Below are 72089 nucleotides of genomic sequence, written 5' to 3'. Positions count from 1 at the left end.
TGATCGTATCTTCTCTCAAAGGGAGATGAATTGCTCGTGTGACTAAAGCTCCTTATATAAATCTTCTAAAAACAAGAAGTGGGGTGTTGATAGAATGAAGAAGGAGGCAGTATGAGGTTTTGTAACTCTTGATAGGGCATCTGCAACTACATTAGTTTGTCCTGAACGATATCGTATCGAGTAGTCGTACCCTAGCAATCTTGACAAGTAGCGATGCTGCTCAGGTGTTTGAACTGCTTGGGTCATCAATTCCTTCAAGCTTTGGTGATCTGTGAGGATTTCGAAATGGTGACCTAGGAGGTACTGTCACCACTTCTTGATGGCGTTCGTGATTGCGGCAAGCTCGCGTATGTATGCCGACGATCGTGTAAGATTAGGACAGAATTGTTTACTAAAAAAAGCTATTGGGTGCCCCCCTGCGATAATACTGCCCCCATGCCGGAGCCTGATGCATCTGTCTCGACGACGAATGGTTTTGAGAAGTCTGGTAACGCCAAGACCGGAGCATTTGTGACTGCGTTTTTCAGGTCCTGGAAGGCTGTTGATGCTTCAGGTGACCACGTAAATCCTTCCTTTGTTAGAAGGCTCGAGAGAGGAGCTACCATAGCAGCATATCCCTTGATGAATCTGTGATAGAAGCCTGTAAGTCCCAGGAATCCCCGGAGGCTACGAGCAGTGCGCGGTGGCGGCCATTGTTGAACTGCTTGGATCTTGTCTGGTACTGGTTGAACACCCTTCCCAGATACAATGTGACCCAAGTACTCTATTTGGCGTTGCGCGAATGAGCATTTGGATAGCTTTAGTGTGAACTTACCCTCCATTAACACCCGAAAAGCTGTTTCCAGATGAAGCACGTGCTCACGCACTGATTGACTGTATATTAGAATGTCATCGAAGAAGATGACAATATACTTGCGTAAGTATGGCTGAAATAAACGATTCATTGTGGCTTGAAAGGATGAAGGGGCGTTGCAAAGCCCAAATGGCATCACACGAAACTCGTAATGGCCATTATGTGTTCTGAATGCAGTTTTCGCGATATCCGTTTCCTTCATCAGGATTTGATGATAACCCTGCATCAAGTCTAGTTTAGAAAACCAAGTTGCTCCTCCCAATTCATCTAACAGTTCATCCACCGTCGGGATGGGGAAGCGGTCTCGAATTATGATGGCATTAAGAGCTTTGTAATCTATGCAAAATCGCCATGTACCATCGCGCTTCTTAACTAGTAAAACTAGAGAAGAGAAAGGGCTTGAGCTATGTTGGATATGTCCCTGGCTTAACATGGTTGCTACCTGATTCTCAATTTCTTGTTTTTGTGAGTAGGGGTATCGGTAAGGATGCGTGTTGACAGGTGTTGAATTGGGTAATAGGTTGATTGTATGGTCAGTGGGTCTCGATGGGGGTAACGTGTTGGAAGGTTTGAAGAGTGGAGCATATTTAGTGAGGAGTTGATTAATTTCTGGGATTTGGCAAGGTGAAGGTAAGGTTGTAGTGCTGTTGGGTTCTAATCGGATATGGAAATAGGAGCTAGTGTTACCTGTATGTACAAGACGACGCAATTGGGAGGGGGAGATTTGCTCCATGTTCTTATCGCGTTCTCCGGTGAGCTCGATCAGTTTTCCGGCATAGATGAATTTCATCGTGAGGGACGTATAATCAGTAAGCACGGGCCCTAACGACTTGAGCCACTGCACTCCAAGGACCACGTCCGCACCGCAGATTGGGAGGACGTGAAAATCTACTGTGAATTCATGGTCTTGGATGTTTACCGGAACATCTGGGCAAAGCTGGTGACGCTGCAGTTCTTCTCCGTTTCTCACAGTCACCTTGAGAGGAGAAGTATTCTGAGGAGACAACCCTAAAGTGGTAAGCAAGGCTAGTTGGAGGAAGTTATGTGTACTTCCTCCATCAATTAATATGCGGACCTTATGATTTCCAATGACTCCGATGACACGTAGTGTTTCAGGAGCCCCATGACCGGAAAGAGCAAGATGACTAATTTGAGCTAGTGGTTCCTCGGCACCGGAAACTGCTGATACTGGTTCCTGACTTCCTTCATCGTCATCTGTAACAAACAAGAATAACGAAGGGGTACACTTGTGTCCCCGTGAGAACTTTTCATCACAATTAAAGCACAATCATTTCTCACGGCGGAGGGCCAATTCTACCGACGACAATCGTTTAAAAGGAATCGCAGAAGATGAGGGTTTAATAGTTGCTTGAAGCAGCGAAGGTTCCAGCGACATGGTGGGTGACGAGGGTTGCGGGGAAGGAAGTTTCGCGATTCGCGTGTTCAGGCGACGTCCATCCATGAGTTTCTCCTCATGCAACCTTGCAAAAGAGACCGCTTGCGTTAAAGACTGAGGTTGCATTACCTGAACCTCCCTACGAATGGTCGGACTGAGTCCTAAAACAAAACAGCTGAGTACAAACGGTGCCGGAAGCCCGATGACACGGTTGGCCAAGGATTCAAACTCAACGAGGTACTCCGCTACCGATGACTGTTGCGTTAGCTTGCACAACATGCCAGTGGGGTCTTCGTACGTGGAAGAGGAGAATCGCATGTGTAAGACGTGGAGGAACGCTGGCCATGATGCCAGCTGTCCATTCCGGTACATCCATTGAAACCTTGCTAACGCCTTCCCTTCCATGTAGAACGAAGCAATCGTGAGACTTTCATGCTCCGGTGTCGCGTGGTATTCAAAGAATTGCCAAATTTTGAATATCCACCCCGCTGGATCCATCCCGTCAAAGCGTGGAACCTCTAGCTTTAAACGATGCACCGAACTCCTGCTAGTTGCTGGCGTCGCCGTGAACGCTTGCGAGGGTCCCTGAGGCGTCTGAGAAGTTTCTAGCAAGGTCATTCTTTGGAGAAGCTCATCAAATCTAGAAGATATCGATGTTGAAAGCTTTGCGAAAGCATCCTCCCATCGCTCCGTGCTTGTTTTCGAACGAGTTCCTTCTGCCATAGACACAACAATGAAAGCACCAGTGTTAGTGCTGGTCTTCGAGACCCAGTGAGTCTCCACGAAGAATAGCTTGAGACGAAGAGAGAGAGAGAGAGAGAGAGAGATAGAAGGGATGAGAAAGAGTGTTTGTTATTGCTTATGTCCATCAATGTGAATTACATCCTTTATAGTTGGTTACAATTGGCATTGTGTGTAACTACCCTAACGGTATCCTAACTGCTAGGTGGTAGTTCGTTGAAGCTTCTGCTAGGTAGTTGTTCATTGAAGCTTCATGCATGGCCCTAGGTCTGCAACACGTAATCCCTCAGTCGTGTGGGGATGTTAATTTTCCTTTTGGGCTTTGCTGATTGCAACTCTCTCCTGCTATCTTTACTATTGGGTGTATCAACATGAACATGAGTGTAATTCAAACCAGCTTCTCTGAATTGAGCAAATTTAGAAGAAAAAAGTAAATAATCTTAATCGTTGATGAGAAACTTATCTATCCATATTTGGTGCACGAGTCATAGTTGTAAATCATAAGCCTTTAGAGAAGCGAAATCTGCATAATTCTACTATGAGTCGTAGTTTCCATTATTTAAGACCAATCATAAGCCAAATATACATTGAAGTAATAATACAAGGTAACAAAGTTGTAGCAAAAGTTATGTTGATGTTATCCTAATTTTTTTTTCTAGTTGTAACTAATGAATACAAGCTAATGTAGATATTGCTCATTTGTATATATGATATATGCGTATTGATATATCAAACTTGGAGTTATTGGCTTTTGTAATTATGAATGCAGATAAGAGTTATTTGACAAATGGGTATATGGACCAAAAAGTGGACTGGATTCCTGGTATGGAACTGCAGCCTGACTGTTGATAATTGCCCTTTTTAGCTTCTTTCCAGGATATTTGTAGGGCAATTATTCATTCATTAATTCAATTTCTTTTAGGGCTTGTATTTTCCTTTTTCTGCAATCTTTGTATAGAAAGTCGAATAGGTCTAGTTAGTTTTAGATTTAGCAATTTCTTTCTTTTGGTCTATTTGTGTGAAAAGAGGAGGATACCTGGGAAGAAATGAGCTAGTGGTTATTGAAAGAGAAGAAATATTTGATGAAGCAGTGGCGCTTAAGCGTAGGCACATACACGCTTAATTGCCAAATTCCTGCATGATCCAGTTGTGGGAAGTTTTCCTCGTTTAAGGACTGTCCTTGCTACGCTTTAGCTACCATCACTGGAAGTCAGCCTCAACTACGCTTGAGCATAACTTCTCTCACGCTGAAGCTTCAATTCCAGGAAGTAGTTAAAGTCCATTCTTGTACACGCTTAAGGGTGGACTCATCCATGCTTAAGTGCCAATTTCCCTGACAGATGACTAAAATTTGCAAACCACACATAAGGAAAAGTGGGGTGCGCCAGACCTAATCTTTGCGTGGTGACATAATCATTTTGGGGAGTAGCTAAGCTCTTCTTCTACATTTTCTCACTTTTTTTCTCCTCACAAGGGGAGAGTAGAATACCAATGCTCAACCAGCAAACTGACGCATGGGATCATAAACTCATAATCATCCATAGAATTAACAATTACATGGACAAAGTTCATCTGTTTGGAAGTTTAGACCTGAGGAAGAGGTTGAGAATCTCAGGAGAGATAAGAATTTGCTCATGCAATGAGAACTTGTGGCAACATTAATAGGAAACTGATAACCAACTGCAAACAATGGTTTTGTGCCTTTAGGGAATGCAACAATGTGTGTTTAATAACTAACCAGATAAAAAAATAGGGCTAGAAATTATTCATCACTTGTGTGGATTTTTTTAGAAACCTATTATACATAGTGATAGCATTACTACAAAAATCAAATTCAACGACGCAAGTTCAACAACGATCCTTCGAAAACATTGTTATCTTTAAAAGAATGATATTTTTGTAAATATAATAAATATTTTAATGGCGGTTTTTAAGAAAACCGTCTTTGTACAATTAAAATGATAAAACAAGGACGATCTTGATCTATGACCGGCGTGAATATCAAATATTCAAAGACGATCATTTTGAAAAATCGCCTTTGAATGAAAACGAATTTTATTTTATTTTTTATTTTAATGCGCGCTCTACTCTACTACCGAAGGTTCTAGAAAGAGTAGATAGGAAGAGGAAAAGCCTCCTACCCCCTCCCTCTCCCTCTCCCTCTCAGTGTATCTGAGTAATAACACGGTCCCTCTCCCTCTCCCTCTCCCTCTCCATCCCATCACAAAGAAAACAATGATTCACATTATTAGCATCATCAAACCAGAATAATTGAATCTGAAGTTGAAGCTGCAGTGAAACCAACCAGAATAATTGACGCATCATCAATTAGATCAAGCTGTTAGAAATGAATGATGAGGACGGGCTTCCGATGATGAGGATGATCGTGGCCACGTAGAAGGAAAGCATGGATTCGAGTCTGTTTGGGAAAGGGAGGTAAGTTCATGATAAAGCTTTGTGAAACAGTAACCATCTTCAAAACTAACCTGTATCATCTTCTTTGTCTTTCGTTTGTCTCTCTTCTTTCCCCTCTTTGGAGGGTTTTTCTTTTTCTTTTTTCCCTTTTTTATTTTTCCTTTATTTTGATTTTTTCTTTCTCTTGTTTTTCAGTTTTGCTTCCATCTCCTTTGAATCCCCATTTATTCTTCTTCTTCTGCAACCCTAACCCTAGAATTGAAGATGTAGCCACAGAGGTTAAGGCAGCAAGCCATGATGCAACCATCTCTCCACCACGAGGAGGGTGGATAATTTTACTTTTAGGAACTCTTTTTTTTTTGTCTTCTTACATTTTTATTTTGCAAATAGAGCCTATCTTGAGTGGAAATCTGCCACCTGGCTTTGATTCGAGTTCATGCCGCAGTGTGAGTGTTAATAGACATTTTATTTTCATTTTTTTAAAAATTAACTTATTCGACTGTTCTTTGTTTATTTTGATTTAGTCATTTTTTTTCTTCAAGTTTAGCTTCATTAAGACACTTGTTGACTTCCTTGTCTCTAAGATAATCCTTAGTTAGAAATATTTTAATTTTATTTGTTGGTCTCCGTTTTGCTTTGTGTATTTCATTTTGAAAATAACTGATAGTCTTTTGAAAATATTAATTGTTACTATGTAGTTCTCTTTTCTAAGATGATAATCTTTTCAAAATTCTAACAAGTGATAGTCTCTTGTCCATACACAGTGAGTCATTCTGAATCTCTGATTTGGAAAAGGAAGGAAGAAGAATCATTGCACGCCAGTGGACTTCCATACACACTGAGGATGGGCTTTCATCCTTGGAAATCATGTTCTATAACAGCTTTTTATCTCTTCCATTTTTTATGTTTCTCATCATAGCCACTGGGGAATTCCCAAATTCTTTATCTGTATTATTTGCAAAGGTCAGAATCTTAACCTGGTTCTTGGTATTGAAATTGATTCATGATTACACTACCATGAATTGGATTTTTGGACATTTTAAATCTTTTTTCCTTTTATATACTCTTATCAAATAAATTCAATTGTTTCAAAAGGAACTGCTAAAAGCCTCAGTGATAGTATAGTTAATCCCAAACAGCAAATATGTTAGTTATGTACTCATTCATTTCCTTATGATTGTTATTCTCTTCTTCTAACCGATATTGTCTGCTAAGTAGTTTTGTGCAAATTTTCTATGTATTGGTCCATTGTAAAATATTATTCAGAATCTAGCAGATTCATTTCTTGCAAAACAATCATGACCTGGGGGATTTGTAGATAACTTTGAGATTGTTAGGATTGGGCATGTAACAAAAAATCAAGGAAAAAGAGCATGGGGGTTGTACTTGTGAGGCTGAGATCACTTGATATGTTCATTAGAAATATGAATAGTTGCATGCATTGCCTTGAAGAAAAGTGTTGTTCTCTGTTTCAGTTAAGCTTGTATTACTTGGTTTAATTTTCTTCTTCTACTAAGACAGTGGGTTATATGAAGCTGAATATTAGATTTAAAAGTTATTATGGAATTGTTAATGCTTGTGATTTTGACTTATAGTTACTGCATATATGTGTTTATGTTATTGTAGAATGGTTGATATTGAAGTTCAAACTCAATCACAAGTGATACAAGCTGATAGTGAGGGTGAGGCTGATCCTACTTATTCACCTTCATATTTAAGTGGGGATGACGATATATACTTGGATGATGAGACTCTAGCATCGTTTATGTCTAAAAAAAAAGCAAAGGCAAGTGTGCAACCTCCAAGTGATGAAGATAATGAGCAGTCAGACAAAGATTCGTGGCACTCAGAGGAGTTGAAGAGCCCAATTAGTACAGATGATGAGGATGATGAGAAGGTTGTTTTCCCAATTTTTAATCCAAATTCAACATTTGGTCAAGTTCACCTAGAGTTGGGGATGGAATTTGAAAACCTTGACTTGTTTAAGGATGCACTTAGAGACTACACAATTCACCTAGGAAGGGAATTTGTTTGGAAGAAGAATGATCGTGAAAGGGTTAGAGCGAAGTGTAAGGAACAAGAGTGTAAGTGGGAGATTTTTTGTTCTTGGAACAAAGGTGAAAATGTTTCTAAGTCAAAACTTTCAATAGTGAACACTCATGCGCTAGAGTTTTCAAAAACAAAACAGCAAAGAAAAAGTGGATCTCTAAGAAGCTTGAGGCAAAGATTAGGCAGCAGCCAACAATCACATATATACAAGTCTTTGATTACTTAAAGGAGGAATTTGGAGTGCAAATTAACGACACCAAGCTATTTAGGTCATTAAAAGAAGCAAGACAGTTGGTGGAAGGTGATGTTAACCAACAATACGCAAAGATTTGGGACTATGCTCATGAGTTACTTAGGAGTAACCCGGGGTCAACAACTAAGATTGATTGTATTCCTATTCCCAATGCTCCACCTCAGTTTCAACGTTTCTATGTATGTCTAGAAGCTTGTAAGTTAGGTTTCAAGGTTGGGTGTAGACCATTCATTGGTCTAGATGGTTGTTTTTTAAAGGGTTATTATGGGGGACAACTACTAGTTGCTGTTGGACAACATGCAAACAACCATAACTACTGTATTGCTTATGCAATTGTGGATGCTGAGAATAAAGACAACTGGAGATGGTTTCTCACACTACTGAGGCAAGATTTGGGAGATTGTAGGCAGCATGGGTGGAATTTTATGAGTGACATGCAGAAGGTACGTGTTTTAGTTTATTGTACTATTATGATTTTTTATATGTTCTTTGAAGGACCAAACTGACAGTAAGTGAAATCTTTCAGGGACTAATTGCTGCTGTTCATGAAGTATTCCCAAATGCACCTCATAGGTACTATGCTATGCATTTGTGGAGGAATTTCATTAAGCAATACAAAGACTTGGAATTGAGGGGTGTAGTGTGGAAATGTGCAAGGGCAACCACACCTGCTCAATTCAATGCTGTGATGGAGAGGTTAAAGGTGAAAAATGAGAAGGCTTGGCATTATTTAGGTAAGTGGCCTAAGGAGGCTTGGACCAAAGCATATTTCAGCACTGAGTGCAAGACCGATAACATTACCAACAATGTGTGTGAAGGATTTAATGCAAGCATCTTGAAGTATAGGGCGAAGCCCATTTTGTCATTGGCGGAGGAGATTAGATGTTACATCATGAGGACAATGTCTAGTAACAAATTGAAGTTATTGAATAGACAAGGTCCACTATGCCCAATCCAACACTCTAGGTTGGACAAGTTGAAGATTGAAAGTAACAAATGGACACCACACTGGACAGGAGATGGGAAATATGAAGTACATTGCAACTGGAGGTCGCATGTAAAGGTTGACGTGGAGGCACAAACATGCACCTGTAGATTCTGGGAGCTTACAGGTTAATATTATGCTAATATTCTTACTTTGGATGAATTAGGAATATTATATCACTTGTGTCTACTATCTTGGAATTATTCTATATACAATAATTATTTTTTGCCTACTGTCTTAGGAATATTATATCACTATATACAATAATTATATCACAATAATTTTAAATACATGAACAATAATTTTATATACATAAAAGATTCTGCCCTTCCCTTGTTTTTGACATTAGGTATGCCATGTGAACATGCCATTGCATGCATTGCACATCAGGTAAGAAAATCTGAGGATTTTTGTCATGGGTGGCTGACAATGGGATCATACAATGCCACATATGAGCATTTCATCAAACCAACACAAGGTGAGGAATATTGGGAACCAACTTCATATGATAGACCAACACCTGCACCAATTAAGAGGCGCCCAGGGAGACCTAAGAAACAGAGAAGGAAGGACACTACTGAGAACCCTTCACAAACTACAAAGTTAAAGAGATCATACCCAATCATAACTTGCCAGAGATATGGTCATCAAGGTCACAACACAAATGGATGTTTCTATCCAGGTGTTTCACGCAGACCACCCAATTGGATTCCACTACCACCCGATGAGGATGTTACACCACTTATGGTTTCGTGTCCCATGCCAAGTAGTCAGCTTGTGATGATGACATTCATGCCAACTCCTAGACTTCCCCCAAGCGGACATGGTCAGAATCAAGGTTGAAGAAATTTGAAGACTAGTTATGAAGTTGTAATAGAGTAATTAGGATATGTTTTGAACCACTTATGCAATTATGCATATCTTTTGAAGACTAGTTATGAAGTTGTAATAAAGTAATTATGATATGTTTTGAACCACTTATGCAATTATGCATATCTTTTGAACAAATTATGAAGTTGTAATAGAGTAATTAGGATATGTTTTGAACCACTTATGCAATTATGCATATGTTTTGAACAATTTATGTATTGAAATATTCTGGTTAAATTTCTGGTAAAATTTTGGTTAAACTGTAGGGACTATATTTCCTAGTTAAGTTTCTGGTGAGGTTGGTAAAATTCTGGTTAAATTGCAGGGACTATTTTGATTTCATGTGTAACTTTCAGGGACTAAGTGGACAGTAAGTGACAACTTACAGGGACTAAAACAATATAAACGTATATCTTTCAGGGACTAAAATGACAGTTACGCATTGATTTTCTGGAACCAATTATACAATTATGCAACATTGTTTTTTGACAGATTATGCCCTTATGCAGAACTGAATCTTATGCAATTTTTCAACAAAATGAACATACTAAGACAACAAAATAGCATTCCTTAGATTAGCATTACATCAAATTGATTAAAAGCATTCAAGTAGATAACAACATGAACACACTAAGACTCAAATTACATCATTACACTTAATATATATATTCCTAGTACTTGTGAATACATACAAACACCACCATTGACAACAATTGGATTAAGAACATTCCATAGACAATTGTTCTAAACATCTTCATTTCAATCCCCATACAATCAAGCTTTGAGTTAACTTGAGCCTTCCACATTGTCTTATCTTCCTCTCTTCCAAATTGTCTTCTTTGTTCCATGGAAAATGTCCCAAGTGAATCATCAACTCCAAGTGCTTCGATCAATTGATCAACCCAAATAAAGTACCCACAATATCCAACTTCATCCTGAAAAGCCCCAAATAGAAACCCTAAATCAAAACCCCCAATGTGAAATCAAAACCCTAAATCAATAAATGTGAAATAGACATACCTTATTAATTGAACAAGTGAAAGACGCCCTTCCTCTGTTAATATTTGTTCCAGCAATACGCCTAACAGCCCTTCTACCACAACCACAAAAAAGAACAACTTGTGATGAAACTCTTGTTCGAGATGATGATGCATTGCTCCTCTGCGACATTGTTGATAGTAAGAGAGAACGAAATGGTGCGATTTTTGAGGTCTATTGAGATGATTAGAAGTGCAAATATGGAGAAGGAGGAGGAGGAGAAGAGGGCATAGGTTCTGTTTAAGGGTTATGTTAAAGAAGAAGAAGAAAAGGATGAGGATATATGAGGGTTTTTTACTTTCGTTTTGGTCCCTCATTTCATTAAAATAAACGAAATTAGAAATAAAAAATCCACATAATCATGTCTGTGTGGCACTTAACGAGCCACATCAGCGATAACTGACGGTGTTAACTACTCCATTCACGGCAGGGACTAACGTGACTAACAGATTGCACTTTCAGGGACTATTTTGCAATTTATCTCGATTCAGGGACCAAAATGACTATTTATCCTTGACCTTATGGAACATTTTTCTTCTTTTTCTTGCTTTTTTTAAATAAAAAATTGCTGCTAAATTTTTCTTTATAACTACCTACCTTTGGCTTTATTATTTTCCTTGTCCTGTGATTTGGCCGAATGGTGTTATATATATATATATACATATATATATATATATATATATATATATATATATATAGAGAGAGAGAGAGAGAGAGAATAGCAAAGATGGTGTATAGAGGATACTGGCATGTGAATACCCCTGCTCATGGCACATTAGTAAAGCTAAGAATCAATTGCTTTTTCTTTTTTTTTTCTTCCATTCGACAGGCCAATGATTTCTTTAATTGCCAATTGTCATAATGACACAATGTTGCCAAGCATATACTGCAACTCTGCAAGGCAAGCATACGTACGTATGACTATGTATTAAAAAATAATTAGAAATATGTTTAAAAGGAAACTTCCAGGTTTTAATTCTTGTTCAACTAGTAAAAGTAGAAAAAATAGGTTATGAATTGAGCTTAAATTTATTAACTTTTACAAGTAAATATTTTAAATGGCACCAATTTTTTATTAGTATGACAAAAATGAAACACAATTTAGGAATAGATAATTTAAATCTATCTTAGTCCTTTGAGCTGGAGAATTTTTTAATGCTTCTTAGGTTTACAAGAGCTGACAAAGTGTTATATTGATATTGTTCAGTGTTCACATAAGCACTCAAGAGAATTAAATTAAAATAAGAACAAAGTGGGAAAAAGAAACAAAACACCTCCCTTTATAATAGTTGTAGTAATGACATTGCTAGCAAGCTTCTTTATATTTATTATTTTATTTGGTCTTTGTTCATATTATACCTACTTGGATCTCTTATAGTTCTGCCATATATGCTTTCTCATCCTCATTTTGTAATCTATTTATTATCCTTGTGCTCATATATATATACACATACAAAGCTTTCATTATAATTTCTGTTTGTAGAAACTTTGTTGCAGTATGTTTTGTCTGTAAGCTTGTATCTTATTTCAATGGTTGTGTTATTCTAATGTTCCTCAATAATGTTAGATGAATTCAATTTACAAAGAAATTCTCTTGTGCAGACTGAAATTTTATATTTGTGGAAGTGGAAGTCTCTGTCAATTTAATTGTATTCCTATCATAATCCTATGTCTTTCTTTAATTTCGCTGTTTCTTTTTTCTCAGATTGTACATGAGCCTCTTCTATATATGTATATTGTTTTGTTTCCAGGTGACACTCTTTCTAATATGGGGCTTTACTTGCTGCAAGGTCAAAACCTATCGTTTCACTTTCATGGTTGAATACTCACTTTTTTCATTTTTTTCCTCATATTAGTAGTCAAATTTATGTATACAATTATTATTTAAATGGATTAAATACATTTTGATAATAATTGTTAATATTTTTACTTAATTTTATTTTTTCTGATGGGATATCAATCAGAACAAATAAAAATAATTAAATTTTTTTATTCAACGACGGTGCTTATTTAAGCACGTCTTTGAATGGTACGCCTTCTAAGATGGTGCTTACATCAGCACGTCTTAAAAGGTCAGCATTCAAAGATGGTGCTTACATCAGCACCGTCTTAGAAGGTCAGCATTCTAAGACAGTGCTAACATCAACACGTCTTAGAAGGTCAGCATTCAAAGGTGGTGCTTACATCAGCACCATCTTTAAAAGGTATGATTCTAAGACGTGTTGATGTCAGCACCGTCTTTGAAAGTTGCGACCTCTAAGACAGTGTCGCTTTAGGATGGTCGTTGAAAACTGCGACTTCTAAGACGGTCATTGTTGCATCGTCTTTGAAGGTTTCGACATTCCAGGACGTTGGAATCTATGACAGTCATCCACCGTCGTTGTAGGTCGCATTCGACCGTCATAGAATAGCATTTTTGTAGTAGTGTAGGAAAGTGAGGAGTAAATGCAAATATTGTTTGAAAAATTATGTGGGCAGTGACAATAAGAATGAGACTTCAAACTTACAACGTCATATGGGAAAATGTGATGTATATTTGAAGACATGTTCTAATAGTGATGCTGGAAATATTATTCTTGATCATGCTGGGAGATTAAGAACTAAAAAAATTGCTCAAAGTGTGGTATATGAGATGATATCTATGTTGATTATTGAACATGATCTTTCATTCTCTTTTGTTGAACATAGAAGGTTCAAAGAGTTATTACAATATTTGCATCCTGGTGTGAAGGTACCCTCTAGGTGAGTTGCTACCATGAATGTAAACAAATTTGTATGATTTTGAAAAGAAAAAAATGAAATGCATGTTGTCTAAGTCCCTAGTAGAATAAGTCTGACATATGATGTGTGGGTATCTTGTACTTCTGAGGGTTATATTTCTTTAACTACACATTATGTTGATGCAAATTGGAAGCTAAATAGTAAAATGCTTAATTTTTCTCATTTTCCTCCTCCACACTCGGGACGTGAGATGGCTAAAGTTATATATTGTTTTTTTGGAAGAATGGGGATCAAGCAAAAAAAAATTTCATTAACTTTGGATAATGCTTCTCCTAATGATAAAATGCAAGACTATTTGAAGGAAAAACTTCTTTTGCATAATAATGGTTTAGTAAGTGGTGGTGAATTTTTTCATATCCAATCTTGTGCTCACATTTTAAACCTTATTGTTCAAAAGGGGTTGGAAGTAGCTGATCTTGCTATAAACAAGATTAGAGAAAACATTAAGTATGTTAAAGGATTAGAGGGTAGAATGAAAACTTTTAAAGCTTGAGTTGCAAAAGTTGGTGGTATTCATACAAAGATGGGTTTACGCTTAGATGTCATTACTGGGTGGAATTCTAATTTTCTGATGCTCGAGAGTGCCCTTGTATATCGATGTGCTTTTTGTTGTCTTGCATTTGATGATAAGAGCTATTCAAGTTGTCCTACTAATGAAGAATGGGAGATAAGACAAAAAATGTGTGATTTTCTGCGTCTTTTCTTTCAAATCACAGAGTTGGTATTTGGTGCCTCTTACGCAACATCTAATTTGTATTTCATGCAAGTGTGGAAAATTAAATATATGTTTGTTGCTTCAAAATTTGAGTAATGAAGATAAGTTAATTAGAACCATGGTAATTGATATGAAAACAAGGTTTGACAAATATTGGAGTGATTATAGTGATTTGCTTTATTTTGGGTGCATTCTAGATTCACGCTTTAAAATCAAACTTTTAAAGTATTGTTATTCAAAATTTGGTCATGATCCAATATATTTTCAAGCAAAGTTGAAATTTGTGGAGCACAAGTTGTATACTCTATATATTGAGTATGTTCAAATGTATTTCAAAGAAACAACAAGTAATGTTGATTTAAGTCAAGGTTCCTCACAAGAGACTATGACTACCACTAGTACTAGTAGTATTGCTCAAGTTGATGTTATGGATGTAAGTCAAGGTTTCACTTAATTTTTTTAACTATCAATCATTTATTCTTGTTTACTTTGACTAACTATTTTTTATTTTTGTGGAATTAACGTAGGAATTTATACATTTGAAGATGAAGATATGTCACTGTTGGACAGTGACTCAATAACTTAAGAGGAGGGGGTGAATTATGTTTCAAAATTTTCCCACTAAAAAACTTAAAGTCCCTTTTAAATGATAGACTTAGAATGAAGAAGAAGAAGAAGAAGAAGCAATCAATTTAACAATGTTTTTTTAAATGCCCAAGACAAAGTAAACTGCAGTAAAATAACTGAGATAAGGGAAGAGAGAAATGCAAACTTGATTTATAATGGTTCGGCCACTTCTCGTGCCTACGTCTAGTCCTCAAAGCAACCCACTTGATATTTTCACTAACTTTGTAAAAAAAAAAACCTTTTTACAACTTCTGAACACCCAAGGAATCTCTTTCCCTTGTGTTTAGGAAACTCACAATTCAAGAGACAACCAGTCTCTTAATTACAACTTTTTGAGATGAACAGAAAGATTTCTCTTCTTTAGAGTGGATAATACAATTTGATGTTCCTTGATGAATTTTCAATAGATTTGCAAGTGTTTTCCCAAGAGTTGTTCAGAGAACATTTGACAATGAAGTTCTATTAGAATATCTTTCTCTTGCTTTTTGAAGTCAAACAGACATATATATAGGCACTTTGTGTCTTTTCAAAATGGTTTGAAGAGATATGTTTTTTCAAAAAGTTTTTTCTGAAATTTTTCACTAGTAATTGATTACAGGTTTCTAGTAACCGATTACACTATTATGTTTTGAAGGGTCATGACTTTTCAAATTGAATTTTAAGAGTTCCATTGCTGGTAATCGATTACACATCAATGGTAATCGATTACACATTCAAATTTCAAATTTCAAACCCTTTTAAGAAGCTGATTTGCAAACTTGTCTTCGTGTAATCGATCACATTGTCTGGTAATTGATTACTAGAGCCTTGACATGTTGGAAACAATGTGTTTTGAGACAAAAGATGATCTTGAATGAATCTTGAAGCAATGCTTGTTTGTTGAAGCAACCTTGTCTTAATCTTGAAGCAATACTTGACCTTTGAATCAACCTTGTTTGATTCTTCTTTGACATCATCAAAATCATGTATTCATACATTCACATTCTTCCTCTTTTTGATGATGACAATCATTATCAAGTGAATTCTTTTCGATATCATCAAAACCTGCATGATTCATATTCTCCCCCATTTTGATGATGACACTCATTATCAAACAAATTTTTTTTGACATCATCAAAACCTGCATGATTTACAGTCACAAGTGGGTAAATCTCATCTGGATACATATTTGGAAGAGGCAAATCTTTCAAATAAATATCATCCCAATCTTGATGTTTTGCAATATTGGAAGGACAATGAAGCTCGGTTTCCGGATCTTTCATTGTTGGCTTGTGATATTTTAAGCATCCAAATTACAATTGTGGCTTTTGAATCGACATTTAGTATTGGCTCACGGGTGCTTAACAAATACCGAACTAAGCTTCTTGCCAACAACATGCAAGCCTTGATATGTACTAAAAATTGGTTGGTAGGATTTGATGTGCAAGGTAAATAATGTAAAATAATTGTTTTGTCTTTTAATCACTTAACTTGAGTTGATTCTAATATTTATTGTGTTTTCAGTTTTAGGAAAACAAAAATGAAGAAGTGGAGATGGAGAAGACTCAAGCTATTTCAAATATGAAATCATTTGTTGTTTGAGATATTTAAGTTTCATATTTTAGATTTATTGTTTGAATTTTCTTTTGTTAAGACATTATTTATTTTATTGATGTAATTGATTAATTGTTAACATTTTATTTACATTTTTGTTGAACTTAATTTGATTGTGTTGCATTTTTGTTGAAATTGTAATTTTTTTAAAACTAGACCTGTGGACCAGCCTGTTTGACTCGCAGGTCCGCAGTGCGGGGCCAAATCAATTTATTAGGTGTGTGTAACAGGGGAAATGCTAGGTTCACCCAGCAATTTTAGTGAATGGGCCATTTTGCCCTTTAAGTAAAAAATTTAAAAAGGCGCTCCTCTTCCCAGAAGACCACTTCCTGCTTCTTTACTTCTTCCAATTCCTGTTGCTCCTCCGTGACACTGCGAGCCAAGCTTCTTCTTCTTCTCCGCGAACGAGCCTTCGAGGTTAGTCTCCCTAACTCCCCATTGCTTTTAATATCCAGTATTGATTCAGCAGTGGAACCTTAGGATAGTAACCTTAGGGTAGTGGAACCTTAGGGTAGAAGACGAGAGGAGAAGACGCCGAAAAAAATGGGGAAAGGGGGCTCACGGCGGAGGCTTCCGGAAGACCCGTTAGGGGTTCTTCCGGAACTTTCGAAAGAAGCTGTTCCGAAAACATTCCGGAAGAAGTGTTCTTCCGGAAGCAACCAAACGTCTTCCGGAAGTCTCCCAGAACACCTATTCCGGAAACTTTTCAGAAGAAGTAGTTCTTCCGGATGACCTTTGAGATTTTCGGAAAGTTTTTTTTTTAAAAAAAAAAAATTGTTTTGTTTTTTTTAATGAATTATTATTATATTTTTTTGATTATTTTGTTTTTGAGATTTTATGAAAAAATGAGGTTTGGGTTTTTGATGTCATGTTTTTTTTTATAATTTAAATTGTGTATTTTTACTAAATATTAATTTTTAAATTATTTATTTTTTTGTTTATAAAAGAAGTTGTGTCTATTTTTTGTTTATTGTTTATTTTTTAAAATTAGTGTTTTTTGTTTATAAATGAAGTTGTTTATTTTTATAAATAAAGTTGTGTGTGTTTTGGAAATTTTTTAAAAATACTAATTTTTTTTTATAAATGATATAAATGAAGTTGTTTATTTTATTATAAATGAAGTAATTTTTTTCAAAATAAAGTTGTGGATGTTTACTAATTAATTATTTTTACATTAGTTGTGTTTTTTTATAAATGAAGTTGTTTATTTTTTTTAAATTAAGGTGTGGATATTTTTTAATTAATTAATTTTACATTAGTTGTGTTTTTTTTAAAATGAAGTTGTTTATTTTTTTTAAAATTAACTTGTGGATGTTTACTAATTAATTATTTTGACATTAGTTGTGTTTTTTTTATAAATGAAGTTGTTTATTTTTTAAAAAAATTAAGTTGTGGATGTTTACTAATTAATTATTTTTACATTAGTTGTGTTTTTTTTATAAATGAAGTTTTTTTTTAAATTAAGTTGTGGATGTTTAGTAATTAATTATTTTTATATTAGTTGTGCTTTTTTTATAAATGAAGTTGTTTATTTTTTTTTAAATTAATTTGTGGATGTTTACTAAATAATTTAGTTGTGTTTTTTTTATAAATGAAGTTTTTTAATTTTTTTTAAAATTAAGTTGTGGATGTTTAGTAATTAATTTTTTTTTTACATTAGTTGTGTTTTTTTATAAATTAAGTTGTTTAATTTTTTTTTTAAATTATGTTGTGTATGTTTTAAAATAATTTGATTTAAATTAGTCTTATTTGTTTATAAATAAACTTGTTTTATTTTTATAAAGAAAGTTGTGTATATTTTGACCGAAAAAAATACGTGTTCGACATGATTTGCAGATCATGGCTAGAACACGAGGTTTAGGTCGTGCCATAGGTAGACTTGTAGGCAGAGATAGACATGATGACCATGATGCAGCTGATGTTCCCGAGAGGCGTAGGCCTACTGCCTCAGCCTGTAGGCAACGGGTTCATCAGATGACTGCGGATGCACATGATTTGGCTGAGGACATTGCGGACATGACTGACGATGTCCCTGATCTGGCTGCAGAGGCACTTGAGATGCGTGTGGACAGACAGGGTGTTGATGGTGTTGAGGGGTCAGATGCTGATGATGCTGCTGAGGGATTCCCTGGTGGGCCACGTGACCCGTCAGTGCTGACATCATTTGCGGACCACGTTACACATGTTGTTTGGAGTGGACAGGTATTTTAATTTGTTAATTATTTATCATTGTTGATTTATCTGTTTGTCATTAATTTTTTTTTAATAATTGTATAATTTGTACTTCAAATCAGGAACATCCTGATTTGAAGTTGGTGTCACATGGGAGGAAGGTGACACTGATTGGGAGGCCAGTGCCTGAGATTGAAGGACTGGTTGCTGCCACAGGATTAAGTCCACTGATCGATTGTTTAGTTATTACTGGCGATCCTGGACTGATATCCGCATTCGTGGAGAGGTGGCACGGTGAGACCAGCATCTTCCACCTTCCGATTGGAGAGTTGACGATCACATTGGATGATGTGTCGTCACTCCTTGATTTGTCCATCACTGGCGCATTGCACAGTTTTCATGCGCTTTCTACAAAGGAGGCGAGATTTTTGCTGACAGAGTTGCTTGAGGTGTCTGCCGAGGAGGCTAGAGCCGAGACAACACTGACACGTGGGGCATATGTACGACTAAGATGGGTTTGAGACATTTATGAGATGAGATGTCAAGCCCGGTAGTGGATTGTAGTAGCTCGCGCTTATCTGCTGCACCTGGTCGGTTGCACTCTTTTTGCTAATAACAGTGCAACATACGTGCATGTGGTTCACCTAGACGCTTTTCGGGACCTCGCTCAGAGTGATGGTTATGCTTGGGGAGTTGCCGCGCTGGTTCATATCTATGACTAGTTAGATGAGGCTTCTAGGACCACCACACGACAGCTTGCGAGGTACTTGACGCTATTACAGGTAAATTTTGTGTTTTTTAATATGTTACGTTCGATTATGATTTAAACATGTTTTTATGTTATGCTAACCTCATTTTTTGTGTAGTGCTGGATCTATGAGTACTTCCCTAGTTTGCACCAGTGCGTGACAGATGATACATACCAGGAGACGTCCCCACGTGCTTCTCGGTGGTTGACGTCGATGGCGCACATGAAGGGAATCACAGGAGCACCTTACAGGGCACATTGTGATGCTTTGACCGTCACAGATGTGTCCTGGTTGCCGTACACGGAGCATCGGGGGGTTAGGGCCTTTGAGTTGATTTTATCATTCCAGGGTCAACTGAGATGGGGTCCTATGGTGGTCACAGCTCGACCAGAGAGGGTGATACGACAGTTTGGTTACATCTAGAGCATCCCTCCGCCGCCTGTTAGTGCTCGATTGTCACACGATGATATAGATGACAAGTGGATGCATTTTGCGGAGCACGTACTACCTGCGGGTGAGCTTTGTCTAGTGCCTGGGCAGGTATCTGCGGATTACATGGAGTGATTTTTCTGCATATCTCACACATTCATGATACCGACCCAGGCAGGTGACCAGCTGAGAGATGCACCAGCTGTAGACCCTGAGGAGTACATACAGCCGCCCAGCCCCCAGGATCCAGTGGCATTTGACCCCCCTCCACATGTGGTAAGATTTTTTGCGCGTTTAATGTTTGATGAGTTGTTATTTATTTTAAATTTTATAATAAATGTTTTTAATGACTGTGACAGGATGATTACAACGGATATGAGGCAATTGCACAGAGGTTGGAGCGTGTGCTCAACCTTAGGATGGTCACTGCAGGCACAGAGTTATATGAGATTGTGCAAGACTGCCTGACGATCGCCAGAAGGGGAGCTAGTGCTGATGGAAGTGTCAGGGCTCGTCAAAGACGCCGCACGGAGCATTGATTATTGTATTTATTTTTTGTCTTGTAGTTGACATGAATATTTGTAATTATTACAATTTTTTGTTTAATATGGTTGATTTGTTTTGCACAGTTTATTATTTTATGATATTAACTGACGTATGGATTCTGATTCTGATTGTGGTCCTTAAGCAAAGTTTTCGAGTGTTTTAAATTTATTTTAAAAAAAGTGAACCTAAAATCATGAGTTTTTTTCGTAAGAATTACATTAAAAATAAATGTTTTTAAAATCATTCATAATTCATAATTCATAATTATGTGTTAGTAAGATTTTTAAAGTGATTATCATATATAATAAATTATGATTCGATCATAATTTACACTATTAATATATAATTTTTGTTTATATAAAAAATAATAAGCTCATACCAAAAACAAAATATTAAAAAAAAATACATGACAATGAAATCGCCATATAAGATACTACAAAGATCACTTTAAAAAAAATTCATGTTTAAGTACCCATTTTTGGAGTTTTTTCCGTGGGTGTGCGAGTGCCATAAGCCAATGGAGGGCCGCTATTTCTCATGTTTGGACATCAAAGAACCCAAAAAAAAATATTCCCATTCCCTGGTTCCGTCAAATACCACCTAAAAACAAAGTCAGAAAATCCAAAAAAATAGGAAAGAGACCCTTTTTCATGTTCAAGTACCCATGTTTGGGATTTTTTTCCATGGGTGTGTCAGTGCCGTGAGACAATGGAGGGCTGCTATTTCTCATGTTTGGACATCAAAGAACCCAAAAATATTATTCCCGTTCCCCGGTTCCGTCAAATAACACCTAAAAACAAAGCCAGAAAATCCAAAAAAATAGGAATCTGACCCTTCTAACAATTAATTTTTTGGACCATTGAAACAACACAATCAACTTTATTATGAGAATTAAACACGCCGTAAATAGATAAAGGTTACATCAACGAAAAAACAAAAAAATAAACGTCGCATTCAGTTGTTTAGCGATGTCCCAGTGACCTCATCTTCAATTGTCACAACATATTTAGCAAAGACAGCTAAAATTTCTATTGGTCCATATTTTTTCCAGTAGTTAGATTGTACTAACACCTTCAGCAGTTCTTCGTTGGTCCTCAGCTCATTTATATCATATTTTATAAGCGTATCTGAATACTCAAGGTGAGCTGGTTGGCGGAAAAACAATCGTCTTACCGTTTGTGATTCGTGAATTCCAAGAGGGGGAATCCCTTTAGGTGCAACTTGCTTTATTAAATTCTTCAGTTCATCGATGGTACATGTTGAAGGAATTTGAAATTTCTTAGGATTTTTTCCTGTGAACGCGCATCTAACAAATTTGTTCTGCGGTGGCATGTTCCATTTCCCATTGTAATACAGGATCGCGTCATGAGTACGGGGCATAATGCGTTCAAGTAAGTTTATTATTCCATCTGGTGTTCTTCCAACGGTGCATAATAACTCAATCGGACCAACACAAGAAAATTGATCATTACACATTAACCTTGAGTTGACAATCGTCTGACTGCTAGTTTCTCCTAAAAATGCCATACTTTGTGTATCAATTGGGAGACTATTTGAAAGCAAGATAATGTGTGATTTATTAGTCGTGTCTGCTATATATATAGATGGTTGTGACCGAGCGATTGCTTAACTTTGTTTACAAAAAAATAGACACGCGTGAACATGTTTCGTGTTTATATTTCCTTCAGAATGTGTAGTCAAGTCAGTCAATGTGTTGTCGCGCTCAAACTTTAATACGCATGCATGTCATTATGTGTTGTCAATTATGACAATGATGTATGCTACACGCGTAAATGATTTTTGTTGGACCAACAATTTTCTTGCTTAACCAAACGAGTACTTAATAATATTAATTGGTTAGTAATGGGTTACAACAAATTATATCGCATAATGAATACAATTACATAAACAATGCATGTTTAGTCTTCATTTAGGTCGACATAGTGTCTTTTGAATGACATCAAGCTTGTGTAATATTGCTGCATTCTACTAATATATGGAATTGTCCACTGCTTTACCTGAGAATAACAATTGTTTGACCACAACAATGCTGGAGGCGGTAAGGGACAATGGTCTTTCAAATAAACTTGTTGTACATGAACAAAGATTTTATCATGCGGTGACCGTGTCAAATGAACCAGCGAAGTCATTGCATAATTGTTATACTAAATATATTCAATGTACCTGAACAAAATGATTTCCAAACACGTGACCGACACATATCATGCGGTGCCCAGAAGAATCAGGTGGTGGTTGACTTCTAAGAGGAAAAAATGTCATGCTTTGTTGTTGGGACAACGATACAAGGATTACGGTATACCGTGATGCAATCACGTATCCCATCTTCGTTATATCCATCCACTTGTCCACACTAACCTGAATCAACCAAACATACACATGTAAGTAATTTAAAGTTTGTTATTAAAAAAATTAACCTAAAAACATACCTTCAAAAACCCATCAACAAGTAGGCTCAACTTTAATTGTTCAAATCTCTCTGTGCCACCGAAGAGGTTCATGTACTCATGCGACCACCTGCCAAGTTCTTTAATCAATTCATTACGCACTAAGGACTATGAATCTTCCCCCATACCTAATAAAGTGGCAATGGACCAATATCCACAGTTACCGTCCGCTTTCACATCCACAACGTCACGAATGAAACCTTGAATGAATGGCACAAATTGATCCAACATCGGGATGATCCTTGTTGGCTGAGGTGGTTCAGAACATGATGCACTACGTTTGACTGGAGAGTTGCTGCTTTGAACAGAATGAAAAGCATCAACATACTCCCAGTAAGACTGATCACGCTTTGTGGATCTTTGACTTCTTTTCATCTGTTTCTTCGGTGCACCTTTAGTGTTGACCTTTGATGGAGGAGGGCACATAGAGTTATGATCAGGGTATGCAATTTCTCGGAGTTTACACTTCAGAGTTACTTTGCCAGACACATCAAGTTCATCAAACATTTTAGATATGGCCTCTATCTCTTCCTTGATGCTGACTTCTGTCTCACATAACTCTTGGTATGAAAAGTAAAGTCTCCTCCAGAACATATGGACTGACTCCAATGGGATGCTGCCAGCAGTATACCTAGAAAGCTCACATGCACAAGGAAGACCATGCGTGCTTCTCATCACACAACCACAAGAAGAGGGATTTTTGCTGAGATAACATAGACGGTCAACCTCAGAAGCAATCTGATTTAAAGTGTCCCTTGAAACCATCCCAACAAGCCTCTTGTATAAGGTTTTTTTATATACATGCCCAACCACATGCGTACTGGTTTCAAAGGATGCTTTAATTTCGACGTGTTGCAACGTGATCATGTTGTTCATGGCATCCCAAACACTACATAGGTCTCCAATGCTATTTTGTAGTACTCTTTTGAGAGCCCAATGAGCTGATTCAACCCTACATTTAAAATACACAACAAACATCAAAATATACAACAATTAAATACCATTTATTACTAATCCTTACTAACAAATAAAATCAGTTTTTAATACCTGTTTGTTGTTGTGTTGCCTAGGTGCATGACCTTATTCGTCCATGCTGTAATAAATTTTTCCTTGTGGGGGATAATCCATGTGTCGTTAACATAGTCAGTGAACATCGGCCAAGGCGAACAAGCAACTTGAAACTTCTGAAGTGACTCATGGAACTAGTGTTCGGACGGACAATCAACCAAAGTACCCCAGTTATCCATTACATAGTCTCACGCATTTTTTTCACCGATTAAAGATTTGCACTTCGCCTTCACATTCTTATCCATATGAAACCTGCACAACAAATTTGTAGACTCGGGGAACACAGTTTTCACTGCATTCATCAGTGCTAGGTCTCTGTCGGTGACAATAACAACAGGGAGGCGATCGTTTCTTTAAAATAGGCCTCGAAATCGTTCCAAAGCCCATACAATATTATTAACACGCTCAGCCTCCAGATATGCAAACCCAGCAGAGAATGTCATCGCCGTTGGTGTCACTCCAACAAAGTCAAGTAGTGGGAGTCTGTACCTATTTGTTTTGTAGGTACTGTCTATAAAAAACACCAGATGACCTGCATTGCATAACTTTACTGCATCTGGGTGACACCAAAACAGATCACGCACCACAACTTCATCCTTCAATCTATGTCAATGAATGTATTGATCACGTTAGAGAAGCTTCATCAGATGCTGCATTTCGGTATCAGCTCCTCTTATTGAAGTACGATATGCACTTCTTGCATTGTAAATTTGCTTTATCGTGGTGCAACTGTTGGCATTGTGTTCCTTCAACATTAGCAAGATGTTTTTTGGTTTCACCATCGACTTTGTCATATCAGTAATAATTTTATTTTCGTCCTTAGTCAATCGCCCAGCGTATGGATGTCTAACTAAGGACTTGGCCAATTCATGATTGTAAATCCCACAGATCAACTTCACCATCCAACCTTCCCCTCCATCCACTGGTTTCCCACGAAGCCTGAAGGGACAACCACATTTCCTACTCTCAGTGTCTTTTCTAACGAATTCTTTATTCCTTCACTTGTACGTACCACTCCTTTCACACCCAATTAAGACAAATGAACTTCTTCCTCTGTCATCGGTCTCTGTGTTAGACCTCATAATCACTGCAACAAATCCATTTTCATGGGCAACTGTTCGAGCCCATTGCAAAACATCATCTCGAGTACCAAATACCTACAACGCAACCCAAACATATTAATTTTTATACAAAACATCAATTCAACCAAATGACTCAAATTATCTATGATTACCTGAGACGTATTAGAAGCATTTGAACAATCCACATGTGGTTCATTCACCCCACATTCTTCTTCATTATCATAATCATAATCCATATGAACTTCTTGTGACATCGCATGTAAATGTAAACTTACATGGATGGGCTCGCCGGGTCCGCTATCAATGTGAACTTACGTGGATGGGCCTTACACAGAGTGGGCCGACTCGCTTACCCACCTCTAGTTGCTTAGGATTCATTCGTAAAATTCTCACCAATGTTTACACACACTCTTTCTTTTTTCAATGGGGAGTTTCAATTCACAAATGGGGTTTTTCAATGATCCTTCTGATCTCTTTCGATAAGAGTGACGTTTTTGAAAGACTGATGTCTGCGGAATCAAGAAAATTGAGATGTCTGTAAATGAGGGTTTTCAGTGGGGCTCTAATCCCTTCACTTTCAATGGGGTATCACAGAAACGCGGAATGAAGAAAGTTGCCTCCGATCTCTTCCTATATGCAGATGGAGGTAGGTTTTCACTCTTTCATTTCTGAAATCATGCTCTTGCTTAAATAAAATAATATTGTATGTTGGAACTACTAAGTACACCAGATATGCATGCTCCTGAAAACGTTGATAGAAGACGTGGTGCAGTTTTGACTTTGCAAGAATTGCTCAGGCTGGGTATTGATGTTGAAGCTTCATGCCAAGTACATGACTGAGCTTCCTTTCTAAGCCAAGCATTTGATAGTTTGCTAGCCAAAGAGTTAGTTGATTTTCTTCCTTGGGATAACTTGCTGTGATGGGAAAGAATAAGAAGATTATTGAATCACAGAATCTAAGGGCAGTAATTGATTCTAATTGTTTCTATGGAGTTTTTAAAGCTCATATGACAATTGGGTTTTCCAGCAAGCAAAAAGAGTTGGTAATACTTTTCTCTTAATCTTTTAGGCATATTTTTTTTGATAACTTTTAGGCGTATTTTAATGCTCCTGTTATAGTCCATATTTCATAATTACTTTTTTTCTTGCCATACATTCTCAAACTGTGGCTTTCTGAACAATTATCAATTGATTTAAGGTTGTTTCATACTTTGCAGTTGTTGATTTGGCTATGCTCATTGTTGTTGTCCGACTTCCAGTAGGCTGTTTTCCACCATTACTTTCTGAAATTCTACTACATATGTCAATTGATGCTCCAGCCATTGCTATGGCTAAATTCCACCATGTACTTGTATTTGTTATGGCAAAATTTCACCTTCTTGATTTGATTTGTAATTATGTGTCCAACTCTATTTGTTTTTTTCTTCAATTTTAACCTTTGGAACCACACTCAACATGAGTAAAGTATTTGTTTTCACTAACATGTGGGGAGGCAAACTAAGTAGGAAGTATAGTGATCAAATTCAATTCTGCTGACAAGAAATTGAAGCTATTCGTCAATCTAAAGACCTGAATATTTCCTCCAACTATCCTGAAGTGAATAAGATGCTCAATTTGTTGATAGCTCAAGAAGAAACTTACTGGAAACAAAGGGCCATGATTTTCTGGTTGAAAGATGACGATGTTAACTCCAAATTCTTCCACTCCTCTGCTAATGCTAGAACGGCCTCCAGTATGATCCACTCCCTAAAACAGGATGATGGTATTATTGTTTTCAATTAAAAAAAAAGAATCTCTTATTTCAATTCCTTATTTCAAGCTGAGAACAACTGTACTTCTTATCTTTTAGTCATTAATAGTATACCTCATTTTGTTTCTCCTTAAGGCAATGCCTCTCTGTTGGCCTCTTTTACTTCGGAAGATTTTAGAATTTCACTTTTCAGTATGAACTCAGACAAGTCCCTTGGCCGTGATTGTTTGAATCTTGCTTTTTACAAAATATTATCGTACCTGTGTGGATCTAAGGTCTATCATTCTGGTATCACTTGGCTTGAAACTGGCTTCTTCCCCATTGAGGCAAATGCAACAACAATTGTTCTCATCCCTAAAATCTGTAACCCTATATATATATGAAAGATTTTCATCCAATTTCCCATTGCAACATTCTCTACAAAATCATCTTTAAAGTTCTTGCTAACAGCCTTAAACCTATTCTCCCCCACTGCATCTCCCTTGAGCAATTAGCTTTTGTTGATGATCGTGCAATCCTGGACAATGTTATATTGGCCTGCAAAATTCTCCATCACATAAGATTCAGGAAAACAGGGAAACAGGGGAAAATCGCCTTAAAAATTGACATTAGCAAATCTTTTGACATAGTGGATTGAAATTATTTGTTGTTTGTCATGGAGAAAATGAGATTTCATGAAAAATGGATAGGATGGATGAAACTCTATCTTCAAACTACCCATTATTCTATTATGGTCAACAGTGAAAATTTGGAAAATATTTCAAGGACAGGACTTAGACAGGATGATTCACTGTCATCCTTTTCATTCTTTGAACATAAGGGTGTTTTGTGCTTCTTAAAAAATATGAGTTTAGATGAAATATTCATGGAGTGAAAGTATGTAGAGGTACCCCGACCCTCACACCTCTTTTATTTGCTAACAATTGTTTTTTATTTTTATTTTGAAGGACAAATGAAGAGGAAACAACTCTCCTTAAACATAATCTTGACATGTATGAGATAACATTTGGACAATTAATTAATTTCTAGAAATCAAAAATTCTATTCAGCTCCAATACATCTCAAAACAATAGGCAATTCATCTCATCCTTTTTAAGAGTGACAACAACCATTGGAATAGGAAAATATCTGGGGCTACCATCGGTCATAGGGAGAAGGAAAAGAGCTATCTTTGGGTTCCTCAAGGAAGTTCATCTCTAAAGCAGGTAAAGAAATTTTTTTAAAGTCACTAGCACAGTCTATATCATCATATTGCATGGGTGTTTTTCTTCTTTCTTCTACACTTCAAGAGGAACTAAAGAAAATAATTGGTGGGAAAGCAACAACAATCAAGAGAATGGAATCCATTGGTTCAATTGGGAGAAATTATCAATAAAAAAACAATTTGGAGGGGTAGGATTTCGACACCTTCAAGCTTTTAACCTTGTCATGTTAGAAAAGCAAGGTTGGAGATTACAAACCAACCATGATACTATAGTTTCTCAAGTGCTCAAAGAAAAATATTATTCGTCATGGAATTTTTGGATGCTCAACTTAGCCATAATCCAAGCTTTATATGGTGTAGTATCCATGTTTCACATATAATAGTGGTGATTGAAGGCTTGAAATGGAAGATAGGCAATGGTAACTCTATAAAGGTATGGTCCCAACCTTAGCTAAACTCATGAAAATTGTCACATAACTTCTACCAATTCCCATAATTATATCATTAATTATGTTAATGTTTTTAATTTTTGTTATGTATTTCACTCAGTAAACATTAAAATAACACACCGACAAAATTCATGTTGTTTACGATTTATTTGCCATATTAATACACCAAAACTATTTTTTCCTTGTAAAAAAAACACTATTTTTTCAAACAAATATTTAATTAATTTTTCTTATAAAATTTAATGCTAATATATATTTTTATATCCTTAAATAGTTGCACTTATGATCATGCATCATCCATAATATCCTAGCATTGTTTATCTCCTAAACTTTGACAAGTTTTCTATGTATAATTCATGTTGGTTAATTTGAAAATATCGAGATGATACTGGATAAATCTGAAGTCGTGTATAACACTTTCAGATTGAATCAAATTTCGGGGTTCAACCAAAATTGTTCAATCGGATAAAATCAGAAGATTATAATTCAAGAGTTTTGCTTTGGTCTTGTATGTTTTGTCACCCGTTATGCTTTCTGAACCAGAATGATTATTTATGATCAAAGAACAGGTGGTTTTTGGCGGTTGATGGAAGTTATTTTTTTTTAAAAACTGTCGTTGATGGAAGTTTTAGTAACTTCCATGTAACTTCCAACCGTTGATGGAAGTTTTAGTAACTTCCATGTAACTTCCAAAATTTGCCTAAACTGAACATCTCGTTATTACATTAAAATAAGCGTGCACTCTTATTTTAACATAATAAAGAGATCAATTACACTAAAATGTCCAACAAACCTCCCCCATTTTAGTGTAATTACCGATCAAATCACCAAAGTCATAACATACAACAAACTACTGCATAGATGAAATATCGTGACGATTGAATTTCATCTTAGCAAATTACACGTTTCAAATATTCGAATATCAGGGTGTCACTAAGGATTGAACCCTTTCTATTCATAATGAATACATGAAGATTATTTGCACAATAGTTTATAACATTACTCTTGCTCGACACTAGTTTACTAGCCTGTGTCCCTATCCTTCATAAGCATATCAAAGCCAAGTCCCAGCTTCTTGAAGCGGCTAAACTTCATGCTTATATAGGTAGTTCTTTTCTTTCTTGCACTTGCAAATGCAATTTTTCAAAAGAACCATTGAGGAGTTATACTCCAACCTCCTTAACTTACAGAACCGAACACATTCCTTTTGGGATACTTTCGATGATGTGTTCCAATCTCTACATGTTAAGCTTTCCACATTGAATTCAGCACCTAATGTCATATTAGATGGGAATTGGGTATCTTAACATAAGAGATTTCAGATGGACATTAATCTTAATCCCACAGCCGACCTTTTCACGAGATCTTTACTTAACCCTTTGGTTAAATGATCAGCCAAATTATGCTGAGTTCTCACAAACTCCACTGATATCACATAATGCATGATTAACTCCCGAACCATGTTGTGTCTAACACCCAAGTGTCTAGACTTCCCATTATACACTTGGCTATATGCCTTAGCCAAAGTTCATATGGGGTAACCTTATTCCTTTTGTTAGGAATTTGGTTCAACAAGTAACAGGCTGTCAACATAGCCTCACCCCAAAATCCTTCACTTAAACCCGAATAGGATAACATGAAATTCACCATTTCTTTCAAGGTTCTATTCTTCCTTTCGGTTACACCATTCTGTTGTGGTGTATAGGGAGCTGTAGTTTGATGTATTATTCCAGTAGATTGAAAATAAACCAGATCATAATACTCACTTCCCCTATCCGTACGAAGAGTTTTGATTAGCCCATTTTGATGAAGTTCTACCTTTTTCTTATAAATTTTAAATTTATCAAGAGCTTCATCTTTTGTATTTAATAAATATGCATAACAATACCTTGATGCATCATCAATAAAAGTAACAAGATATTTTTTATGACCTAATGATGGAGTAGCATGCAAATCACACAAATCACTATGAATAAGGTCTGAGACTTTAGTCTCACTTTTAACATCCTTAAAAGGTTTCCTAGTGATCTTGGTCAACATGCAAGTTTTGCATTTTTCAATGTTCATATCAAAAGGAGGAATCATACTTGTTTTTGACATATCTTTTAATCTTTTGTAATGAACATGTCCTAATCTAGCATGCCAAATTTCTGATTTTGTCATATTAATTATAGAACTACACGAGGCCATACAAACAGATTCATGAACAAAAGGAACATCAATGTTTAATTTAAACATTCCATTACAACGATAACCAAATCCAACAAATGAACCATGTCTTGACAAGATGTACTTGTCACTTTCAAGTACTTGCTTGAAACCACAATTATTTAAAACCATACCAGACAATAAGTTCTTACGAATACCAGGTACAAATAAGACATTATCCAAATACAAACTTTTTCCGGAAGTAAAACTAAATTCACACAACCTAATCCTAGGATTGGTTCAGTTGCAACATTGCCCATCTTCACAATAGAGCCATCATCGATTAGTCTAAATTCCTTGAACCAACGAAGATCTTTGCACACATGGCTTGTTGCTCCCGAATCAAACCACCAAGCAACGTCATCATCCTTGTTGCTTTTCAGGATCATTAGACCCACTTGGATCATCCTTGTTCTTTCCTTTGAACACCCGGCAATCCCTCTTTAAATGACCAGGTTTCCCACACTTCCAACATGACAATTTTGTCTGTTTGTTTGGACCTTTATTCTTATTTCCTTGAAATTTTCGTTTGTTACTTTTAGCATTGTAATTTTTCTTAACTGTTCCACTTTCCTCTACCATATTAACGAAAGACAAACCTGCTACGTTTTTATCATTGACTTTGTCAATTTCTTGAGCCCTCAGCGACTCCTCAATCATGAAATGACTACCGAGTTGAACCAGAGTCAACTCTTCCTTCTTATGTTTCAAGTTATGCTTGAAGTCTTTCCAAGAAAAAGGAAGTTTATCAATTATAGATGAAACTGCGATGGATTCATCCATTTTCAAATTATGTTGAGTAAACTGACCCAAAATCCGCAGCAGTTCATTATATTGTTCCATAACAGGCCTCGAATCAATCATTTTGTAATTAAAGAAATTACTAACTAAGAATTTGTTACTTGAGGCATCTTCTGCCATATACTTGGATTCAAGAGAGTCCCATAATTCCTTAGCAGACTCAACATTTTGATAAATATCAAAGAGAGAGTCAGACATACCGTTCAGAATGTGTCCACGACAAATGTAATCGTCGTTCTCCCATTTCGAACGCTTCCTTGTTTGATTCAGAGTTTCGTCTTCCATAAACACCGACATCGGTGTACTCAGCACATACACCACCTTCAATGTTGTCAAGAGAAAGTGCATCTTCTTCTGCTATCTTCTAAAATCCTGCCCTTCAAACTTGTCCAACTTCGCAAACTTGCTTGTCATCTTCGAACTATCGTTCGTCATCTCGAAAGATTTGATTCAATCTTTTGTTGGTTAATTTGAAAATATCGAGATGATACTGGATAAATCTGAAGTCGTGTATAACACTTTCAGATTGAATCAAATTTCGGGGTTCAACCAAAATTGTTCAATCGGATAAAATCAGAAGATTATAATTCAAGAGTTTTGCTTTGGTCTTGTATGTTTTGTCACCCGTTATGCTTTCTGAACCAGAATGATTATTTATGATCAAAGAACATGTGGTTTTTGGCGGTTGATGGAAGTTATTTTTTTTAAAAAACTGTCGTTGATGGAAGTTTTAGTAACTTCCATGTAACTTCCAACCGTTGATGGAAGTTTTAGTAACTTCCATGTAACTTCTAAAATTGGCCTAAACCGAACATCTCGTTATTACATTAAAATAAGCATGCACTCTTATTTTAACATAATAAAGAGATCAATTACACTAAAATGTCCAACAATTCACAAATATTTTAACTTATAAATTTAATTTTTGAAAAAAAATAATTTAAATATAATTAGTATAAATAATATTGTTTGGGAAAATATATCTTAATTTTGTGGTATAGTTATAACAAATATCTTGCAATTCTTTATTTTTATAATTTAATATATAATATTTCCTTTTTTAAAAAAAATAATGCCAATATCTTTAAATTATATAATATGCAAATATTAATTTACAAATTAATAATTTGTTAAATTGATATAAATTTTAAAAAAATAATTTTTAGCATAATTTCAAGAAAGAACTAACAGTTATTTATTTTTATAATTTAATGTGAAATATTCTTAACATCTTTTAAGTTATATCACATTCAATTATTTATAAATCCCCCCAATGCTGTCTAGTTCATTACTATAATATATTGTTTGGCCACTATCTAGTCCATTACTATAATATATTGTTTGCTCATACAATGATCCTACTTAATAACTTATGACATTTCTAGATTGCAGATCAGGGTGATATCACCGCTATGCTTGATACATAGTGTGTTGCATTTTAAGACCTTTTGTCTGTATTGATATTATATTGCTTAGATTTTAACGATAACAAGATATTGACCCGTGCATTGTGCGGGTGAAATAATATGTATACAATGTATTTTAAAGAAGTTAAAATTATGTCAAAAAATATTACTTCGTATGTTGCATTATTATATTTTAAAATTGTGACATATTTGCTCAAAAAGAACTGTGTAAGAATCATATGTAGATTGCATATATTTATTTACTAGTTTTTGTACACCGGTCATGCACGAATATTATTTGGTCATTATTGTATGTTTTCAATAAAATAAAAATAATTTTTACTTTTAAATATATATATATATATATATATATATATATATATATATATATTCAAAATAAAAAATAATAAATTTTTAATATAGAGAATAATAATTACTAATTTTTAGAAATATAAATTTAAAAATTCAGCTATTAGGATACAAAAATATGAAATTGTAATTGCATTAAAAATGTTATTTTAAGTGTCAACAATTTAAATCCACAATGAGGATTTTTTTACCCCATAAATACAAAAAATTAAAAATTACACAAATAATACAAGTTAAAAATTGTTTACCTAAGTGATGCAATTCACTAATTATGGTGAGAAATTTATTCTCCTAGATCGATTTCTCACCTTTAATTTTTTTTTTTTTTGTCTTTGAAACCAATTTCTTAATGGATGAATTTTTTTCAATTTTATATTTATTAATTTTTTTAAAAAAAATTTAATTTTTCTTTTTATAAGAATGTTTTTATTTCATTTCATTTTATGATTTATATTTTTAAAAAATAGTTATAGGAATTAGTTAATTCCTTTAAAATTTCTATGGAGGTGAATTTTTTGTGTTATTTTGTTGATGTTTATGATGTTTTATCGATGAAACAACATTATAGTCCCATAAATATAAACTGTGGGCTAAATATAATTTAATTTTTTTTATAGGAAGATTAAAATATTTTTAAAAATAAATGAAAATGAAAAAAAATGGACGTAAGATATCAATACAATAGTTTTTTTTTCATGTAAAAAATTGTAGATGTAATGCTACTCTGCATGATAAATATATACAATTAATAAAACAATTTTTTAAAACAAATAAAAAATATAAAAATGTATAAAAAAATTTAAAATGCAATTAAGAGATCAATTCCACGGAGGTGGATTTCTTAACTTGGTTTAAAATTTGATACATTGAGAAATGTGAACCTACAAAAAAAATAGTTAAGAAATCAGTTACTGAAGAACCAATTTTTCACTTAGCAAAATAATACATATATATGTTTTTAAAAATTATATAAATCATAAAATTTAAAATTAAAAGTAAATAAAAAACATTCTTAACAAAAAAAAATTAAATATTTTAAAAATATATAGATAATTGAAAAAAGATATTTTGATCCAAATAAGAAAAAGAAAGTGAAGGTGAGTAGTCTGGGATCTCTCCCCATGAATAGTGATTTGTATCACTTAGGTAAATAATTTTTAACTTAGTATTATTTATGTAATTTTTTATTTTTTTGTATTTATGGGATAAAACACTCCCATAATGAAAATTCTTGTTGTCCAAATTTGTATGAGAATGTAATATTTTATAATAAATCATCCGTCCATGCTTTCATAAACTTGCCTACTTCATTTTATGAGAAAATATTGATCCCATGATAAAATAACATATTTAATAAATTAGTTAGCTAGGTAGTCTTGTGTTAGTAAGCAAGAAAGTTTATTTTCATGTTCAATTATAATAACAATAAATTAAGAAAAATAATTCCAATCAAATAATTTAAATGTTAACGCATTCTCAGGTAAATTGTTTATTCTAATGAGTTTCTTGATTTAATAAATTTGCATCCCAAGAGTTTTATTTAAAAATTAAATTTAGAATTAGGTTTAAAAATTGTAATTTTTATTAAAAAAAATGCTTTTTCAATGGGTAAAAAATTTTAAATACTTAATGAAAAAGCTTCTTATCTAATTTTTGAAGATAATACAAAATTTTATAATAAATCATGCATGGCGCTTATGTTTTTATAAATTTCCGTGCTTTATTTCATACAAAATTCCATCCCTAGCATATTCACTAAATTAAATTTCTATTTACATTAATTATGATAAAAATAAATTAAAAATAATTTCACTCTCATAATTTAAATCATAATGTAGTTTTAAGTAAATTGTTATCTGCCATGGGGTGAGTGCACCATTACACTCGCAGATGTTGCACTACATCTAGGCATTAGAGTCGATGATTGTGTTGTGACTGGACCCAACTTTTTACATTGGGATGAGTTATGCGATGAGTTACTAGAGGAGGTCCCTCCAGGAAATGCACGTAAGGGAATTGCACTAAAGTTGACATGATTGCTAAGCATCTTGCACTCACCATTGTCTCAAGAACCAACAATACACCAACTACAATACAGGTGTAGAACTTACATAATGTACATGATTGGCGGTGCTTTAATTTCTGATAAATCTGGAAATAGAGTTCATTTAATGTATTTGAACCTTTTACGTGATTTGAACAACATAAAAAAATATAGTTGGGGTTCGAGTTTTTCAAACCTGTACAGAGAACTATGTCAGACATCATCGGAGGTTGGTAAAGTTATGGGTGGTTGTACTATACTATTGTAGTCATGAGCTTGGTACCACATGTTTTTTATTGCACCAAGAGTCCCATGACCCGAAATAACTTATCCACTCACTAAAAGGTTATTTGCATATAGCAAAATCTAAATTTTTAATTTCAATGATGCGTATTATAATATTACAATAAATACTAGTTTTGTATGTTTTACATTTCAGATGGAGTGGTGGTAGATTAGAATATAGGATCACACCTCATGGTGACTTGGTCGGATATAGATCTCGTATAGATCATATGGAGAGCCATGAGGTATAATACTATCATGAACTGCACCATCAATATGTACATATTAACGTTTACTAATATTGCATTGTTAGCATATATTTCAATTTTCTTGAGTCCCATACAGAGGATTTGAAGAACACCTACAGAGACATGCATACTGAGACATGAATATTTGGTCTGCATGTACTACAATTATTTGTTTTCCAATTGTGGAATGACATCAAACAAATCGGGTCAAGCTACTATTTGGGCTACAACAACATATCTCTGTTGATCCCATGAATCTTGATCGACTTCACCAAATTGACATGTGAGGCAATCATTAAAGTGACTGGATGGAATATCATGCAGAGTTGATTAATATCTGGAAAAACAAACGCAATGATGTTTTAACTGAGCAATGGGTTAAAGGAATAGTGACACATACACCAACATACATGGAAGGGTATAGGAAAAATACTATTTTGTTCTTGTCTATTGCACAACAGCTAAATGATCCACGCCAACAATTACCCATAATGTTGTAGGGACCACCCATGAATGTATTGTACTTCCTCACCTGTTCATCAAACTTTTGGCCAAACTGGTGAGTCAGTCAACGCAACCACCCATGAATGGATGACCAATTTATTTGGTTGGCCAGACTAGCGAGTCAGTCAGCGCAAGCACCACATTCGTTTGGAGAACAAGGAAAAAGTTCTTCAGCTACAGCAACCCACACTAAAAATATTGACATAGAACAACAACATCATCATGACGTGGGAGAACTAGTCATACAGGAAAGAAGAAATTCGTGACGTAATCGATGTCCACCGCCCTATAGGACTGGTCATCGTCTTGGTCATCGAAGTATAAAATGTTATGATGATGGGATCAAATATGTTTAAGTCCCTTGTAGCGGTTTCATCAAACAATACCTCAAATTAAGAGTAAAATAAAAAGTATGTTTGCCACCCTTACAAAAATTAGAACCCTTGCAACTATGCTTAAGTGTCCATGTTTTGTATTTTTTTAAATTATGTCTAACACATTAATGATATTCATGACACAATTTTTCCATAGTTTGAACGTCAAAAAATCCCAAAAAATTAATCGTGCACCAGTTCCATGGACAACCACCTCAAAATAGGAGCACAAAATTGAAAAAACTATGATTTAGACCCTGCAATTATGCTTAAGTGCTCATGTTCTGCATTTTTTTTTAAAATTATGTCCAACAAATTAGTGATATTCGTGACACACTTTTTCCATAGATTGAACATCAAAGAATCCAAAAAAAAAAATATCGTGCACAAATTCCATGAACAACCACCTCAAAATAGGAGCACCAAATCGAAAAAATCATGATTTGGACCCTTACAACTATGCTTAAGTGCTCATGTTATGTATTTTTTTAAAATTATGTCCAACACATTAATGATATTCATAACACACTTTTTCCATAGTTTGAACATCAAAGAATCCAAAAATATATATATCATGCACCGGTTCTATGGACAACCACCTCAAAATAAGAGCACAAAATAAAATATAAAAAAACTATGATTTGGACCCTTGCAACTATGCTTAAGTGCCCGTGTTCTGCATTTTTTTTTAAATTATGTCCAATACATTAGTGATATTTGTGACACACTTTTTTCATAGTTTGCACATCAAAGAATCCAAAAACAAATATATCGTGCACCAGTTTCATGAACAACCACCTCAAAATAGAAGCAAAAAATTAAAAAAAAAGTATGATTTGGACACTCTAAAAATTATAATGGATGTCTAGTGCATCATTTACCAGGGAAAAATCACTGTCCAAATTGACACCACTCTACAATTTGGATACGTCTCTAAAAAATTAAATGTCTCACCAGCAAAACTGACATGAGATAGACAACTCAAAATTTCTTTTTTCACTCTAAAAATTGTAATGGACGTCTCCTGCATCAATTACCAGGGATAAATCACAGTCCAAATGGACAACACTCTGCAATTTGTAGACGTCTCTAAAAAAATTAAATATCTCACTAGCAACACTATGAAATTTACACATTGTGGATCCTTGCAAATATGCTTAAGTGCTCATTTACTCGCTTATCTAAATGCCCTGTTAACTAGTGACTCACATAACTATGAGCAAATTCTCTAAATACCACTACACCTAAAGACATCCGTAGCATTTTCAAATTTTCATCTCAATCCCTACCACAATGTGTCACCCAACTGCATATGTTTTTGCTTACTACAACGGCCAAATCTGCAACACTAATGAGGCACCACTACAAGAAAATATATCTTTTGTAATGAATAAAGTTGTGACTAAAACCTTTAAAAATCGTCACTAGAAATATTTAGTGACAATATTTTGATTTGTCACCAGTCGTCACTAATATGTGAGTCACTATTATAATAGTGACAATATTTTTTATTGTCACAAAAATACTATTTTATTGTGAAAACAAATATCGTCACTAATATTTTTATATAATTGTCACCAATGTCCTATAAGAGTTTATAATGACAAAATAATTAATGATAAAATGTTATTATTAGTGTTAATTTTTCGTCACAACTAGTTACTAATTGTAATTAGTATGATTTTTATTACTATTTTAAAATAAAATATTGTTTTATTATCACTATTATCTTTTAAATATATCAATAATGATTGAAAATTATTTTTAAATGATGGAATAATTATCATTGAAATAAAAGTAAAAAAATCAAATAAATTAAAGTTTACATTAAAATATAACAAAGTCACTACATGTTGAACGATAAACTAAAAGAGTAGTATCCAAAAATACATAAATCAAATACATTAATACAATATTTAGATTCTCATAAAAATAATAAAGCACCAAGTAGGTGATTTCGACAATTCTTTCGAATATGCCTACAATAAGTAGTATCTTCGTACGTTTCAATCCTGTAAATAAATATAAAAAAATAAATCAGATAAAAATAAAAATGATATTTTGGTTTTAGAAAAATGACCACATAATAAGTCTAAAAGAAAATCTTCAATAAAAGAGCTATGTATTACTAACCTGAGCACTTGAGTTAGTAGGTGATTCAGAGGTTGACAGTTCTTCCAATATGCCTACAATTTGGCGCTTCACTTCATTCTCAAGATTTTGCTTCATTTGTTCTCGATTAGTTTCAATCAACTCTCGTTGGGATTGTACTTCAATATGAAGTTGGATAATGACATCCTCTTGCTTTTTTATAATATTTGTTAACTTTTGCACTTTCAACTCCAAATTATTTGCTCGATTTTGTGCATTTTCAAGTTGATTTTGAATAATTTGTTTGTGTGAAAACTTCTTTGTTATTGATGCACTACCAACACCTAAAGAATGGTTTGACTTTCTTCCTAATATCATGGCAAAATGTTCAACTAGTGGTACAAGAGCTTTTGAATTTCCTCTTGATATACATCACCCACATTCTCTAAAGCTTCCTGTCCAATGTGAAAAAAGTATGTATAATTTTCATAAATACATTAAAATCTTCACATTATTAGTTGACAAATGGAAAGAAAAAAATTTCATAAAAATACAACTAGATATGATATCATAATACAATTAATGTCTTTAATTCTAATATTGACATCAAGACTTTAAAATGAATTTTTTCTTTACCATGACTTCTTCTCCTTTTGGAATGCACCAAGTTCCATTAGATCTAATGAGCGTGGCCTTCCAAACTTCCACAGCATCTGGTCATTCACCAGATTTTGAATATTCTTTCTATTAAAATTAAATATAGTAAAAGACAAATTAAATAATATAAAAATAATATAATCTAATGTATGATGTCTTTATATAAATTTCACCAAACTTTCATATATCATATAAAAAAATGACAAAATAAAAAATGAGTTATTATTATATAACTTATAAGAAAATGAATATAAAATATTAAAAGATGTTATCATTTCAAATGCCTTTTGCACAATTGATTTTGTGCCAATAATTGATTTTATTTCTTGCTTGCTTCGATTAGCTTTTTTTGTCAAGCTTCTTTCCTAAATCAAAGTATAAATGATTTTATATTATAAGTATAAACCTATTAAAAAAATTTGTTCAAAATAATAAAATAAATTTACCTAAAATTTTGAACCACTCCACTTGTTTTTAATTAGCCAATTCCAATCTTCTGGAGATACGTATTTTGGTCTACCTTTTTCTTTAAGATAATCTTGATGTAAATGATAAAGCTTATTTTTGTATTGAGATTGAATTTGCTTCATTGCATATTCTTTCACCTCGTCAGATAAACTAAAAGCATCCTTATATCATACGTTTTCATCAAAAAAAGAAAAAATTAAATACTATCAAGATACATTATCAATCCAATTTGAAGACATAACTAATATTCAAATATATAAATATATTTAATATAATTGATCTAATTATATACTGACCTTCATATGTCACCACATTTCATCTACATCATCCTTACTAATTTCACTCCAACCATTAACTTGTAAAGGAGCTTTCTGACGAATACACACTTGTGCCTCAGACTTGAAATATTTTGCATGTTTTTTGCAAATCTTATAAAATGGTGGAGGAAATTGGATGTCGATATTTTTTCCCTTTGCCATAAGATTTTCTTTTTTCTTTTGGAATTTTGCATTTATTGTATGCCCACGTCCCTTCTTTATGACATGCTCGCCTAAAATAAATAAGATAAGTTATAACATTTTTAATGATAATTTTTTATTAAAGATTATTCTATAAAGGTACCTGCGTTTGATTCAACTTGTTCTACATTGGTAAATTCTGAGGCATGAGATGCATTATTAGGTAAAGACTCCTTCACTTCTTTATCAAGAGAGTGGTGTATGGATGAATCATTATAAACTCTTTTAGAACTCAATATCGATGATTTCATCACCTATCAATTACAATGATTAATCATAAAAATAAGAAATAAAATACAAGTTAAACTTGTGTATAATATAAACTATAATTGTAATAAATCAAGAAAGTAATTTTCACTTGTAGCATTATATTAAAAAAATTTCAAGAGTTACCTTTCTTTTCCGTGACTCAAGATCATTTGTAGCAACAAACTCATCAGGTTTGTCATCCACGTAATATTTGAAGACTTTGATCCAAGTCCCCTTTCATATTCAGGTACGTAGTCTTCAACATCATCGTTGGCCTTCTTTTTATCCTTTTTCTTAGCTTTTTGAATTTTATCCTTGAAAATGGTGACCAATTTGGACAATCCTAAAGCTTCTATTTTTGCTTGATTCTCTGAAATTCTCTGCATTCTAAGTTCCTCGTACTTGGAACCTTCAACCTTTGACATTATTTTCTCCTTCTTCTTCACTATGAGGGAAGGTAACTTCTTTGTGTGGGTGTTTATGGTTTGTATGTACGTAGGTGCAAGGTTATAGTTGAGTTTTTTTTTTATAATTATTTTTAAAACTTGTTAAGAGAACTAATGGTTTATTAGTGGATGAGAGAGGTTAATTAATAATGGGAAAATTATAACTTCCTCCTTTATCTAATGGATCCAGATAATATTGCACGATTGAGTGATGGAATCAGACGTAGAAAGAGGGGATTGAATGAGCAAATGGAAGGAACAAAGAATAGGGTCCACGTGATCTTTAAAACAAACAGAATATTTCCATTTGCAACAAACATTCATAAGATTAAATTATTTCATTAATTAGCATGAATGGGAGCACTCATGAAGAATTTTTTTACTAATGAGGCAAGACATAGTTCTAATTTCATAAAAAAGTTTAAGTATGTTTTAGTCCATAATAAATTAGTTAAATTTTATTTTGGATTTCTAATGATTTTTTTCATCGAGTTCCTAGTAATACAAAAATTTTATTTTTAGTTACTATTATTTTATTTTAGTCCTTATAAAATTTTGTTCATTTTCTATTAGTCCCGTTGAAAAAATACTCGATAGAGACTAATAGAAAATGATCTACATACTATAGAGACAAAAACAAAAAAATAGATATATTAGAAGGATTAAAACAAAAAACAAGGACAAAAAATTTATTTTCTTATTTTATTAGAGATTTAACGCAAAAAATAATTTTATTAGAAACCAAAAATAAAATCTGTTAATTTATCCAGGACCAAAAATATATTTAAGTCCAAAAAAACTATAATTTGGTGGATAAATTTTCCTTAGTTTGCCACTATAAGTTGTTAGTCATGTATGGTACATGCCTCCATATTACAAGGAATTTTCAAAATTTGATTAACTCAAGGGAAAACTATGAAGTATTATATTAAGTTTAAATTAAAAAAAAACAAACAAAAGCAACTACAATTGTGGGAGTTGAATTTGCTTTTAATACTTGAAGTGAATATGATCATTAGTAGTTATTTTGTGTTTTCTCTAATACAAAGATTTAATTTAAATTTTACACAAAGATAAATATGATTGTTAAAAATACTCTTATAAGACAAACTATATAAAGAGATGACTAATAAAATTGTATAAAAAATGAAAGAAAACATTAAATACTATAAAAGCATAAAAAAAATAAGATACTTTATATATGTGTATATATACACACACATACATACATACATACATATATATATAGCATGTGTGTGTATATATACAACTGCATTGAACTCTTAAAGTGTACTAAGTTCAAAAATCATCTAAAAATAATCATAAATTTAGATAATTAAATAAAAAATAAAACTAGACTTTTAGTCGGTTTAAAAGAAAAAATAGATCCAGATCATTAAATTTAATGTGATAAATTACCTTTTAATTTTTTTTAAATGTTGATAATGTTATTTTCTTAACCAAGATAACTTTATCATCATAATTAATTTATTAAATATATATTTTGTCTGACTATTATTTTATCATGTGCATTACATGAGTCTATTTTAATGTATAAAATTTATAGTTATCATTAAAATATTAAATTGTAATTAAGCTAAATAAATATTATGTATTAATTTTTTTTAAAAGTACAAAAAATCAAATTATTTACTTAAAATTTAATTTTTATTTTATTTTTGGGTTAACATTTTTTCTTATAACATAATTTTGTTAAAAATATTTTTTTAAAAAAATACATATTTATTTTCAACCAATTAAATAATGAGTAATAACAGTTAATATAAAATGACAGCAAATAAATAAAAAATGATAAAATAATAGTTATAAATAAAACAAAAGAGATAAATATAAACAGATATTGAGAAAAATTAGAAAAGATATATAAAAGCAAACCAAGATAAGAAAAGCAAACTTTCAATTTCTTCCGTGAATTTTTATTGATGAGTTTATTTATGTTAACTACCTTAGAAATTAGAATGCACAAAGTTGAATTTATTTCTCTTCATCTTTTTCATTCTTCACTATTTTTTCTTTAATAGATATGGAGTTAAATAAAATTTGGATGCAAATAACTGATAGGACGACTCCTCTATATGACAAAGGAGTTCAAGAATTTATTGATTTTGCATTCAATAGTTTTGAAAAAGGAAAGTTACTTTGTTGTCCTTGTAGAAAATGCATAAATGATCTTTTTTGTGGTCAGAAAGTTATGTACGAACACTTGATCATAAATGGGATAAAAAGGGACTATGTTATATGGGAGCATCATGGAGAAGTGATTAGTGAGCCTGATGAATTTGATGATGATCAAAATAATTGCAATGATGGGATTCGTGATATGTTACATGATCTTGGAAGTGCTATGAATATTGAGAACATCACAGGAGCTGAGGAAATAAATTATACAACTGGCACGGACACTAATAGTGTGAACGAAGAAGAAGATAAGTTTTCTAAACTATTTGTTATTGCCGAACAAGAACTATATCCTGGTTGTGAGAACTTCTCTAAGCTATCATTTATTGTTCAACTATTGAATATCAAATGTCTCTTTGGCTTGAGTGGAAAAGCAATTGATGCCTTGCTTTCTTTGTTGGCAAAAGCATTTCCACAGGGAAATAAAGTTCTTGTGTCTTACTATGAGGCTCGAAAATTTATTCGTGAACTTGGGCTAGATTATGTCAAAATAGATGCTTGCTTGAATGATTGCATCCTTTACCGAGGTGATTAATTATTTGGAATTTACATCTTGTCCAACTTGTACTACTTCTCGTTATAAAGATCCAAATAAAAAATTACCCCACAAGGTTTTGCGATATTTTCCTCTAGCACCAAGGTTACAAAGGTTATATATGACTTCACAAATTGCTACAGAGATGAGGTGGCACAAAGAGAGAAAAATTGAAGATGGGCAATTGAGACATCTAGCTGATTCAATTACTTGGAAAACTCTTGACTCAAAATATCCATCTTTTGCGACGGATCTACGTAATGTAAGGCTTGGATTAGCTAGTGATGGTTTTAATCCCTTTGGAATTATGAGCTCTTCAAATAGTATTTGGCCAATAGTTTTAGTTCCTTATAACTTTCCGCCTTGGATGTGCATGAAAGATCCTTTTTTTTCATGATGTCACTACTTATTCCAGGTCCTACGGCTCCTGGAAATGATATTGATGTGTATTTACAACCTTTAATTGAAGAGCTGAAGGAATTATGGGAGAAAGGTGTAGTGACATATGATGCATCAACCAAAGAAACGTTTAGGTTATATGCATCAATTTTATGGACTATTAATGATTTTCCGCCATATGAAAATCTATCAGGATGGAGCACTAAAGGGCGATATGCTTGTCCTTGTTGTAACATGGATACATGGTCTTCATGGTTACTAAATGGAGGAAAATTTTCTTATATGGGAAGTCATCGATTTTTGCCACATGATCATTCTTGGAGAAATAATGCAAAAGCATTTGATGGCAAGAAAGAAAAACAATTTGCCCCTAAACCATTGTCCGGGGATGATATAATTGAACAATATCAACATTTTGACCAGGTTAGTATTTTTAATTGCTTAACCTAAATTTCAATTGACAACCATTAACCGTGTATATTAATTTATTAGTTTACACTCTTTAAATAAAATTAACGACAACAACTTAGTTATATTAATTTATATGTTTAATTATCTATTATATTTATCTATTTAAATAAAATTATAAAATTAACATAACTATATTTTAACTTGTGAATTGCATATCAAATTCAATTCTTAAATTTTATAATACAACAAATAATAACAATAAAAACAAAATCGTATTCCATTAAATGAGATTACCTATATAAATCACACAATATTATTTGACTCAGTTGAAAACCAATTTTTTTAAAAAAATTATAATATTTATAGTTATAATTAATTATATAATAAAAGGTAAGACTCTCTAACCAAAATTTATTTATTTTTTTAATTTTATAACAGTTGGAATTATAATTACTTATATGATAAAAGATAACTTTAACCAAAATTTAAACTTTTCAAAAAATTTATAATAATTAGAATTATAATTAATTATATAATAAATAAATTTAATACTTGTTAGCGTAATAAATTTTTAAACTTGCTTATTATACTAACCCTTTCACCATAGTCTATTGCCAGCGTACTAAATCTATCTAGCCACAATATGTTAGAGCCTCATAGGAGATAAGATTCTCTACCCATAATTTGAATTTTTTTAAAATTTTATAATTTTTAGAATTATAATTAATTATATAATAAAAGATAAATCTAACCCAAATTTTAACTTTTCAAGCATTTTATAATAATTAGAATTATAATTAATTGTATAATAAATAAATTTAAATCTTGTCTGCGCAATAAAATTTTAAATTTACTTATCATACTAAATCTTTAACCATAATATATTGATAGCCTAATAAAATTTAACTACCTATCCGGTGAAATTAAGTTATATTAATTCAAATTCATTCAAAATTCAACTTTAAAATTATTGACAGAAGAATAACGCATAGATCAAATTAAAATATTTGTGCCTCTTTATTTTGTTTAAATAATAATAATAATAATAATAATAATAATAATAATAATTAGAAGTTAAAAGATTAAAAAAATATATGAAAAAAAATTAATACTAGGTAGTTATAAAAGGTAGAATAAGTATAGAAATGTGGACACCAAAGAGTGGTTGCAGAGAATGTTCTCCCCTAATTTACATTATTATCAATAAAAGATAATGCAAAATTATGTAATATTAATCATTTTAAAAAAATTAATAATTGGCATTTTATTAGGTGAAAAAGGATCATAATTATACATAAGTTTAGTTAAATTCTAATTTAAAATATTTAAAGATCCAGTATCATTGAACATATATATATATATATATATATATATATATATATCATTTTATATTAAATTCTAATATTTTTTTAAATGTTAGGTGAAGTTTGGTAAATATGAAAAAAAAAGAGGAGAGGAAAGATTCAATTGTCTGGGAATTGGAAGAAGAAAAGTATTTTTTTAATTGCCTTATTGGAAATGTCTGAAGTTACGACATAATTTAGATGTCATGCATATTAAAAAAATGTTTGTGACAACATAATAGGAACACTAATGAATCTTGAAGGGAAGACAAAAGATAGTATAAAGTCTCGTTTTGATCTAGAGTGTATGGGTATTCGACCTGAGCTTCATGCAACCATGGTTGAAGAAGGTAAATATACATTCCAACATGCATGTTACACTATGTCATCTCAGGAAAAACACGTTTTTTGCCAATTTTTAGTGGATTTAAAGGTTCCTGATGGTTATTCATCCAATATTTCTCGATGCATAGATGTCCAAGATGGAAAAATATCTGGGATGAAATGTCATGATTCCCACGTGTTTTTACATCGTTATCTCCCACTTGCAATACGTGGTGTTCTACGGAAGAAAGTTTGTGAGACATTAATTGAATTTAGTTTCTTTTTTAGAGAGTTATGCTCTAAGACATTGAGTTTGGAGAATTTGGATTTGCTACAAATTCGTTAGTAACAACACAAAAACTTTCATGGTCAACAAGGCCATAACCTTTACACAATTGCTTAAACTTGTTCACCAAAAACTAAACATTGAACCACAACAACATATCCAACATCTCCACTTTCAGTGCCCTATATTTGAGTCAGGATAACGTTATAGGTATACATCTTTTATTCTACGAGATGATGCTGATATTCGACAAATGTTTAACATTTTTTACAACAACCCATCACTACCATTTGTGGAGTTATTTGACATAATCTATGACAATAATAACCCACCAAGCAACTAACATGGTTCAACCTCCAATATTGAGGACTTATGAGATGAATACGAGACTTGTTGGGTCAAAAACTATGGTAATGATATTGATTCCTCTTCCGAGCCCGAAGGAAGTAACATGTGTCTATCCCATGAAACAATATTCAAACAGGATTGGTAATCTAGGGATGATTCACGTCTTAGTTGTTTCTGCTTTGAGGTTTTCATGTAGTGTATTATGTCCGTGTTCAGTGGTCATTTTACATAATGATTTTTTTTTTTGTAATTTACACTTTGCAATTTACACTAGACTATTTCAAAAAATTAGATGTCTCACCAGCAAAACTAACATAAAATGGATAACTCATAATCTCTTTATTTCACTCTTAAAATTATAATGGATGTCTGCTGCATTAGTTACAATGGAAAAATCATAGTTGAAATTGACAACATTCTACAATTTGCACATGCCTCTAAAAAATAAAATGTCTCACCAGCACAATTGACATAAAATGGACAGCTCATAATATCTTTTTTCTCTTTAAATTATATTGGATGTTTGCTACATTAATTACAAGGGAAAAATCACAGTCCAAATCGACAACACTCTGCAATTTGCACACGTCTCTAAAAAATTAAACGTCTCACCAACAAAACTAACATGAAATGGATAACTCAATCTCTTTTTCTACCGCATCAATTACCAGGGAAAAGAAACATTGGATTCCATAGAAGCCTTTAGCAGGAACACAATTCTAATCTCATGAGATTCCAATACACATCAACGAGGAAAAGTGCTCATACAACTATAAATAACACAAAACACCCTCAATATAAACACACAATTTCATACAACATACTTTCACAAACCAAATTCAATCTTATTACTATGTCATTTTTGGCAGAAACAAGCAGTCAGACCATTGCTAACTCGAGATTAGCCTTCATTTTTCCAAATGGATCAATCACTCACAACCAAACAGGTGTTTATTTTTAAAGTCTCACTCCAACACCAATATGAGTTTCTAATGATTGTTCTTTTGATACACTCAAGAGTAGAATGCACAACACTCTTCAGCTAACCAACACTCAATTAGTGGATGAAATCTACTACCAACAACTATTCATAGATGCAGGTCAACAATTTTTTTTCAATCTCTACAATTCAAAAATGACGATTATGTTTACACAATGTTAATGTGCATTGAGCATTACTCATGTGTTGGCCCTATAGAATTATTATGTACCATCAATAGGACATCAGATGGTATACTCAACCTGCTTCAATCCACTATCACTCCTACTCATGATGCAATTATGTATTACAACAACGCCAAGGTGGGATTTTGGGTTATTCCTAAACTGGAACAAATCCAATAAGATCGATTTGACAATCCTTCAGGATGTAACATGAACAAACTCAAGGATTTAATCAAGCAAGTTGCACCTATGGGGGTTCCCCCTTATAGAATTCACGAATCACTATTGGTGAGACAATTGTTCTTTTGACAACTAGTTCATGCTAAGTATTCAAAAAATTTAATCGAATATGAAATAAAAGAATTGAAAAATGATGACGACGTGCTAAAGGTGTTAGTACAATCCAACTATTGGAAACAATTCTGCTCATTAGAAATTTCAGCTATTTTTAGCTAACCAGTAATCCAAATGGAAGACGACATGCCTCCTACACAACATCTTTTAGACTATCATTAGTTTCGTAATATTTGTGTTGCAATTGTATTTTAGTACGTTTCGTTATTCTCGTTTATCATCTCAGTTACTGCATTATTTAATTTTGTGTATCAAACTATCAATTATTTATTCACCGTATTTTTTAATTTGTTTCAATGCTACTAACTAATATTCTCATTTTTTAATTAATGTACATAACAAAACAAAAATTTCAACGACGCATAAATTTAGCAAAAAAAAATATACATCGTAACTAAACAATTACACTATAATTTTCTCAATTTTTTATTTTCCTTTCTCTATATATATCTCTTAAAAAATTATAAAAATTATTTTAATAAAAAATTGGGGAAAATAATTATTTTAAAAACCTTTAATTTTTTTAATAAAGCAAATATATTATTAGACAATTTTAATAATATTAAAATTTTTAATTTTTAAATAAAAAATAATTATTTTAAAAATATTAATATAATTAAAATAATTTTATTAAAATAATAATATTAAAATTTTCATTTTCTTTCAATTTTAATAATTATTTAAAATAATAATAATTTTAATAATATTAAAACAATTATTTTAAAAAGTTTTAATTTTTAATAATAAAATATTATTTTAATAATATTAAAAGTTTTAACAAAAAATATTACTTTAATAATAATAAAAGTTTTAATTTTTTTTACTTGAGCAAATATATTATTAGACAAATTCAGATTTTAAAAAAATATTCACCTACAAATTATCTTATATAAATTAAACAATTCAAGATAAGTAATTATATTTAATAATATTATTTTCTTATTAAAAAATTATTTTAACAAAAAAGTATTTTTAAAATCAATTAAAAATATATTTATACAATATAATATTTATATTATTTTAACAATTTAAATAAAAATAAATATTTAAACGTACAAAATAATTTTTTTAAAAAAAGGCCAGTGCATAAGTCTGTGGCCAAACCCGACTTTTCCATGCAGCAACAAAGAGGTAGGTGTATATTGAGAAATTTTAGGAAAAGAACATTTGTAGTTGGTAAAGATAGGAGGCAGATGTAGTTTGGGAAAAAAGTCAATATTTGTCCCTATTATAAAGTACATGCAAGCTCATCCCTTGTTGTACACCACAAGAAAAAGCCACTTGACACCATATCCACTTCAAGGCCATATCAACCCATTGTTCAAATTAGCAAAGCTGCTTCATCTGAGAGGCTTTCTCATAACCTTCATCTGAGATGAGTAACTCTACAGAGAGAAAGCCACATGCACTGTTGACACCATATCCACTTCAAGGCCATATCAACCCATTGTTCAGATTAGCAAAGCTGCTTCATCTGAGAGGCTTTCACATAACCTTTGTCCACACTGAATACAACATTAAACGCTTGCTCAACTCAAGGGGTCCTAAAGCCCTTGATGGCCTTCAAGACTTTCATTTTGAGACCATACCAGATAGTCTTCCCCCCACATATGGTGATGGTGATGTCACTGAAGACGCAGTGTCTCTTGCTAAATCAGTGAGAGAGAAGATGCTCGTACCCTTTCGCGATCTTCTTGCTCGTCTTCAGGATTCTTCCACTGCTGGCCTTGTACCTCCAGTTACTTGCTTGGTTTCTGATTGTTCCATGCTTTTTACTATACAAGCTGCTGAAGAACTTTCACTTCCTATTGCTCTATTTTCACCGGTCAGTGCTTGTGCCTTAATGTCTATTTTGCACTACCGTTCTCTTTTTGATAAGGGTCTCATACCACTCAAAGGTATCCATTTAATCTCTCCCTCTCTATAATTAAGTATATGTGAAATAAGTAATCATATATAATCCATAACGATGAATCGATATTATATGTTAATGCATAACAACTTATGCGTGTGTTGGAATATTGACCATTGATTTTCCCATCACAGACTAAGCTTTACCTAATTTATAGAAATCAAATCCAAGAAATTCTACCGTGAATCACAGTATCCATTAGGTAAGAGCAATCGAATGCTTAATATACATCGAAATAATAATTGAAGGCATCAAAGTCCTTGTTAATGTTATTTTGATGTTTTCGATCTTAATGTTATATCTAGTTGTTGTTACCAATGGATACATGGTAATGCAGAAATTGCTGGTTTGTATATTACGTATGTGTATGATATATGGAACTTAATTGGAGCAATTGTATTTTGTAATTATGACTGCAGATAAGAGTTATTTGACAAATGGGTATTTGGACACAAAAGTGGACTGGATACCAGGAATGAAAAACTTTAAACTGAAGGACCTGCCTACCTTTATAAGGACCACAGATCCAAATGACTTCTTGTTAAAATTTCTCATTGAAGAAGGAGATAATATGCAAAGAAGTTCTGCTATTATTTTAAATACTTTTGCTGAACTTGAGAGTGATGTACTGAATGCTCTCACCTCTATGTTCCCTTCTCTTTACCCCATTGGCCCTCTCCCTTCATTTTTAAACCAAAGTCCACAGAATCACTTGGCTTCTCTAGGTTCCAATCTTTGGAAGGAAGATACTGAGTATCTTGAATGGCTTAAATCCAAGGAACCAAAGTCTGTTGTTTATGTGAACTTTGGTAGCATCACAGTTATGTCTCCAGAGCAACTTTTGGAGTTTGCTTGGGGTTTGGCCAACAGCAAGAGACCCTTTTTGTGGATCATTAGGCCTGACCTTGTCGTGGGTGGCTCAATGATTTTATCATCTGAGTTTGTCAATGAAACTTTAGATAGAGGCCTAATAGCAAGCTGGTGTCCACAAGAGGAAGTGCTGAACCACCCTTCAATTGGTGGATTCTTGACTCATTGTGGATGGAACTCAACAATTGAAGGCATTTGTGCTGGTGTGCCAATGCTGTGTTGGCCACTTTTTGCTGATCAGCCAACTAACTGTAGACACATTTGCAAAGAATGGGGCATTGGGATTGAAATTAACACCAATGCGAAGAGAGAGGAGGTGGAGAAACAGGTCAATGAATTGATGGAGGGAGAGAAAGGAAAGAAGATGAGGCAAAAGGTCATGGAGTTGAAGAAGAAGGCAGAGGAGGGCACCAAACTAGGTGGTCTTTCACACATTAACTTGGACAAAGTGATTTGGGAAGTGCTGCTTAAAAAAAATTAGATTAAAGTGCTATTTTTCCCCCGCCAAGAAGTACTGTGATAGTTCATTGATTTTCTTCTCTTGAATTTGTTGCTTTGTTAAGCAAAAAATATGTTTCTGTTGGAAGTGGTTGTTATATTTTAAACATATATAAGTTATCTATTGCATTGTGTTTATGTTCATGCAATGATGCAGCTTATGATATCTGTATATTGGATATCTATATTGCAAACCAGGTTGAGACCACGGGTATGTAAAAATATACATATACTGATCTAAACATGCAAATCAATTTAAATGACATATTTAGATCAAACAGTGGAAATTAAAAATATTACGAGCATACCTCCAGCCATTGCAAATTGAACGGGAAGCGGTGCACACACGAACCTGAAAGACAGTTTTGTTCTTCCAGACCCTTACTCACTCTGAATAGATGGTGTATTTTTTTTTTAATAGAGAACTGAGTTTGGTGATACAAAACTGAGAGCACCCCATCCTATTTATAGAGTCTGTCCATCACAGAGCTCAACTTGTTATCAGAACGTGAGATAGGAAGTTATCAGTACGTGGGATAAAGGACGGGTACATGATTTGTTACTGAAGGTGGTTGCAAATATATTTGCAAAGATATGGGTTGAATGTGGATGGAAAATGGACCAGATTCAAAATAACTAAATTTTCCAAAATAATAAAATATAAAGAGAACGTGCAATGTGAATGTAACGTGTGCTTCCAACATTCTCCCACTTGGTCCATTTAACCCAACATCAACCATAACAAGAAACATAATATATGAGTCATGGCGATAGGTCCTCTGATGATGAGTAGTATCTTCCATGTACCACAATATATCAAGTCTCTCAACACTAGCTCTCAACTTAATGAATAAACCATATGTTTATTCTATATCTAAACCGAATGATTTTTCTCGAAATAAATAAATATGTGCACAAAACCATATGAGAAAATATCTAATTGAATAAGAGTTTCATTGAAAATAACAAATGTACGTACAATGAAATTACATCATGGAACCAAGTCCCATTCGTACTACATGATCCTTAAAATTCTTTGGTGGCATGCCTTTAGTTAAAGGATCAACAATCATTAACTCAGTGTTGACGTGTTCAATGACCACTTTCTTTTCTTTAACATGTTCTCTTATGGCTAAGTACTTGATGTCGATGTGCTTACTTCGACTTCCACTTTTGTTGTTTTTAGCCATAAACACTATAGCAAAGTTGTCACAATACAACTTTAATGGCCTAGAAATAGAGTCCACAACTCTTAGGCCAGACATGAAACTCTTCAACTATACACCATGCGAGGTAGCCTCAAAACAAGAAACGAACTCAGCCTCCATAGTGGAAGTAGCAGTCAAGGTTTGTTTGGCACTTCTCAAAGATACAGCTCCACTGGCTAACATAAAAATATAACCAGATGTTGATCTTCGTGAATCAACGCAACCAGCAAAGTCTGAGTCGGAGTAGCCAATCACTTCCAGACAATCAATTTGTCTGTACATGATCATGTAATCCTTTGTTCCTTGAAGATATCTCATCACTTTCTTTGCAGCTTTCCAGTGGCCAATACCTGGATTACTTTGATATCTTCCCAAGACTCCAACAGCGAATGCAATATCAGGTCTAGTGCAAACCTGAGCATACATAAGGCTTCCAACTGCTGAAGCATATGGAATATTTTTCATGTGTTCCCGCTCAAAATCATTTTTGGGGCATTGACTCAAAGCAAGTTTGTCACCCTTCACAATGGGAGCTACACTTGGTGAACAATCTTTCATATTAAATCTCTCTAAAACTTTGTTGATATAGGTTTCTTGAGACAAGCCTAAAATGCCTCGAGATCTTTCTCTATGGATCTTTATGCCTATGACATAAGATGCCTCTCCCATATCCTTCATATCAAAGTTCTTTGAGAGAAATTGTTTCACCTCATATAGCATACCCTTATCATTAGTCGCAAGCAGAATATCATCTACGTATAATACAAGGAAACAAATCTTACTCCCACTGACCTTCTGGTATATACAGTGATCCATGAGATTCTCTTCAAAGCTAAATGAAGAAATGACCTCATGAAATTTTAAATACCATTGGCGGGAAGCTTGTTTCAATCCATAGATGGACTTATTAAGCTTGCAGACTAAGTGCTCACCAACACTAGATAAGAATCCCTCAGGTTGTTTCATGTAAACCTCTTCTTCTAGATCACCATTCAGGAACGCCGTTTTCACATCCATTTGATGCAACTCAAGATCAAAATGAGCTACTAATGCCAAAATTACTCGAAGAGAGTCTTTCTTAGATACAGGGGAAAAGGTCTCTCTGTAATCGATTCCTTCTCTTTGAGTGAATCCTTTAGCAACAAGTCTTGCCTTATGTCTCTCAATGTTGCCTTCTGAGTCTTTCTTTGTTTTGAAGACCCATCTACATCCGATGGCCTTTACACCAACAGACAACTCAACGAGATCCCAAACTTGGTTAGATGCCATAGAATCCATCTTATCTCTCATAGCATTATACCACAAATTTGATTCCTTAGAACTCATGGCTTGTGAAAACGTCTCAGGATCATTTTCGGCTCCAATGTTGTAGTCTGATTCTTGTAGGTACACTACATAATCACTAGAAATTGCTGTCTTTTTTATTGTAGTAGATCTTCTTAAAGTTGTTTGGTCATCTTGCTGAGGAACTTGTTCAACTGGTTCTTCACTAGTTTGTTCAATATCATCATGTTGTTCCTCACAAACAACTTGATCTACATGATCACTTTCAACAGCTTGTGGAACTTCAATCACTGGTTGTCTAACACCCATTTTAACTTGAGGGGTGAGAATGACTACCAACCTATTACTTGTCCCAGAAGGTTCAGCTTCATAGTGATCCCTTTAAGAAGAAATGTTCTGAAATTGATCACTCCCACTGATCAAGTCATTTTCAAGAAACTTTGCATTCCTTGATTCCACAATCCTAGTGTTGTGGGATGGACAATAGAACCTATACCCTTTAGACCTTTCAGCATATCCAATGAAATACCCAGTAATAGTCTTAGGGTCTAGTTTCTTCTCTTGTGGATTATAAATTCTTACTTCAGACGGGCATCCCCAAACACGTATATGTCGCAAACTTGGTTTCCAACCCTTGAATAACTCAAAAGGTGTCTTTGAGACAGCCTTGGTTGGAACTCGATTTAATATATATGCAGCCGTCTTAAGAGCATCAATCCACAAAAATTGAGGAAGCTTTACATTACTCCTCATGCTTCTCACCATGTCTAATAAGGTTCGATTTCTTCGTTCTGCCACACCATTCTGATCCGGAGAACCAGGCATAGTGTATTGGGCAACAATCCCATGTTCTTGAAGAAATTTCGCAAATGAACCTGGTGCTTGTCCATCCTCTGTGTATCTACCATAGTACTCCCCACCTCTATCTGATCTCACGATCTTAATTTATTTTCCACATTGTTTCTCAACTTCAGCCTTAAAAACTTTAAAGGCATCTAAAGCTTCATTCTTAGAATGAAGTAAGTAGAGATACATATATCGTGAATAATCATCTATAAAGGTTATGAAGTATTTCGGACTATTTGCATCCATGTCTGGACAACATATGTCTGTATGTATGATGATTTCTAATAAATTAGAACTCCTCTTTGCACCCTTTTTAGGCTTGTTAGTTTGCTTACCCTTAATGCAATCTACACAAACGAAATCCAAAGTACTAAGTACTCCTTCATTTACTAATCGCTTGATTCTCTCAATAGAGATATGTCCTAATTTCCGGTGCCACAACATAGAGGATTCTTCATTCTCAATACATCATTTTAACCCAACAGAAACGTGCATAGAAGTAGCGTCATTTTTCAATTCAATCGAATAAAGACCATCAACCAATTGACCACAACCAATAATTTCAGATTTATTTAGTAAATTAAAACCAAAGTCTGTAAAATTAAAATAAAATCCCAAAGGTGCAAGTTTAGAAACAGAAATTAAGTTTTTACAGAAACTAGGAACATAAAAAACTTTCTCCAAATGTAATTTAAAGCCACTACTTAAAACTAAGACGCACGTTCCAATGGCCTCTACATGCGAGCTCATCCTACTCCCTAAGTAGATGCACTGCTCACTTCCCACTGGCTTCCTTAGGCTTTCCTTACCCTGCAAGGTATTAAAAACATGGATTGTAGAACCAGAGTCAATCCACCATGTATTATGATTCACATTAATCATATTAGATTCATAACAAACGAAAGTCAATGTTGTACCTTTCTTCTCAAACCAACTTTTAAATTTGGGACAGTCCTTCTTCATGTGTCCTTTCTTTTTACAGAAGAAACACTTTGACTCCTTTTTAATTGTTGGTTGAGTCGGAATCTTTCCTTTATTGGTGCCTACAGACTTCTTCCTATCCTTTCCAGAAGTAGAAGTAGTCAAATTTACCTTCTCACCCTCTTCCATTATCAATCTCTCCTCTTCTTGAACACACATGGTCATCAATTCATTAATAGACCATTTATCCTTATGTGTGTTGTAAGAGATTTTGAAGGGTGTATATTGTTGAGGTAGGGTGCACAAAATGAAATGTACCAGGAAGGATTCAGACATGGTAACTTCCAGGGTTTTCAACTGAGCCACTATGTCCCTTAAGCGCATGATATGTTCACGCACACCTCTCGTTCCAGTAAGCTTAATGGAAGAGAATTGCATAATGAGTGTGCTAGCAAGCGACTTCTCAGAGGTCGTAAACTGTTCATCAATGGCTTTCAACAGATCTCTGACCTTATCATGCTGGTCAACTGAACCCTGGATACTAGTTGATATGTTGGTTTTTATGAACATAACGGAGAGACGATTAGATCTCTCCCACTTTTCATAAAGATCAACAACATCAGGTTCGCTAGTTTCAGTAATAGCCGGTGGCTCATCCTTCCTTATAGCATAGTCAATATCCATCCAGCCCAAATGAAGGAGAACTCTTTCCTTCCAAACCTTATAATTATCACCTTTCAAAATGGGAAGGTCACAAGAAATATTCATAGATTGTGAAACTGCAAACAAACACACATGCTCATTAAGAAAATTTGAGACTAAACAAATGCATGTTTTGCCAATGTAAATCATGTCTCAATATATGAATCTAGTGACACAAAACTTGCCTGTGGGCTAAAGTCCTACTCAATTAGATTTATCATGCAACTTTATGATAAAACTATTAAATCATGTTCTTTTCCTTAATTCTTGTGGGTAAATTAAGAAACATAATTTAATATTTTATATTAATTAATCACACAAATATAACAAAATTCCTGTGGGTAGATTTCATCACATTACATATGATTAATCACAATTAATATTTCTAATGTGATTATAAATTTAGCATATAATTTTACTCAATTAAAGATGCTGTGGCTATTCTCCAATTTAATAAAATTATATTAATCACTTAACATTCAAAAATAATCATTGCATAAACATACTTAATAATGCAAATGTGCTCAATATTGAATCATAAAAATTACATGTATACCAATTCAAAATAACATTACACGTATATTCATTCAACATGTAATAAACTTTAAAGGATTAAATCCAATTAATACCAGTATTTAACATAATATTGCATGTTAAGCATAACTTAGAGACACACAATTTTAAACAGTTTGTGCATAAATGATTTATCCTTCAGAAGTTATAAATACACATGAACTGCACCCAATAAACAATTAAATTACAATAGCTTAACGGCAAAGGAAGTCCGTTCATGCTTGCAAGGCAAGGGTTCAAAGCCAACCCAAAACGTTTTCGCGTTCCTGGATTTAGCTACAACTAGATGTCTAGCATGAGAGGCATAAGTTTATTTTGAAATTTTTATAAGAAAAATGTTAAAATATTTGAGTAACATTATATTATTACGATATAGTTAAGATAAATATTATGAATTTGGGTATAAAAGTTGAGAGTTTACAATGGTATATTTATATCAGTAATTTAAATAACGTTAAATTGATCTATGTGTATTCATATATACTTTTACAAATTTTTAATTTGGTACTTAAATTTTTTATTTCTTTTAATTAGGTTATTGTACTTTTTTTTCAATTGGATGCTCAACTCTAGTTGTCATCATAAAAAATTAATCCCAAACATCTCATTAGAGATGCAGAAAATGGACTGATGTTTTTGTAGGGTTATAAGCAGACGAGTGAGTCCTCTCCTTATTATTCATCAACTGTAAGATACATTCTTCCATAGGTATAAAAATTCATAGAATATAACAATTATAAGGCTAAAATTTGTTTTAGCTTAACTTCTAATAAATTAATCAATTTTATGTTTTTTTAATTTTTTTGTATTATTTTCTTAATAAAATAATAACTTAACATTTTTTTTTTATGTATGATAAATTTGTAAATTTTATCTTTGTTCCCAGCCCGCAAAAGGCAACTTTGTTGCAGTGAAAGAGACCCCTTTGCATAGTAGCAAAAGACTTCACACCTGTCTAATCCATAGAGCTACATAGGTCGGATACAGTTCTAAAAATAACATGTTACGGGTTGGTCTGCCAATTGAGTTTTTTTTAGCTCGAATGTAACCTGACCACATATATTGACATTCTTATTTGAATGAATATGATTACTTTGATTAATAAAACTTTGCTTCTAACGTAAAGAAAACAAAATTTCTACTATTTTTAGAACAAGCTAGATGCAAATATTTGTCCCGAAAAAATATATATTATCAAGTGACAAACAGAAGAGAGACTAAAACAAAAAAAAAAGTTATCTAAAAAGAAAACAATATATATAATAAATAATATAATAAAGAAAAGAAAAAATACAAAAAAAAGAGTAAAAATAAGGTAAAGAAAATGAAAAATACATATGTTTATGAGTAATTTATTTGCCCCCAGTAAGAAGTGGATGCATATTCTTTAGCTTATCTCAACCTCCTCTGACACTCTTCACACCACAAGAAAAATTAGCCATGAGTTACACTGCAGAGAGAAAGCCACATGCAGTTTTAACCCCATATCCAGCTCAAGGCCATATCAATCCATTGTTCAGAATAGCAAAGTTACTTCATCTTAGAGGCTTTCACATAACCTTTGTAAACACTGAATACAACCACAAACGCTTGCTCAACTCAAGGGGCTTCAAGTGCTTCATTTTGAGACTATTCCAGATGGTCTTCCCCTCACAGATGAAGATGCTGATGTTACTCAAGACATAGTGTCCCTTTGTAAATCAGTGATAGAGAACATGCTCATACCCTTTCGTGAACTTCTTGCTAGACTTCATGATTCTGACACTGCTGGCCTTATTCCTCCAGTTACGTGCTTGGTTTCTGATGTTGGCATGGCTTTTACTACACAAGCTGCTGAAGAACTTGCACTCCCTATTGTTTTGTTTCCATCAGCCAGTGCTGGTTCCTTATTGTCTTGTTTGCACCTCCGTGCTCTTATTGATAAAGGTCTTATACCACTAAAAGGTATCAATTTAAGTTCTTTCTATTAGATATTAATTAGAAAAATAATAATAGCAAGTTTTATGAGTCTTAAATTGTGGAAGATGAAAGTTGTAAAGTTGTAAGTTACAAAGTCTTGAATAAGCAATTATGTGAGCATTCAGTATTCTTGAATAAGCAAATTATGTGAGTCGTCACTCTATTCTAGTATAAATAGGGGATCATACTCTTATATTTTGTATGGCAAATGAAATAAAATCTTCTTCTTCTTCCAACAAAGTGGCATCAGAGCTTGAGTTCTAGAGTGTTGAGAGAGAAACACTTTGTGAGTTGAGAGATGGCAAGCAATGACTTGAGTATGTTTCAATTCCCTCGTCTTACCAAAGAGAATTATGATAATTGGTGTCGTCGCATGAAAGCCTTGTTAGGTTCTCAAGATGCATGGGAGATTGTAGAGAAAGGTTATACCCAACCTCAAAATGAGACTATTTTGTCACCAAATGAGAAGGAGACTTTGTTGAAGTCGAAGAAGAAGGATCAACAAGCACTTACTTTCATTCATCAAGGTTTGGATGAAGCTATGTTCGAGTTGGTGTCAAATGCAACCACATCTAAAGAAGCATGGGAGATTTTGAAAACCTCCCTTGAAGGTGTTGATAAGGTAAAAAAGGTGCGCCTACAAACTCTACGTAGAGAGTTTGAATCATTGCATATGAAGGAATCCAAATCTATCTCAGATTTTGGCAACAAGGTGTTGGCTATTGTGAACTAAATGAAGCGTTACGGAGAAAATATGGAAGATGTTCGTGTAGTGGAAAAGATCCTTCGCTCCTTAATCGCTAAATTTGATTATGTGGTTTGTGCTATTGAAGAGTCTAAGGATTTAGACTCAATGACCGTAGACCAATTGATGGGTTCTCTTCAAGCCTATGAAGAAAGGTTCAATAGAAGACATGATGAGCCATTGGAGCAAGTCCTCAAAGCCAAAGCTTTTTTGAAAGAAAATGGAGGAGAAAGTAGTCAAAGAGCACGTGGACGTGGAAGAGGACGTGGTCATGGCCAAGGAAGAGGAGGAAGAGGAGATCGTGATAATTTTGACAATAATGAATGGAGGAGCCATCAATCCACTAGAAGTCGTGGAAGAGGAAGAGGAAGAGGTAGAAACAATTATGAAAAAGCATATGAAAGGAGGTATGATAAATCTAATGTCGAATGTTTTAATTGTCATAAATATGGCCATTACTCTTGGGAGTGTAGAACAAATGTTGAAAAGAAGGTCAATCTTGTTGATGATAAAGAAGATAAAGAAGTTGAAGAGCCAACACTACTACTATCACTTAATAATGGTGAGAAGGAAGACAAATGCTTATGGTATCTTGACAATGGAGCAAGCAATCACATGTGTGGATGCAAAGAGAAATTTGTGGAACTTGATGAGAAGGTGAAAGGAAATGTTTCTTTTGGAGATTCTTCCAAGGTGCAAATCCAAGGAAAAGGAACCATTTTAATTTCTTTAAAAGATGGTGCTCACAAATTAATCACGGATGTTTACTATGTTCCTAAACTAAAAAGCAATATTTTGAGTTTGGGACAACTTGTTGAAAAGGGGTATGAAATTCATATGAAAGATTGTTGTTTATGGCTTCGAGATCAAAATTCTAATTTGATTGCCAAGGTGTTTTTGTCAAGAAATAGAATGTTCACTTTGAACATTAAAACCAATGAAGCAAAATGTTTGAAGGCTAGCATAAAAGATGAATCATGGTGTTGGCATATGAGATTTGGGCACTTGAATTTTGAAGCACTAAAATCCTTAGGAGAGGAGAAGATGGTGAAAGGGACTCACATCAACCATCCTAATCAATTGTGTGAATCATGTCTCCTTGGAAAGCATGCAAGAAGGAGTTTTCCAAAAGAAGCTAATTCAAGAGCAAAGGAGTCTCTCCAACTTGTTTACACTGATGTGTGTGGCCCAATCAATCCTCCTTCATGTGGTAACAATAAATATTTCTTGCTTTTTATTGATGATTATAGTAGAAAGACTTGGGTTTATTTTCTAAAGCAAAAATCTGAGGCATTTGTAGTTTTTAAAAATTTTAAAGCTCTTGTGGAAAAGGAGAGTGGTTATGTAATCAAAGTTCTAAGATCCGATAGAGGTGGCGAATTCACATCAAAAGAATTTAATGAATTTTGTGAAAAATATGGGATTCGTTGCCCTCTAACGGTTCCTAGATCTCCACAACAAAATGGGGTAGCGGAGAGAAAAAATAGAACTATTCTTAATATGACTAGATGTATGTTGAAGGCTAAAAATATGCCAAAGGAATTTTGGGCCGAAGCTGTTGCATGTGCCGTTTATTTGTCCAATCGCTCCCCAACAAAGAATGGTCTCCATGTGGGCAACCGGTGCAAACACTTCATCATAATCAACTCCATATTGTTGCTTATAGCCTTTAGCTACAAGTCTTGCTTTGTGTCTCTCAACCTCTCCTTTTGCATTCTTCTTGATTTTGAACACCCATTTGACTCCAATTGCTTCATGACCTTTGGGAAGGCTTGATAACTCCCAAGTGTTGTTCTTCTCAATGGCTTTGATTTCTTCTTCCATGGCTTGTCTCCACCTTTTGTCTTTCATTGCTTCATCAAAGTTTAAGGGTTCACTGTCAACAAAAAGACAAAACAAATCATTTATAACTTCAGTTTCATCATATAATTCTTGAATATTTCTCATTCTTCCAGCTCTTTCACCAACTCCTTCAACCAATGAAGCCTCATCATCTTCCGAAGGGAGTTCAAGTGAAAGACCAAGAAGAATGAGAAATATTCATGAATTATATGATGAAACTGAAGTTATAAATGATTTGTTTTGTCTTTTTGTTGACAGTGAACCCTTAAACTTTAATGAAGGAATGAAAGACAAAAGGTGGAGACAAGCCATGGAAGAAGAAATCAAAGCCATTGAGAAGAACAACACTTGGGAGTTATCAAGCCTTCCCAAAGGTCATGAAGCAATTAGAGTCAAATGGGTGTTCAAAATCAAGAAGAATGCAAAAGGAGAGGTTAAGAGACACAAAGCAAGACTTGTAGCTAAAGGCTATAAGCAACAATATGGAGTTGATTATGATGAAGTGTTTGCACCGGTTGCCCACATGGAGACCATTCGTCTTGTTATTTCCTTGGCAGCTCAAATGAAGTGGAGAATTTTTCAGCTTGATGTAAAATCGGAATTTCTAAATGGCTATCTTGAAGAAGATGTCTATGTTGAACAACCAATGGGTTTTGTCATCGAAGGTCAAGAAGGAAAAGTCTTGAAATTGAACAAGGCGTTGTATGGCCTAAAGCAAGCACCGAGGGCATGGAATACTCGCATTGACAAGTACTTCCAAGATAATGGGTTTGTTCGTTGTCAAAATGAGTATGCTCTTTATGTTAAAACTTTTAATAATAGTGATGTCTTATTTATTTGTCTTTATGTGGATGACCTTATCTTTACTAGCAATAACCCAAATTTGTTTGAAGACTTCAAGAAGTTCATGTCTCGTGAATTTGATATGACAAATATGGGACTCATGTCATATTACTTGGGAATGGAAGTGAAGCAAACGGAGAATGGTATCTTTGTCTCACAAGAAAGCTACAAAAAAGAAGTGTTGAAGAAATTTAATATGCTTGATTGCAATCCCGTGAACACACCTATGGAAGGTGGCTTGAAGTTATCAAAGTTTGATGAAGGAGAGAAGGTAGACTCCATGGTCTTTAAGAGTCTTGTGGGAAGTTTAAGGTATCTAACCAATACAAGGCTCGATATTCTATATGCGGTGGGAGTTGTGTGTCGCTTTACGAAGGCTCCTACCTCTCCTCATCTAAAAGCCGCAAAAAGAATTCTTCGTTACTTGAAGGGTACAATTGATTTTGGATTGTTTTATTCTCCCTCCAATAACTATAAGCTTGTGGGATTTTGTGATAGTGATTTTTCTAGAGATGTTGATGATAGAAAATGTACTAGTGAATTTGTATTTTTTATGGGTGATTTTGTTTTTACATGGAGTTCTAAGAAGCAAGGCATTGTGACACTTTCTACTTGTGAAGCCGAGCATGTAGCTGCAACTTCTTGCACATGTCATGCCATTTGACTAAGAAGATTGTTGGAGGAACTTCAGTTGTTGCAAAAGGAAAGCACAAAGATCTATGTTGATAATAGATCTGCACAAGAGCTTGCCAAGAATCCGGTGTTCCATGAACGAAGTAAGCATATAGATACAAGGTATCATTTCATTAGAGAGTGCATTACCAAGAAAGAAGTAGAATTGACTCATGTGAAAACTCAAGATCAAGTTGCGGATATTTTCACCAAGCCTCTCAAATTTGAAGATTTTCGAAGATTGCGAGCAAGACTTGGTGTGCAGAAGAATTTTTCCAATTAAGGGAGGATGTTAGATATTAATTAGAAAAATAATAATAACAAGTTTTATGAGTCTTAAATTGTGGAAGATGAAAGTTGTAAAGTTGTAAGTTACAAAGTCTTGAATAAGCAATTATGTGAGCATTCAGTATTCTTGAATAAGCAAATTATGTGAGTGGTCACTCTATTCTAGTATAAATAGGGGATCATACTCTTGTATTTTGTGTGGCAAATGAAATAAAATCTTCTTCTTCTTCCAACACTTTCTACATGCATGAACATGAGCAATATTCAGATTCACTACTGTAAACCGAGGAACTCATTTTAGAGGGCAAAGTAATTAAGTAATCATAATCGTTGATGAACAAATCTACTATCAATGATATATGTGAATGCTGACAAATCAAGCATATGTTGGAATCTGAATTATTGATTTTCACAGTGAAAATGCAATCACTACTTTAACTTTGTTTAGTTTAGAGGATTCAAATTCAAGTAACTCTAGCGTGAATCATTGAATCCATTAGCTAAGACCAATCAAAAGCTTAATATACATTGAAATAAAAAAAAGACTTATGATCACTTATTTGGTCCAACTTTTTTTGTTTTTCGAAAAGCTTAATTTTTTTAAAGGTTGAATCTTTAATTTTTGAAAAATGATACAATTTGATCATTTTCGTCCAAATTGACATAACACTGTTGAGTTTATGATAGGACAAATGGACACAATTACACCATTTTTTTAAAATTACGATACCAAATGGAACCGTTGTGAAAATTAAGAAAACAAATCAAATCATTTATTGATAGTGGGACGAAATTGAACAAAATAATTAGTTTGACCAAATAAGCAATTAAGCCAATAATAATTGAAGGTAACAATGTTCATGCAAAATTTGCTTTTATGTTAATATATATATATTTTTTACTGGTTGTCACTAGCTGACATGCTAATGCAGAAATTGCTCTTTTGTATATTATATGTATGTATTCATTTTAGAACTTGGCTATTGGCATTCTTAATTATTACTATAGATGAGAGTTACTTGACAAATGGGTATTTGGAAACAAAAGTTGACTGGCTGGTATGAAAAGCTTTAGACTGAAGGACCTGATTGACATTATACGGACAACAGATCCAAATGACTTTATGGTAGAATTTTTCATTGAACTGGCAGATAATTGCACAGAGGCTCTGCTATTGTTATAAATACTTCTGATGAACTTGAGAGTGATGCATTGAATGCTCTCTCATCTATGTTCCCTTCTCTTTACCCCATTGGGCCTCTCCCATCATTTTTAAATCAAACTCCATAGAACCACTTGGAATCTTTAGGTTCCAATCTTTGGAAGGAAAACACGGAGTGCCTTGGATGGCTTGAATCTGAGGAACCAAAGTCTGTTGTTTATGTGAATTTTGGTAGCATCACGGTTTTGTCTCCGGAGCAACTTTTAGAGTTTGCTTGGGGTTTGGCCAACAACAAAAGGCCCCTTTTGTTGATCAAAAATGAATTTGGTTTTCTTTTTCGGAAATGCTATACTGTGATAATTCATTGGTTTTCTTCTCTTGAATTTGGTTTTTTGTGAAGCAAAAATGATGCATCGGTTAGCAGTGATTGTTATATTTAACACAAAAAGCTACCTATTACAATGTATTAATGAATGGCAGCTAAGAAAAAGTTTAATAAATAATAAAGATCAAATAGTCTTCTGATACAATGATCCAGCTTCTGACATCTCTAGATAGCAAATCAGGTGGAGGTCACCGCTAAGCTGATACTGACTGTGTTGCAATGTATTACGTTTTGCTTGTATCATTATTATAGTTAGGGTTTAACAACAATGATTTTTCATTTATAGCTAAGATTTATGAAATTAAAAGAATGCTTAAGCACAAGTTCTTTTTATCTGTATTGAAGAGTATGAAACAATATAAAGTGCTAATACATATTCCCTGACACATTTTTGCTGTCACGTATTGATTAAAATTTATATGTGACCTAATAAATTGGGATTGACCACCTTATTCACTTGGTCTCACATATGAAATATCTACTAATATTAGTGTTGAATAATGTGCAGTAGTATTAATGTTAGTCTTGAAAATTATGTTCATATACCTAGAGAATTATATGTATCTAGAAAATATGTACTTAGGTAATGAGAATTCATACACTACTGAATTAATGTTCTCTATAAAGTTTCACTGCTCACTATAAATATGTGAACTCACTAGTTGCATCATCAACTTATGTTAAACCAAAGTTGAAATAAAATCAGAGAATTATTCAGCCTCAAATAATCCTTTTCTTATTCTATTTTCTTTTATTTTTCACCTCTAGAATACCACCAACAGAGTGTTATTAGAGTTGCAAATCCTTGCAGAAAAAAATAAAATAAAATAAAGGAGAAGAGACGAGAAGGAGGAGATTCAAAGTGAAGAGCCATGACTTCCTTAAGCAATGTTTCTACAAGCATCGGTTCAATCTACAACAATGTTCAAGTTCCTTATTTGAAGGAGAAAATTATGATGTTTAGGTAGTAAACATGGAGACATTGTTCACTTCTCTTGACGTCTTGGAGCTTGTCAAAGAAGGGTATGAAGAACTAGTAGCCACAACAAAAGCTACAGTCACACAGTGTGAAGAATTGAAGAAGAAAAAAATCACAAATGTTGGAGTTCTAGGCATGATTCAAAGAGGAGTCTCAATAGCCAAATTTCCAAGAATTATAAGAGCAAAACCAGTAATCAAGCATGGGAAATTTTGCAGCAAGAGTTTAAAGGAGATTCAAAGGTGAGAACAGTTAAACTCCAATCTTTAAAGAGAGATTTTGAGAATGAAAAAAATAAAAGAAAATTAAAGTTTGAATGAGTATTTTAATAGACTCTCTGAATTAGTGAATCAAATGAAAACTCATGGAGATACAATCGATGGTCACAGAATTATTGATAAACTTCTAATTAGCTAGACTGAAAAAATTGATTCAATGGTCGTTGTTATAGAAGAAACCAAAGACTTATCAACTATGTCTTTTAATGGGTTGATGGGGTCACTTAGATCCTATGAGCAAAGGTTGTTACAACGTATTGAAATGTCAATTGAAAGTGTGTTTCAATCCAAACTCATTATTCAATCCAATAATGATATTTTTGGATTTGGAAGAGGCCGAGGAAGAGGTAGAAACTCTTGTGGAAATGGAAGAGGCACCTATGGAGGGCAAAGAAGCGATGAAGGATCAAATAGATGGTGTGGAATTTGCGAAAGGAGCTCTCATGAAGAGAAAGATTGTTGGTTAATTTGAAAATCGAGATAATCCTGGATAAATCTGAAGTCGTGTATAAACACTTTCAGATTGAATCAAATTTCGGGGTTCAACCAAAATTGTTCAATCGGATAAAATCAGAAGATTATAATTCAAGAGTTTTGTTTTGGTCTTGTATGTTTTTCACATGTTATGCTTTCTGAACCAGGATGATTATTTATAATCAAAGAACAGGAAGTTTTTGGCGGTTGAAGGAAGTTATGGAAGTTTTATCCTTTAAAAAAAAAACGGTTGGCGGTTGATGGAAGTTTATCTTTTTTAAAAAACTGTCTTTTCTTGAAAAATAACTTCCATGTAACTTCCAAAATTTGACTTCCATGTAACTTCCAAAATTTGCCTAAACCGAGCATCTCGTTATTACATTAAAATAAGCGTGCACTCTTATTTTAACATAATAAAGAGATCAAATACACTAAAATGTCCAACAAACCTCCCCCATTTTAGTGTAATTACCGATCAAATCACCAAAGTCATAACATACAACAAACTACTGCATAGATGAAATATCATGACGATTGAATTTCATCTTAGCAAATTAAACGTTTCAAATATTCGAATATCAGGGTGTCACTAAGGATTGAACCCTTTCTATTCATAATGAATACATGAAGATAATCTGCACAATAGTTTATAACATTACTCTTGCTCGACACTAGTTTACTAGCCTGTGTCCCTATCCTTCATAAGCATATCAAAGCCAAGTCCCAGCTTCTTGAAGCGGCTAAACTTCGTGCTTATATAGGTAGTCATTTTCTTTCTTGCACCTGCAAATGCAATTTTTCAAAAGAACCATTGAGAAGTTATACTTCAACCTCCTTAACTTACAGAACCGAACACATATCTTTTGGGATACTTTCGATGATGTGTTCCAATCTCTACATGTTAAGCTTTCCACATTGAATTCAGCACCTAATGTCATATTAGATGGGAATTGGGTATCTTAACATAAGAGATTTCAGATGGACTTTAATCCTAATCCCACAGCCGACCTTTTCACGAGATCTCTACTTAACCCTTTGGTTAAATGATCGGCCAAATTATGCTGAGTTCTCACAAACTCCACTGATATCACACCATGCATGATTAACTCCCGAACCATGTTGTGTCTAACACCCAAGTGTCTAGACTTCCCATTATACACTTGACTATATGCCTTAGCCAAAGTTGCCTGACTATCACACCTGATAGACATGGGAGGTATAGGTTTGGGCCACAATGGAATCTCATAGATCAGATTTCTTAGCCACTCAGCTTCTTTACCAGCTGCTGCTAAAGCTACAAATTCAGATTCCATTGTTGAATTTGTAATGCATGTCTGTTTCTTGGATGCCCAAGAGATAGCACCTCCTCCAAGGAGGAATACCCAACCACTTGTGGATGAATAATCCTCCATATTGGTTATCCAACTTGCATCAGAGTAACCTTCAATAATCGAAGGAAATCCAGTATATGTCAAACCATAATCAATGGTTCCCTTTAAGTATTTGAATACTCTATTCATAGCTTGCCAATGATGAGAACTAGGATTACTTGTAAACCTACTGAGTTTAGCAACAGCATAAGCTTTATCAGGCCTAGTACTAATCATTGCATACATGAGTGATCCTATCGCCCTTGAGTATTCAAGTTGAGACACTGCTACACCTTTATTAGGTAATAGCTTCAGGTTAGGATCAATGGGAGTACTTACCGGAGAACAATCTTTAAAATTAAATTTCTCCAATATCTTCTCAATATAATGTGATTGAGAGATGGAAATACCATTGTTTCCACATTTGATCTTTATTCCTAAGATCACATTCGCCTCCCCCATATCTTTCATATCAAACTTAGAAGACAAAAATGCCTTAGTTTCATCAACTTGATCTTGGTCGGTACCAAAGATCAACATGTCGTCTACATACAGACAAATGATAACTCCTTTGCCATGAGTATCAAACTTGCTGTATAGACATTTATCTGCTTGGTTTATAACAAAACCACTAGACAACACAACCTCATCAAATTTTTGATGCCATTGCTTAGGCGCTTGTTTCAAGCCATAAAGAGATTTTATCAGTTTACACACCTTATTTTCATTTCCTGGCATAACAAACCCTTCAGGTTGTTTCATGTATATCTCTTCATCCAATTCACCATTTAAGAATGCAGTTTTCACATCCATTTGGTGAATCATCAGATTGTGGATAGCAGCAAGTGCTAACAACAGTCTAATAGTGGATATCCTAGCAACAGGAGCATATGTATCGAAAAAATCAATACCCTCCTTTTGCCTAAAGCCTTGGATAACCAATCTGGCTTTGTACTTGTCAACAGTACCATCCACTTTCATCTTTCTCCTAAAGATCATCTTACATCCTAATGATTTACATCTAGGAGGTAAGTCAACCAATTTCCAGGTATTATTTTGCATGATGGAATCCATCTCACTTTGGATTGCTTCTTTCCAGAATACAGCATCCCTTGAAGCCATTGCTTCACTAAAAGTCTTTGGGTCTTCCTCAACATTAAGGCAATATTGATATTGAAATTCAATATCATTCCTTGACCCTTCAACCAAATAGAGTTGAAAGTCATCACCAAATGACTTAGCCTTTCTTACTCTCGTACTCTTTCTAGTTTCAGTACTAGTTGAAGGTATATCCTCAATATTAAACTGAGACTTTCGACATGGAATTCATGTCCTTTGGCCTAGGTATAGATGTAAACCTTTGTTCATCAAAGATAGCATCTCGTGACTCTATAACCGAGTTCACAGCAACAGAATCATTAGATTCTAGCACATAGAATCTATATGCTTTAGAATGTTCAGCATATCCAATAAATATGCAATCTATACCTCTTTCACCTATGGTTTTCCTTTTAGGTTCTGTAAGCCTGACTACAGCCCTACATCCCCAAATTTTGAGATAACTCAAATTTGGTGTCTTTTTGTGCCAAAGTTCATATGGGGTAACCTTATTCCTTTTGTTAGGAATTCGGTTCAACAAGTAACAGGCTGTCAACATAGCCTCACCCCAAAATCCTTCACTTAAACCCGAATAGGATAACATGGAATTCACCATTTCTTTCAAGGTTCTATTCTTCCTTTCGGCTACACCATTCTGTTGTGGTGTATAGGGAGCTGTAGTTTGATGTATTATTCCAGTAGATTGAAAATAAATCGGATCATAATACTCACCTCCCCTATCCGTACGAAGAGTTTTGATTAGCCCATTTTGATGAAGTTCTACCTCTTTCTTATAAATTTTAAATTTATCAAGAGCTTCATCTTTTGTATTTAATAAATATACATAACAATACCTTGATGCATCATCAATAAAAGTAACAAGATATTTTTTATGACCTAATGATGGAGTAGCATGCAAATCACACAAATCACTATGAATAAGGTCTAAGACTTTAGTCTCACTTTTAACATCCTTAAAAGGTTTCCTAGTGATCTTGGTCAACATGCAAGTTATGCATTTTTCAATGTTCATATCAAAAGGAGGAATCATACTTGTTTTTGACATATCTTTTAATCTTTTGTAATGAACATGTCCTAATCTAGCATGCCAAATTTCTGATTTTGTCATATTAGTTATAGAACTACACGAGGCCATACAAACAGATTCATGAACAAAAGGAACATCAATGTTTAATTTAAACATTCCATTACAACGATAACCAAATACAACAAACGAACCATGTCTTGACAAGATGTACTTGTCACTTTCAAGTACTTGCTTGAAACCACAATTATTTAAAACCATACCAGACAATAAGTTCTTACGAATACCAGGTACAAATAAGACATTATCCAAATACAAACTTTTTCCGGAAGTAAAAACTAAATTCACACAACCTAATCCTAGGATTGGTTCAGTTGCAACATTGCCCATTTTCACAATAGAGCCATCATCGATTGGTCTAAATTCCTTGAACCAACGACGATCTTTGCACACATGGCTTGTTGCTCCCGAATCAAACCACCAAGCAACGTCATCATCCTGCACATAGAATGCATCAGATATTAGTGATACATAATTTGAATTCGTATTCGAATTAAAATTATTCACTACAATCTGACCTTGTTGCTTTTCAGGATCATTAGACCCACTTGGACCAGCCTTGTTCTTTCCTTTGAACACCCGGCAATCCCTCTTTAAATGACAAGGTTTCCCACACTTCCAACATGACAATTTTGTCTATTTGTTTGGACCTTTGTTCTTATTTCCTTGAAATTTTCATTTGTTACCTTTAGCATTGTAATTTTGCTTAACTGTTCCACTTTCCTCTACCATATTAACGGAAGAGGAACCTGCTACGGTTTTATCATTGACTTTGTCAATTTCCTGAGCCCTCAGCGACTCCTCAATCATGAAATGACTACCGAGTTGAACCAGAGTCAACTCTTCCTTCTTATGTTTCAAGGTATGCTTGAAGTCTTTCCAAGAAGAAGGCAGTTTATCAATTATAGATGAAACTGCAATGGATTCATCCATTTTCAAATCATGTTGAGTAAACTGACCCAAAATCCGCAGCAGTTCATTATATTGCTCCATAACAGGCCTCGAATCAATCATTTTGTAATTAAAGAAATTACTAACTAAGAATTTGTTACTTGAGGCATCTTCTGCCATATACTTGGATTCAAGAGAGTCCCATAATTCCTTAGCAGACTCAACATTTTGATAAATATCAAAGAGAGAGTCTGACATACCGTTCAGAATGTGTCCACGACAAATGTAATCGTCGTTCTCCCATTTCGAACGCTTCCTTGTTTGATCCAGAGTTTCGTCTTCCATATACACCGGCATCAGTGTACTCAGCACATACACCACATTCAATGTTGTCAAGAGAAAGTGCATCTTCTTCTGCCATCTTCTGAAATCCTGCCCTTCAAACTTGTCCAACTTCGCAAACTTGCTTGTCATCTTCGAACTATCGTTCGTCATCTCGAAAAATTTGATTCAATCTTTTGTTGGTTAATTTGAAAATCGAGATAATCCTGGATAAATCTGAAGTCGTGTATAAACACTTTCAGATTGAATCAAATTTCGGGGTTCAACCAAAATTGTTCAATCGGATAAAATCAGAAGATTATAATTCAAGAGTTTTGTTTTGGTCTTGTATGTTTTTCACATGTTATGCTTTCTGAACCAGGATGATTATTTATAATCAAAGAACAGGAAGTTTTTGGCGGTTGAAGGAAGTTATGGAAGTTTTATCCTTTAAAAAAAAACGGTTGGCGGTTGATGGAAGTTTATCTTTTTTAAAAAACTGTCTTTTCTTGAAAAATAACTTCCATGTAACTTCCAAAATTTGACTTCCATGTAACTTCCAAAATTTGCCTAAACCAAGCATCTCGTTATTACATTAAAAT

The 72089-nt window shown here is 33.8% G+C and overlaps 1 protein-coding gene and 1 pseudogene across 1 annotated transcript; both read left to right on the top strand.

Moving 5' to 3' along the window:
• The first annotated feature begins 49519 nt into the window (after positions 1–49519).
• On the top strand, positions 49520–51749 carry LOC100798148 (7-deoxyloganetin glucosyltransferase). Its single transcript, XM_006603871.4, has 2 exons — positions 49520–50159; positions 50593–51749. The coding sequence occupies exons 1-2, from the start codon at positions 49637–49639 to the stop codon at positions 51522–51524; spliced, it is 1455 nt and encodes a 484-aa protein (XP_006603934.1). The 5' UTR covers positions 49520–49636; the 3' UTR covers positions 51525–51749.
• Positions 51750–58052: 6303 nt separating this feature from the next.
• On the top strand, positions 58053–64984 carry LOC100781712 (7-deoxyloganetin glucosyltransferase-like; annotated as a pseudogene).
• The last annotated feature ends 7105 nt before the right edge of the window (positions 64985–72089 follow it).

The sequence above is a fragment of the Glycine max genome, chromosome 19, assembly GCF_000004515.6.
Source record: "Glycine max cultivar Williams 82 chromosome 19, Glycine_max_v4.0, whole genome shotgun sequence".
Classification (NCBI taxonomy): Eukaryota; Viridiplantae; Streptophyta; class Magnoliopsida; order Fabales; family Fabaceae; genus Glycine; species Glycine max.
This window is presented reverse-complemented; position numbering and strand designations above follow the sequence as displayed.

Coding starts and splice junctions, on each gene's coding strand:
- LOC100798148 (XM_006603871.4), top strand. CDS start 49,637: ATGAGTAACTCTACAGAGAGAAAGCCACATGCACTGTTGACACCATAT. Junction 50,160..50,592: donor GGGTCTCATACCACTCAAAG/GTATCCATTTAA, acceptor TTATGACTGCAG/ATAAGAGTTATTTGACAAAT.